Raw genomic sequence first — 72,089 nt, forward strand, 5'->3', positions numbered from 1 at the left:
AGAGGAGGACTGCAGCTCATCGCTCTCAACCTGCAGCTCACCATCACCCTCGGCCGGACTACAATTACCACTTTTGGTTGGACTGCAGCAGCTCTCCCACCAGCAGGTTTTTCCCCTCTCCCTTTGCTTTGGACTCAAGGGGGGGCCCAGGTAGCACCACTTTGTTTGTGCCCCGGGGTGCTGGGTTGTACATTTGGGCTTTGTGGGTTAGTGCCTGTTGCTTGTCTGTGTGGTCGTACTTATTGTATTATTTTATTAAATTGTTATTCTGACTTGTAATCTCTCTTTGAGTTGGCTTGGTTTCCTCTACTGGTTAACTTTTAAACCAACACATGTGCCAACCCAGACAGAACTCCCCAACTCCCCAAGAACCATGCAACTGTCCAGGTCAATGGCTGCAGGGAGTGTCTGAGTCTGGTGTTAGTACTGGAGGACAGTACAAAAGACACGTGCGTGCAGTGTGAACAGGTGAATGATCTGCTCTGTCTAATGGCAGAGCTTAAGAAAGAATTGTAAAGGCTAAGGAGTATCAGGGAGAGTGAAAAAGAAATAGGTTGGTGGAGTTACACTCTTCCAACCTGCTGAGAAGTTCAGCAGGAGTCAGAGAAGCCCCGCCACTCTTGCCATCAGGCAGAAGGAGACCTAGTAGATGCGGGGGAATGGAAATGGGTCCCTGTTTGGGGAGGTAAAAGAATCCCCTCCTGACCCCCATTGCCATCCCAGGTGACCTTACAGAATAGCTATGGGGTCCTGGATCTAGAGGGTCAGGCAGATGACACTCAAGAAAAAAATCTGTCTGGAGGGTCTCCCAGTTGCACTCTGTCAATCAGACGGATCACAAACTCAGCTATTAAGAAGAAGAGTAGTTGTAGTGGGTAACTTCCTTTTGACAGGAACTGAGGGCCCTGTATGCCAACCAGACCCATCCAACAGGGAAGTCTGCTGCCTCCCTTGGGCCCAGGTGTCTTGGTTTATAGACAATGTGTGCCAGGAGGCAGGACCTCCGATGGAATAAAAAACCCTCCCTCCAAATTATGAAAATTTGAAATTATGAGGCATTTGAGTAAACTGTAGAAACTGATGCCTTAAGGTCCATCTGTTTTTTGATTTTCCTAATTTTTATAAACTTTATAAGTAGTTATATTGTAGAAGTAGATTTAGAAGCAACAGTCCTTATTCCTTTACCCTTAGCATAGTAACTACACACATTCCCCAACCCTATCACCCCATTCCATGCTCCCAGTATCAATTCTACCCCTGAATTCCATTAGAAAATGTTTAGTCTCTTGTCAAAGTAAACCTATTTTGTTTAGAGAACACTTGTACCTTGGCCTAAACCGCAAAAGTACAGTCAAGAACTGGGTGAATATATGCCCCTTGTACTCTGAAGAAGATGATCATTGATGAAAAGAGGGTCTCGAAAAGCCCCTAGCCCCAATTCCCCAGGGGTGGACCGAGGGTGGATCAGGGTAAAAACCACAGGGTGGAAACATCTGGGATTGGACAGACAATATTATAAATTGTAACATCTGAACAGAGGGACAGGTGCGCGTCATGGAATCTTTATGCCTAGGCACAAATTAAAATCCTTTCCTTATCTCACCTCCAAAACTAATTTACCTTGGAGTTTTTTTCTCCGTAAATTTTCTTTAGGCAACAAAATGAACAACTGTTTTACTAAAACAGAGAACAAAACAGAACAAAACAACAACCAAACAATAACAGGGAAAATGTCACCCAAAAATCACTCTTTCGCCCCGCGCCGCCAAAGTGACAACACAGTCTCAGTGAGGTCAGGTGATCACGATGTAGCCGGGGCAGAGTCACGGCTACACAAAAGACAAACAAAGGCCATGGGGAAGTGGTGGCTCCAGGCAGGGAGGTCGGCGGCAGCAACAGTGCCATGACTTCTGGGCAGAGCAGCGGCAGAAGCGGCAGGGAGCGGGGAGGAGTACTTGTATGCGGAGCAACGCCAGCACCAGGAGCGCGGGATGAGTGCCATGGCTTGAGAGGTCATCAGGGAAAACAAGTGGCAACTCCAGGAGCCACATCTCAGGCAACAGGCAGAAAAAGCGCAGGGTAGCAGCAGAAATGGCAGCGGCACCAGTGGTCGAGGACTTGCCAGGTTCCTTCCAGGAGTGAGAGAGAGCAAACTGGAACTGCTAGCCTCTTTTATTCCCCCCCCCCTTCCCCGCTGTGAGAAATAGAAATTTCCAATTAGAATTTATTATATAAATTTTTTGCTACCCATAGTTGCTGAGAACCCGTGTTGCAAGTGTTCAGTTGTCTAGAGTCATAGCAGACTTTGTTGACAAATGAGTGGTAACTTAAGCTTTGAATCATACAGCCTTTATATCGTGTAATTTGGTAGCATTTCGTACATTCGTCAGACAGGACGTGAACCCAAAAGCAGCAGAGTATCCAAAAGGGTCCAACATAACTTAAATCTCCACAACCCATGCCCGAACAGGGTTGCAGCCCGTGGCTGGTTGTCAGTGGCAGGCTCAGAGGTTAACTTGGTCTTGCCCCTTTTTGATCTTCTAATTTAATTAAGGCCCGGTTTTTCCGTTTCCAGGTAAAGGTTCACTTTATCTCGCAACAACGTGTTCTGTCAGCAAAATTATTATTCCCACTAATTAATCAATATATAAATTGTTAGCCATTTTGACATTCTTTATATGGGGTCTATAAAGTCATCTAGTGGGCAGTCAATTTGGGCTGTTTCTCCAGTAAATTTCTTTGCACTGTATCTCAATGTTGCATACCAGTCAGTTTCAAATATTTCCCAGTTTACTGGTAATAACAATTCCCACCCACAGAACAGCTTATTTATCTCTACTGACTCCAATTGGGGTTGATCTCCTTGCATGTCACGACACTTAGGGCAATGTATATGTCAGTTAAAGGCCACACAGGACCATTTGCGGTGACAGTGCTTACACTGACACTCTACCCAACCATCGTGTTGAGCCCACGGATGTTTTATACAGCGTATGCGATCTGGTGGTGGTGGTCCAGGAATTAGGGGATCTTCTTTCTCAAGGTCACAAGCTAACACAAGGATTGGGTTAATTAGACGATTAGTAAAATATGCACCTACCCCTCCACTTTGCCACGGGATGGCTCCCTCTTTCCAAGAAACAAACCGCTGTCTCTTAAGAATTTGTCCTGGGGCCAATTGAAACCAGGATCTCAGGTTAGGTTTTACGCAGAAACTTTCAGGAAATACCTGTTGGACCCTTAAGTCTCTTTGCTCTGGGGATAACTCATTCCAGCCTTCGATATGTTTTCTCCATTCAGGTGATGAATTCATAAAGGTCTTTTCTGGAGTTTAAGTCATAGGTCGCCAGGCGTCGATGACACAGTCCACTCTTTCAGGGGTGGTGGAGCAACAGGTCCTTTCACTCTGGTCGCATGTGTCCACCCTCGTTCTGCTGTATGCATTGCGGTCTCTGTCGTGAGTAGTACCTGGAAGGGACCTTCCCAAAACGAGGTTAAAGAAGTTTCTTTCCATCTCTTTATTAGGACCCAGTCCCCAGGGTTTATTTTATGTATCTTGAAATCTAATGGTGCTGTTTGGGCTAAGGTTCCTAGTTCTCTTATTTCTGTCAACCTTTTTGCAAGTGTTTGTATGTATGGTCTTAATTTGGTGTCAGTATCGTTATAGTCACCTACTGCATCTTTTAACCAGATATAAGGCATTCCATAAAGCATTTCATATGGTGATAGACCGAGGTCTGCCCTGGATTGGGTTTGAATACGCGGTAAGACCAGGGGTAAACATTTAACCCATGACATCTGGGTTTCAATCATCAATTTAGTTAGGGTTTGCTTCAGAGTCTGGTTCATTCACTTAACCCTCCCTGAACTTTGGGGGTGCCAGGGAGTATGGTGTTTCCACATGATTCCTAACGTAATTGTTATTTCTTTAAGTATTTTTGAGGTGAAATGAGTTCCTCTGTCTGAATCTATACTATATACCATTCTGTATCTAGGAATTATATTTTCAAGTAGTACTTTGATTACAAAATTTGTTGTAGCCCTTCCAGTAGGTATTGTTTCTACCCAGTGGGTGAGATGGTTGGTTATTACTAGTAGATATTTCCATCTATTCACAGGTGGGAGTTCTGTGAAATCCACCTGTATTTACTCAAAGGGTCGGTATGCAATATCCCTTCCCCCTACAGGAGTAATTCTCATAACCTTTTTATTTACTTTTTGACATGTCAAGCAGTGACTGGTAACTTGCTTAGCGATTTCGAAAATTCCTATACACCCATAACATTGTAAAAACTGATCACATAGAGCGCGTGTTCCCCAGTGAGTAGTTTGATGTAATTTCATTAATATTGCTGGTGCTATTGGTTTAGAAACCATTTTTCTCCCATCTGCTAAGATCCATGCCCCCCCTTCTTGCTTCTTTGCACCTATTCGTGTTAGTTCTTTCTCTTCCCTCTCTGAAAATACTGGTATTTCTAAGTTTTCAGGCTGTTGTGAGTTTAATACATGTAACTTAGTTATTTCCCCTTTTTCAGCTGCGTCTTTGGCCACTTCATCTGCTAAGTTATTTCCTCGGATTATGAATGATATTCCCTTTTGCTGTCATTTTACATAGACTACTGCTATCTCTAGGGGTTTTCTTAAAGCTTCTAATACTTCATTTATCAACTCTTCGTGTATTAGTGATTTACCTCTCGTACTTATTAACCCTCTCTCTTTCCAAATTTTCCCAAATGTGTGCACGACTCCATAACAATATTTCGAATCTGTAAAAATTGTTCCTTTTTTTCCTGTTAATAATTCAAGAGCCCGGTAGAGAGCATACAACTCACACGCTTGTGTTGACCAGGCTGAACTAAGTTTTCCTGATTCTGCAATTGTCATATTATTCCCATTGATGACTGCATATCCAGAAATTCTCTTCCCATCTTTGTATCGGGAGGAGTCATCAACGAAATATTTTTCTCCGTTTTCTAACTCCACCTCTTCTAAATCTTCTCTGACTTTGGTTTGTAATTGTATTAGTTCTGAACAGTCATGCTCTAGTATTTGAGTCATTTCACTTGGTTCCCCATATAAAAATTGTACCAGATTTTGATTGTTAGTTACTAGGAGTTCTAAGTCTGGACTATGGATTAATATAACTTCATATTTTAAAATGCGGGCATCTGATAACCATTTTTCCACTTTTTGATTCAGTAGTGCTCGTACAGGGTGGGGGGTGTAAACTGTAATTTTTCCTCCAAAGGTGATTTTACGGCTTTCTTCCACTAATATAGCAGTGGTTGCGACAGCTTGCAAGCACACGGGCCAACTTCTGCTGACTGGGTCTAGTAATTTTGACAGATACACTACTGGCTTTTGATGTCCTCCTTTTTCCTGGGTTAATATTCCATAAGCAATTCCTTGTTCTACATTTACAAACAACTGAAAGGGTTACTTCAGTTCAGGGAGTGTTAGAACTGGAGCTCTGGTTAGAGTTCTTTTAACTTCTTCTAGTTTTTCACTATCTTTGTCATTCCACTTCACTACTTCTTGGGTAAGTTTTTCATATAGAAACTTTACTAATCCACTATAACCCTCAATCCATAACCTGCAGTATCCTAATAATCCCAGTAACCTTATTATATCCCTTTTAGTTTTTGGGGGAGCTAGGGCCAATATTCCTCTCACTCTTTCAGCATCTAGTCTTTTAGTTCCCTTATCTAACCAGTGACCTAAATATTTTACCTTTTGTTCTACAAATTGTAACTTCTTCTTGGAAACTTTTAATCCTTTTTCCCCCAGGAAGTTTAAGAGTTTTATTGTGATTTCTCTGACTCCCTCCTCACTTTCCCCAGCAATTAATAAATCATCTACATATTGTAAAACCTCTATTCCCGGAGGTTTAGGGAATTCTAATAGTATCTTTTCTAAGGCCTGTCCAAACAGGTTTGGAGATTCTGTGAACCCCTGAGGAAGAACTGTCCATCTTAATTGTTGTTTCCTCCGTGTTTGCGGATCTTCCCATTCAAAGGCGAAGATATTTCTGCTTTCTTCATCTAGTGGGCAGGCCCAGAAAGCATCTTTTAAATCGACCACACTATACCATATGTAATTAGGAGAAATATGACCCAAAAGGGTGTATGGGTTTGGAACTACAGGGAATCGGGCAATTGTTCTTTTATTTACTTCCCTTAAGTCTTGGACTAGCCTAAAGGTACCATCCCCTTCTTTTACTGGAAGTATAGGGGTGTTATGAGGGGACATACAGACTTCTAAAGTTCCATTTGTCAGTAATTTGTCTATAATGGGTTTAAGTTTTGCTCTTCCTTCTTGAGAAATAGGATATTGTTTTATTCGTATTGGATGGTTGGAATCAATGATTTCTATTTTTATGGGGTCTATCTTTAATTTTCCCACTTGGTCTTCTGAGGCCCACACACTGGGGTTAATCTTTTCCTCATCTTCCTCTTTTAGAGTCATTATTTTAACTCTCATTTCTCCTTCTTCTGGCACAACTCCTATTCCCAGGGAAACCTCTAGGTCTCTCCCTAAAAGATTACAACCTGTTTCAGGTACTAAAAGTAAATCTCCCACTGTAATTTTGGTTTCTCCCTCAATTTGAACTTGTTTTATTATAGGCACTGGGAATCCTTCTCCTTTTGCTCCAATTACTCTAATTGTGTCTTTACTAGCCCTACAACCCTGAGGAATTTTGATAATACATGATTTATCTGCACCGGTATCTACAAGAAATTCATATTCTTCGTCCTGGGGGCCTAATCTCAATTTTATCAAGGGCTTTTTATGATGTTTTTCTCCCAGGAAATAAAGCCCCTGACTTCCCTAATCTCTTTCAGCCTCCTCAAACAGTTTTGCATCCTTTTGTCTCTTGGGGCAGTTTCTCTTCAGATGACCTTTTTCTCCACAATAATAACATGTTAACTCCTGACCCCTTGGCACAGTTCGTTGGGGTTTATTCAGACCCCCCATTTTCTTTTCACCCTTAAAACTCTTCCTCTCATCTGACTTTATACCTTTATGTGATTCTCGGATGGCAGCTACTAATACTTTTGCCTTTGTTTTTGCTTTCTCATCATCTCTTCCCACATAAACTTTTTGTGCTTCTCTCAGTAAATCTTCAAACCCCTGGTGCTACCAATCGTCTAATTTTTCTAATTTTTCTCGGATATCATTCCAGGAATTAGTTACAAAGTGGACCTTTAGTACCACTTGTCCAGTTGTAGTTTCTGGGTCAATTCCTGAGTATTGCTGTAAATCTCTTCTTAATCTCTCTAACCATGCACTCGGGGTTTCATCTTTTTCTTGCTGGCTTTTAAATGCCTTTGTGACATTCTGCCCACGAGGTACAGCTTCTTTAATTCCTCTTATGATTAAGGTGCGATAATCTGCCATGTGTTGTCGGTCTGCGGCAGAATTAGAGTCCCAATTGGGAGGATTAATGGACATTTTATTGTCCCCGGGAGGACCCGTTTGATTCTCCCTATCCCATATCCTTATCCCTGCTGTCCGTATCATCTGTGTCTCTTCTGGGTTGAATAGTATTCCCAGAATGGATTGCATTTCTCCCCAGGTAAATGTATTTGGTCCCAAGAATTGATCTAGTTGTTCAGTTACTCCTAAGGGGTCCTCTAATAACCTCCCCATCTCCTTCTTAAATGCCCGAACTTCGCTTGAACTTAGGGGAGCATTTACAAACCCAATTCCCCCTTGCGCTCCCCCTAAAGGCACTTCCCTAAGTGGGTATAATTCTTGTGTTGAGTACACCCCTTCGTTTTCCTCAATAGAGCTGTCCTGTTCTACCGAAAGGGTTCTAACTTCCCTTGGGGTGGTTCATCTCTTCTTCCGAGTCTTATGTTTTTCAGGATTTTCACTCTTATGATTTTGCAGGGTAGTGGAGTCTGCAGTTAAAGGAGTTTGTACAGGTGGAGAATAACTCACAGGCACTGTGGGAACAGCAGCCGAGGGGGGCTGTAAAGAGGGTGATGAAAGGGTCTGTGGACGGGGTTGTAAAAGGGGTTGGGAAGAAAGGGTCTGTGGAGGGGGTTGTAAAAGGGGTTGCTGAGGGGGTGGATTATAGGGCGGAGGTAAATTGTCTAATGGGTCCCATTTGGTTTCTGTTACTTTCTTTTCGACCTGCTTTTCTTTCATCAGCTTATAAACTTTAGTAGGTTCTGGCCAAACTTCTTTCCAGCAAGCAGCATATTCACTCTCTTCAGAGTTTATCGGCTCCTTGCCGTTTACATAACTGTTGAGGGTTTGGCAGATCCAACCCTCAAATGATCCATACACAGGCCAAGAGATACCATCACTCCTTATTTTTTCTTTAGTCCACTCAATCATGCAGTACTGAATCATTTTTGATTTTTCTTTATTTTTAGTACTCTCTCTCTTTTCCCAGTTTAAGATCATTACCCCTAGAGGACTGTCTAAGGGTATATCCGGCAATGCCTGCTTGCTCCTTTCCTTCCTGGGGCAACTTAATTTACTAATTCCCTGTCCCATATTCCTGAGGTCCCTTCTAAAGTTTTCCTACCTTCCCACCGATCCTCTGGGATCCCTTCTAGGATTTTTCACTGACTCAGTGGTCCTTCCTGAAAAACTCCCACCGACCCCAGAGGTCCACTCATCAATTCAACCGCTTCATCCCTTCACCTGCTGCACCCCTCACAGGGAGACAGAAACGAGGTTAGAAGGACTCCGCTCTCGGTTCGCAGCTACGCTGCGTCTCATTCACTCATTCACTCTGACCTCTTTATCCGCCCCCCCGAAGTGATACAGTCCGTTGTTCTCACTCGGGTCTTTGTGCTTTTTGCTGCAGCACTCCAGGAACTCTTTAATTCCTTGCTTTTATCATATGCATGCGTTACCCTTGGTCCTTGTTGAAATATTAGGCCTGTGAATAGGTCGCTGAAAAACAGCGGGCACGTTCTTATCCCAGGCGCTAAATATCTCCCAGAACACAAAGGGTATCACGTCGGGCGAAGTCACCAAGTTTGTGAGAAATAGAAACCCAGTTGGGTGATTTCCAATTAGAATTTATTATATGATAAAAGCAAATTCAGCGCTGGGTGATCAGGGAAGGGGTTCAACAACTCCCAACGCCTTTCACACCCAAAAAAGACAGTTGTTCTACATTTATTTCCAGCTACTTCATGAATATTCATTATACGTAAGCATAAACATTACACATTGTTAAGTCAGACATTCAACAGATGTTTTTCTTAACAAGAATGTTATCTATAAGCATCAATAATATATTGTCAGGTCAGACATTCAACAGATGTTTGCTTGTTATCTATACAAAGTTATAAATTTTAAAGAAAGGTGCTATTATCTAGCTAACTAAACAAAATTCCTTCACTATAAATCTTACACAAGGTAAAAGGGAGGTAACTTGTTTTATCTCTTTATAGGGGCCCAATTAAGTTTTATGATTTGTTTTTCTTTTCTCTCTCCAGGTCATATTGACCTTACACTGTTTTCTCTTAATTAACCCGAATCATTTTCTCAGTTTATCACACCCGTCATCCCTTCATGAGGGGAAAAGATGGGAAGTGTCTCCCATGATCTCCAGACACACATGATGACATGGAAAAAAACAAAAAGAAAATCTAAACCTCAACACTGGGTAAGAGATATTACCAGGAGACTCCTTGAACTAATTTAGCCCTCTGATTATTACCCACTGCTGGTTGGCCAGGTTGGCAGTGATGAGACTGATAAGAGGGGTACCGGGGTAATCAAAAAGGACTTCAAGGTTCTGAGTCGATTGGTTGATGGGACAGGAGTACAGGTGGTGTTCTGTTCAATTTATGAGAAATAAAAATATGGTTTTATTACAAACAAATTTTAGAAAACTTATAGGCGTATCATGAAGTTGTAAGGTACCCAGTCCTGCTTGGGCCTGGTGCCAGGGCTCCTTGTGGCCGGGATAGGGAATTTTAGGCAAATATAAAGCTCCTAAAAATGAAAACCTTTTTGGCCATTTGGTCATTTTTGAGCACAGAGGTCTCTCCCCATGGGCTGAGAACAAAGGAGTATCCATCATTGTAACAGGAGATGCCTTGCAGCCAATCAGGAGGAGGGGAATGCCCCCCCTTTCAGAGAAACAACCTTTTTAGGCAAAAATGAATATATTAAACTGACCTGAAAGGGTGGGATTTTGTAAAACTATAAAATGCGCAAAATTTAAACACAAAGGGTCTTTCCTCCCTGGGAGACTGGTGGAGGTGGACCCAGCGAGCACTGCAAATAAAACTTTCCTTGTCGTTACAGTTCCCTTGTTTCATAGGTAATTGAGTCTTTCTAAATTAAATAACGAGACATTTCTCACAATTCTGGTGGCCCGTATGGGGAACCAGCGCCTGTCACTCCGGCAGGGGGCCCCTGCCCCTGGGAGGTGCGCTCTGCTGATTTCAGCAGTCCAGGGACTCCGACTCCCCCTGAACATCCGTAGCAAGAGACCCTGGAACAGAAGACTGTGAAACATCGGAAAGCAGAAGGAAAACTGGCCAGAATTGATGGAAAACCGTTAAACTTTGTGCACAGAACCCAGTAAGGAACAGAAGGACTTATTTTAAAGATTTTGCCGGGTGGTTGGGGAAAGGAGTGTGCGTGTGTGTTTGAGAAGTACCTGGAGTATGGAGTTCTGAAATACCACGTTTCCATTCTCCTGGGAGGGAACTGACCGGAGAAAGAATGAAGCGATTGTTGTGTTGTTTGAATGAGATGTTCCTTGGGGTAAAGAAGTGGGCTGAAGTAAAAGAGTTCTCCATGCATCTTGGCAGTGGGAGAAGGGTTGTGGGCAACCCCAACTGAATAGGGGAACCCCCGCGCCATTCCTTGGCCAAAGGGGGGGTTAGTTAGAGGTTTCCTGGGGAAAACAAAGGCGAAGGTCATGTGGCCCCATCTGGGGAAGCTGCTGCACCACTCTGCTGTTGAGTGGGGGGGTGGCCAAGGGCCCCCCTCAGGAGAACATAGACAGCGCCCTGTGTGGCCCCCACCACGCCGTTAGCCAGAGCCCCTGGCAGGACAAAGATAGGGGAAGACACATGACCCATATGGGAAGCTGTTGCACTGCTCCACTGCCGAGCAAAAGTAGGGGTGCTTAGGGACTCAGCAGTGCAGCAAGCGGAGCACCAAAATCTCCCGGAGCAGTTAATTAGGGGTGAGATAAGGAAAGGATTTATTATGCCAAGGCAAAAGATATTACACGACATGCGCACCCCTGTGCCCCAGATGTTACATTTTATAATACCATCCATCCAATCCCAAATGTGTCCACCCTGTGGCCTTTACTCTGGACTGCCCCGGGTCCACCCCCTGAAAATGGGTCTGGGGTGTATTTTGGGACCCTCTGTTCATCCATCTTCATCTTCTTCAGAGCACAAAGGGTACATGTGTGGGGTGAAGTAACAGCCCCACAACTGAAGTTTGAGGGATTTGGAGTGTTGCAGAGTGTTGGGCCATTTCCCATGAGAGCAGTGAAGCTAACTAGATAGTTCCCATGGACACAGTCTTGAGCTGTGTGGCTGAAGTGCAGGTGCGCATTCCTCAGTATTTTTGTAGAAATATGTTTGTGTTATGTGTGTGAGAAAGTAGAAGTAGGAGAACCTAATAAAAGGTTGCCTGCTGCTCTGAGCAGGCAGACATCTCTTTGTCTCACCATCCTCGTGTGTGTCGTCTGTCCTTCTTCCCCCCTTTCAAGCCGAGACCTTTCGACGGATACCCAGCGACAATGGTGCCCCAGTGGACCAGACGAAGAGAAAAAAAAAGACTGTCGAGTATTGCCTGGGTCGTAGGGGTATCACGACCGGAGACAGGTGAGCTGCGGGGAGTGGCGCAGCGGGGTCTCGGTGCTCAGGAACTGTATAGCAGCGGGGTGCGCTGCAGGACCCGGGTCCGATTTTCTCTACACCTGCACACGAGTGTTTCTGCCGCACTTGGAAGGCACGAGTTGCCTGGGAAGCCTGGGTGCATTTGGCACTTGGTCAGGCGCAGGTGGGCTCCTGAGAATTCTAAGTCACCATGGGGCAGACCATGTGTGCAAACGACAGGCGTGTGTTTATCGCTTGGAAAGCTTTGTTACGGCGTTTTGGTGTTAGACCGACGAAACTAAGTTATGTCGCTTGTTACTTTTGTGTCTTCGGACTGAGAGGGAGGTTGCTTTGCCTGGGAGGACATTAGAGTGCTAAAGAAAAGGGGCCGGGCGGAGCCGAAGGGAGCCGGAGCGGGATCGGAGGTTGCGGAGCGGGGCCGGGACCAGCCGAGCGGCCCCGCCGAAATGGACGCACTGCTAGCGACTCGGCAGTACTTGTCCAAGATAACCAAGGACAGTTACGGCATGAATGTGCTGCTGATGGCCCGGGAGACGATCTTGTGACCATAGTGGCTGAATTCCACCTTAAGGAGTTTTCTACGTCTCCTCCGGACGGTACCGCGCCTGTGTACCCGGCGCCGGGTGCCTGCGCAGCCGTGTCTGGTCCGCCCGCTGTGGGTGCCTGCGGAGCGGCGCCGGGTCCGGCTTCGGCGCCGCCGAGTCCATCTATGCCCGCGCGGGCAGCGGCAGTCGTACTGCGGCCCCAGCGGCCGCGGCCCTGGGTGCCAGCAGACTGGTAGCAGCTGCGGTTCCAGGCGCCGGCTCTGGCCAGAGCGGCCCCGGCCCCAACCCCGACCCCGGCCCCGGCTCGGAGCGGTACACCCACACATGCGCCGGCGGCGACCGTTCGGCCGCGGGCCGCGGCGCGGCGGACGGCGGGGGGGTCTGTTTTCCCCCGCGCTGCCGACAGCCATGGTCCCGAGCGGTGTTGCGGGGGGGTAGCGGGCTGGTAGTGGCGGCCGCGGTGTCAGGCGGTGCAGTGGGGGGGCTGTCTGTGTTCTCCCCTGTTTTACACACCCCCCCCCCCCCCCGAGCTCCCCCCCCCCTTCCTCCTCCCCGGAACGTGTCCATCTGCAGCTGTTCCTTCCCTCCTGTGTATCGTTCTTTCTCAGCAGACCATGCGGATAACTTGCGACATAAGGAGAGCAAAGGCAATTTGACTTCTCTTCCTGATTTTTCTCCGAAAGAACCCAACATCTATTCCCCCTCCTCCCCCTCCCTCCCTCCCTCCCTCCCTCTCCCCCGTCCTCCGAAAAGTGCTAGTGAAAGCTCCCTTAACGAAGCAATACTTGCTTCCAGGGGGGCCGAGTGCTCAAGAGAAACAGGAGACGCAGGGGGGGCAGGGGGCGGAAGAGGTGAAGAAGGAAGGACAAAATGCAGCAGTGGTTCTGTTGCCATTATGATAAATAGAGTGTCCTTGCTCTATGAAAAAGGTTGAAAATTTTCAAGGTAACATCCTGTCTGTTCCCGTCGTATTTGTCTTTTGCATGGGGAGCTGTATAAGATTTACAAGTTAATATTAGCAAATATGCCTTAAATTCCCTTTAAGTTACGAGACTGATGAGAACTACACAGCCAATAACTGCTTGAAATCTGTGTGTGACTGAGGAGAGTGTTTGAGGTGGCCACCTGAATGCATGAGTGGAAAAAGATTGTGTGAAAGAGAAAAGCTACATGAATGTGTAACTGTGTAAACTTACAAATACTTTCTGCCGGTGTCAAGATTTTAGAGATGTGTAACATGATTCTGTTGAACCATAGTGACTCCTTATTCTGAATGGTATATGAATTCTTCAAATTCCCACCATGAGTAATTCCACTCTTATGAAAACTGGTGAGGTTTTAGTTATTTCAAGACTAACCCTGTCTGGCTAGCCATATGATTAGGACTGAAGTTAAATAAGAGATTCTTACACAAATTTGGTGTTCTATTTCAGCCTTGTTTCAGAGGCTTATAGAGGTTAAATCTCAGGTGGAACCTTTCCCCCGGTGCTGTTCCTTTTTCATGTGTCATGCTGCCCATGGGCTGTAGCTGTGTGGGCTGTGCAGGAGGCAGGGTCGTTTGAACTTTTCTGTGTTTTCCAGGGTTTAAATCAAGGGTTATCGATGTTGCTGCTCTGCTTGATCAGCTTGTTGCGGGGGGCCCCTGCAGACTGTCAGGGCCGTCCTGCATCCTTTCTCAGAATCATCAACAGTGCTACAGATAGTGTGTCTCTAGGCCTCCTGATTGGAGACCAGAGTACACCAGTTATGTTGATCAGTGTGGCCAGGGCTGCGATGTCGTTTCAGGGAGTCCTTGTGTCTTCTTTTCGGGGCTTCTTTCATGCGTCAACTGGTGGCAATATTCATTGTGGAACAGCTAGTCCTTCATCCTTGGGATGTGCCCTGCCTGTGGCAACTGTGTTTTCAGAAAAATGTCCTCAATGCTTGTGACTACTGCTTGTTCTATACCAGACGTATTGATCACATAATCTGACTGGTGGATGTTTAACATTGTACAAAGGCAGCATGGGTTAAGTGCCTTGTTAATCAGCCATTCTAGTAGCACAATTGTGAGATTTTGGGATTTTTTGTTCATGTTGCAGTCATTGATGCTAACTGTATGAGGCAGATTTGTGCTATGGTCTCCACACCTTATCCTCCAGTGACAATTCCTAAAGGGACACGAATAGCTCAATTTGTATCTTTTCTGAGTTATGTTCCCCAAGCAGAGTTATGTTCCCCAAGCAGAGCCTCGTGAGCGTTGGGATGGAAGATTTGATTCTACTGATGCACCACAAGTCTTTTGGTCAGTGCCAATCTCTGCACAACATCCACAGCTGACCTGCACTCTCTATGATACTTGAAGCTTGCTGTCAGTTATCCAAGCGGACGAACTTCTGCATTCGGGACCTGACGTAGCTATCATTGCACGGACATCCTGACCGACCTCCTGGCCTGTTGTCATGCCGGGGGTTTGGGTTGTGAGACTGGGAGGTACTGCTTAGAATTTTCTTTTAGAACATACAAATCCTGTGTGATTTCAGCAGTGGCTCAATACCTACAGAACAACTGTTGGCTCTGCAACAGCTTGTTAAAGAGCAGCTTGATGCTGATCACATTGAACCATCTCAGAATCCTTTAATCACCCCTGTCTTTGTGATAAAGAAAAAATCTGTGAAATGAAGACTGTTGTATGATCTCAGACGGGTGGGGCGGTCATGGTTACCATGTCAGCATTGGTTTATTGACCCCTTCTATGCTTCCTGCTGAATAACCCATTGTTATTATTAATTTGACAGGTTGTTTTTTCACAATCCAGTTAGACCCCAGTTATAGAGAAGAAAAAAATCACATTTTCAGTTCCATCTATTGATCGTGCAGAACCTTACAAGTGTTATACATAGAAAACCCTCTCCCAGGAAATGAAAATGTTCCTATAATTTGTCGGTGGTTTATGATTCCAACATTGTCTCCTGTAATTTTCTGACTGTCTTTTGTTGTCATTATATAGGTAATATTTCTGCTGGCTGTGACCACTGAGGATCAGTTGGGTGTGTTGAAAGCTGAAACCAGAAAGAGTCTACAATCCTTTGACCTAGTAGTTGCTCCTGAGAAGGTGCAGCGAGAGGAACCCTGGAAGTATTTAGGGTTCAAAAATTACACGGAAAGCAGTTATTCCTCAGCCAGTTCAATTGGATATTGATGTCAAGAATTCTTACTGACATACAAAAGCTATGAGGGTCTTTCAATTGGATTAGGTCCTATTTGGAATTGGCAAACACCCAGCTGGCACCTCTATTTGACCTACTCAAACATTCTGACAATCCTCGGAAACCAAGGGAACTGACTAAAAGAGCAGTTCAAACCATCCAGCAAGTAGAGCAGGTTTTATATTCTAAATTTGTTTCACGAATTGATCATTGCTAAATTGTCTAATTTTTTATTTTTACAGAGCACAGTGTTCCTTTTGGGGCATTGGTACAGTGGTTTGACCATTGGTCTGATCTACTGCACATCATAGAGTGGCTATTTTTTGCCTTATCGGGCTCAAAAAACTGCTCCTGGATTGTTGGAGCTCATAACTCAAATCATCATTGAGGTTGGAAAAAGGTGTGTAGAGGGTTCTGGCAGAAATCCGGCATGCATTGTTGTACCTGTACAATCTCGTTACTTTGAGTGGTGCCTTGAAAACAAATGTGAATTGCAAGCTGCTTTAGCTGGGTTCCACAGCCAAATTTCTTATCATTTACCTTCACATTCCCTTCTTAAGATTTTTTTTAGGGAAATTCCAATTGGACAAAAACACTATGCAGCGCAGAGCCCCTCGATGACCTTACAGTCTTTGCAGACAGCTCGAGGAAGACAAGTGAAACTGCGGTAGCGTGGGAAGTAGAATGTGGATGATGACATCAAATTGTTCGTCAAGAGGGTTCTCCTCAAATTATGGGATGTCGAGCTGTAACTCTTGCTTTTCAGTTATTTCCTATTCGGTCTTTAAATGTTATTACTGATTCTGCATATGTTGTTGATTTATTACAGCAACTCTATCAGGTGGTGTTGCGTTGTCCATCTCCAGGTCTTATTTTTCAAGTTTTGTTCGAGCTCTAGAGAACTCTTTTGCAGAGACCTGTTCCTTATTTTGTGCTACATGTTGTAGTCATACCTCTTTCCGAGGTTTCTTCACAGAGGGTAATGCCCGGGCAGATGCTTTTGTTTTTGCTGTTGCTTTGAGACTTTTTCCTAACATTCACCAGCAAACTGTCTTGTCTCATTAGTTTTTTTTATTATCAAGGTGCAGAAGCTTTCAGATGTTGATTTGGTTTGACTCATTCTATTGCTCGCTTAATTGTTGCCCTGAAGCACTTGCTTCAAAAACAGAAAGGGGGAATGAGGGGATAACCCCCTCAGTCTCTAGACTGGACAAAACTCTATATGTCTCAAACCTTTTGACCTTCTCTGGCGATTGTCTTTATTTACCTTCTTTTAGAGTTTCAGGAAAAATATGCTGTGCTTGGCAAAAAACCTCCTCCAAACTGATAATCTTGTGATCCCTGTGAGAGCTGAGGACAGAACTCAGCATGCAGATGCAGAACTTGTCTCTGATCAATGGTCTGATCCACATGACTTGATAACTTGGGGAAAGGGATATGTTTGTCTCTACAGATAATAGTCCTCACTGAATACCTGTGCGGTATGTACGTCCTGCTGTTGGTCCTGGAAGTCGTCAGTGCAGTTCCTGACCTGTCAAAGTTCACTCCATGGCATAGTCGAAACATCTGGGTGATGCTAATGAAGGGACTGAACCACACAACCTTTTGTGCATCACTAGCGTATCCAGAGCAGCCATTTCACACCTGTCTTGGTGTTCTTCTGAGTGACATGGAAGCATCTCTCCTGGTGCAGGATGTCATCCGACGGCGTGACTTATTGAAACGGGACTGTCATACTGTGCGCGGGTGTCGTTATCGTGTTGATAACTGGGATGATGTATTGTCTGTTAACACTCCACTTTAAAATTTAGGTATTTGAGTCACTGTTTGTAAGAGACTGTGTGTATTTTAATCATCGTGTAGGTTATGACATAGAACGAGCACGTGGTGAGTCTATGGTACGGGATGTGTTCCCTGAACTGTCTTTCTATAGAAATAGTTCCTTCTGGTGTCGGTGGGAATCCGACTTGGAGTACTCCAGCAGTGAGTGCACCTTGTCGACTCCCTACGGGAGTGTTTCTTCTGTGTAAAGATAGAATCTAACCAGGAATCCCTGCACAGCCAATAGGGGGACCTTGTACATTTGGAAGGTTGGGGTTGTTGACACCCGCTCACGGACTACTACTTAATCACTTGTTGCTCCATCAACGAAGCTGCCGGGCAGTACACCTTAATGTACAGTGTAATGATAACATACTACTCTGGAATTATGGACAGAGAGTGACTGCTTCCGTAGTTCTCCCTTGGGCAGCTGCAGCTAAGGCCTTTAGCACTTTAAATCATATGGCTTGCTGGGTAGCGAAGCAAGTCAATAAAACTTCACAAGTATTGTACCAACTGGCCACTGACGTGAATTCTGTCCGACATGCAACATTACAAAATAGAGCAACCGTGGATTTCTTACTTCTAGTCCACGGATACGGGTGTCAAGACTTTAATGGGAGGTGTTGTATGAATCTGTCAGATCATTCTAAGTCTATTTATAGAAGCATTGCTGAGTTGCAGGCGGCAACTCAGAAGGTCAAAGAAAGCACTGGTTTTTTTGGCTTGGAGAACTGGTTTGGCAGATGAAGAATACCTAGCTGGTTAGCTTCACTTTTCAAAACGGGTTGCTTGGTACTGTTGATGGTTGTAGTTGTGTTGCTGATGCTACCTTGTTTAGTATCGCTCCTGCAAAGGGCCCTGCAGGATGCGATGCAAACGGTCTTTGTGGCACAATTACAGACAGGGGGAATTGTGGGGTGAAGTAACAGCCCCACAACTGAAGTTTGAGGGATTTGGAGTGTTGCAGAGTGTTGGACCATTTCCCGTGAGAGCAGTGAAGCTAAGTAGATAGTTCCCATGGAAACAGTCTTGAGCTGTGTGGCTGAAGTGCAGGTGCGCATTCCTCAGTATTTTTGTAGAAATATGTTTGTGTTATGTGTGTGAAAAAGTAGGAGAACCTAATAAAAGGCTACCTACTGCTCTGAGCAGGCAGACATCTCTTTGTCTCACCATCCTCGTGTGTGTCGTCTGTCCTTCTTCCCCCCTTTCAAGCCGAGACCTTTTGATGGATACCCAGCGACATACATGGTTACCTAATTCTTGACTCCATTTTGTTGTTCAGGCCCTGATATGCTGTTCTCCAAACAATCTAGGCCTTGCCTTGACAAAAGACTAAACATTTCTACTGGATTCGGGGGTAGGAGTGATATAGGGAGCATAGAATGGGGTAAGAGGGTTAAGGAATGTGTAAACAAGGGTGCTACAGGGAAAGGGATACTGCTTTTAGAGTCTACTTCCACTTCTTATAAAACTTACAAGGCTTACAAGTATTAGAAAAATAAAAAACCCTTACAGGCTTAAGGCATCAGTGCTCTGTGTGAAGGTCCCCCCCCATGAGATTGGCAGCGGCAGAACCCGGGGTTTGGAGGGTCCCAGTGTGAGGTGAATTCAAAAGAAAAAAAAAAAGAGGGACGTACCATCATGTTTGTGTGAGGGTAGAGTAGTCAAACATTCTTGTGATGGGGGGTAAAGCAAGCAAAGAGGCTATGGGAAAGAAAGGAGAGAAGACATCAGGAAAGACCCCCAATATTCTGCATGATAGTCCCTTGGGGAAGATGTTAGATTCCTGGGGAGAGACGAGGCAGACGCAGGGAAAGGATAAGGCCACCATGATCCAGTATTGCATGTACGAATGGACGAAAGGGCCAATAAGGCAAGACTATCTCTATTGGCCCCAATTTGACTCATTCGAGGGTTGGATTTGTCGAGCATTGAATCTCTATGTAAATGGGAAAGAGCTGTTTAATCCAAAAGAAAGTGAATATGCTGCATGCTGGATGGGGTCTATAGGACTATTCCCAGTCTCTATAACAAGTGAAGTCAATAAAAACCAGAAGAAAAAGAAGGACCCAAAATGGGACCCCTTAGAGAATCTCTCATAAAATCTTCCTCCCTATAATCCTCAGGAGAATGAAGGCAATGGGGCACGAAACCCAGACACAATACCTCCTCCAAGCCCTCCCCGGACACAGGAGAGAACAGGAGTTCATCATGGTGATGCTTTAAGCCCCTAATGGTTTTTTTATTTTTCTAATATTGGTAAGACTCATAAGTTTTAAAAGCAGCAACCTCCCTCCTTTGTCCCTTGTCCCTTATCCTTTTCCCTCTAGCACCCTTGTTTATACATTCCTTAACCCTCTTACCCCATTCTATCCTCCCTATATCACTCATAGCCCCAAATCTAATAGAAATGTTTAGTCTTTTGTCAAGGCAAGGCCTAGACAGTTGACAGAACAGCATATCTGGGCCTAAACCACAGAATGAAGTCAAGAATTAGGTAACTATGTACCCTTTGTGCTCTGATGATGGTGAAGGTGATGAAGTAGGTGGTCCCAAAATGCACCCCAGACCCATTTTCAGGAGGTGGACCCTGGGGCGGTCCAGAGTAAAGGCCACAGGGTGGACACATCTGGGATTGGATTGATGGTATTATAAAATGTAACCTCTCGGGCACAGGGGTGCGCGTCTTGTAACATCTTAGCCTTGGCAAATAAACCCTTTCTTATCTCACCCCTAATTAACTGCTCCGGGAGATTTTTTCAGCACCTAAATCCCACGGCAACAATGGTTAGGCTCTGCGAACGAAGATTTAGGAAAGGCTCTATCCACGTTTGTTACAAGCACGCTGGTGGCTTATGAGGCCAATATGAGATAGACATATCCGATTGCAAAAGGCACAGCAGAAAGACTCCTTAGGTGATATATTCAGCAAGACATGATTCTTTCTGTGTTGTCTTTTCTCCTCGAGAGTGATCCTGCGTGCGTTCTCAGAGGAAACAGCAGCGTTATAGATGGTGTGTCTCCAGGCCTCCTGATTTGAGACCAGAGTAAACCAGTTATGATGATCAATATGGCCAAGGCTAAGATGTTGTTTCAGGGAGTCCTTGTATCTTTTCTTCGGGGCTCCTCTCTTGCGGCAGCCGGTGGCAAGTTCACCATAGAGCAAGATCTTAGAGAATTCTTTCTGCAATGACGGGTATTAGTCTGTTCAAGAGTATTCTTGCCAGGATTTTGCCAGCAATGGAGAGCAGAGTAATACCACGGTAATTGGAGCAATCAGATTTAATTCCTTTCTTCTTATGTAAAGTGATAATGACTGCATCACGAAGGTCTGATGGGAGTTCGCCCTGAAAAGCTCTATCCCCTTAGAGAGGTTCCAATGCAGGGAATACAAGGGGGTGTGGAATATGTAAATGCTCCACTAACCAGCTCTGAAGTACGAGAATTTCGAAAAAAAATGAAAAAATTGTTAGAGGACTGTGGTGGGGAAAAAAGTGTTTTTCCCCCCTGGAGTTAAAAAAAATAGTAACCCCCGAGGGGGTGATGTCTCTTGCTGTTGACCCAATCAATGCCCCTGCATAATTTAAACATATCACACCAGACCGGAAAAGAAGGGGGTGATGATGTAGTTAGAGAAAAGTAACCATGTTCTGAGACCACAAGGAGAGAGAGGAGCCAGGAGCCCCGCTGGGGGCCCAGGCCCCGACTGGGGTTGCAGAAACTCGGAAACAGTGTTAAACTGGACCGAGTTCTGTGGCTAGAAAGCTGGGGAAATTTCTCCACTGTGAGTGGGCAGCAGAAGACAGAAAAGCGGCTGCAGAGGCAGTGCTGAGTGGAAAGCTATGGCTGAAAACCAAGAAAATAGCTGACAACTAGCAACATGGCACATAGCCAGGCTGAGGAATGCAGAGAGATGTCCTGCAAGGAGAGAGAGCCGGCAACAGAGCATAGAAAGCTCAACAGAGATGGTTTTGGGGTAAGACTGAATTAAATGTCCCCAAAACCCCTTTAAGACCCCTCCTAGGAGGAGGGGGTGGACTTCTACTTGATGGAAGTCCTAAAATGCAGCATGCAGCAGAGAGAGAGGAACTGAGAAGCTCAGAGACGTCCTGGAAGTTGTACTGTGACGGCCGGACGGAATGCGGAGGAGATGACCTTGCCCCCTCCCCCCCCACTGCTGCCACACTGGCAGTTTTTTCAGACAGAGCAAAGGAACTCTGATAGGACGCTTAGGGCAAAGACTGAACTGAAAGCTGCCCTAAATGTTCTGACTCAGGAGGAACTTGAATCTCCTGAAGAAGGGACTTTCATGAAGATGCCCCTGCACTTGGTGATATGACTGTGGTGAAGTTTCTCCCTGCTTTGCAGCCCACGGGAGAGACACCTTCGATTGGAGCCAAAGAGCCAAGAGGGGTGAGAGGAGTCCGTCTTTTGTGTAATGGAGAGAGATCCAGTTACAACAACTCCAGCTATGACTACTGCATTGAAGAGAGACACTGCTGCCCTGAAAGTGGAAAGGATATTTCCTTCTTCCCTTCCGGACTTTTATTGGAGGTAGAGGAGATTTGATCCAATGTAAAAATTGCTTTATAATTTGTGTAATAATTGTAATATAATTCCCTTTTCCCCATACTGAGTCTTGTGTTGTGTCTGGAAAACCCCTCTCACACTGGGGTGAGTTGTGGGAGGGGGCCTTGGACTTGGAAATTGGATTTTTGGGGGTCTCAAACCACGACAAGGACCTATTGGGTTTATTTGAACAATTTGATCAATTTTTAGGCCCAAATATGTACATATGGGATTAGATGCAATCTATAATGGGGACGCTGTTTTCAGGAGAGGAAAGGTACATGATTAGAACTGCGAGAATCCATATTTGGGACCGGAAGCACCCTCGGGGGATAAATGGACAGGAAGGAGAACAAAAAATGCCAGTAGCACGCCCAGATTGGAACTAGAATTCTGACAGAAGACAGAATATGATTGATTATCATAATTGCATTATTAAAGGAATTAAGGAGAAGACCGTGTGAGAAATAGAAACCCAATCGGGCAATTTCCAATCAGAATTTATTATATGATAAAAGCAAATTCAGCGCTGGGTGATCAGGGAAGGGGTTCAACAACTCCCAACGCCTGTCACACCCAAAGAAGACAGTTGTTCTACATTTATTTCCAGCTACTACATGAATATTCATTATACATAAGTATAAACATTACACATTGTTAGGTACATGAGTATAAACATTATTTCTTAACAAGAATGTTATCTATAAGCATAATATATTGTTAAATCAGACATTCAGCAGATGTTTGCTTGTTATCTATAAATTTTAAGAAAGGTGCTATTATCTAGCTAACTAAACAAAATTCTCTCACTATAAATCCTACACAAGGTAAAAGGGAGGTAACTTGTTTTATCTCTTTATAGGGGCCCAATTAAGTTTTACGATTTGTTTTTCTTTTCTCTCTCCAGGTCATATTGACCTTACACTGTTTTCTCTTAATTAGCCCGAATCATTTTCTCAGTTTATCACAATCCCTCCTCTCTTTCTATAAAATTATTGATTTGAGTTTTTTGCTCTAATCTGGACAATATTAATTTGACATTTTCTTCATCTCGGGAAGGTGGAGTTCTGGTGACTAACAGTACTTTGGCACTTTGAGCCGTCTTTGGATCTGTCGGCATTGTTGATATTTGCATTCCTTGTACTACAGAAACTATCAATCTAATGAAACAAGGGATTAAACATGGTAAAAATATTATACTGGCCAACGCGCATAATAAAAAGAATCCTACTTTCTTCCACCAAGCTGTTCCTAACAAGTTATCCCACCACTGGCTGTCGAGCATGGAGTTCCATTTTTGTACAGGTACATGAGTCAGTTTTCTGATATCCTTTGCAATATCCATAACTGCCTGTCTATTATCATCAATTTGTAAACAACAATCTGAAATGTTGAATTTACCACACACACCCCCTTCCTCAGCTAACAGATAATCTAAGGCAAGCCTATTCTGATACACAGCTGCTCAAGTTTTTGATTGCTGACTTGTGATTAGATCCAGAGTTTGAATTGTCTTATTGGCTACTATTTCCATGACTGCTTGAAGGTGGATAAATCTATTTAGCATGTATATGGGGGTTCGATAACCCCAGGTCCCATCTTGGGCCCAAGTAGCTGGTCCGTAAGTAGCAATGATTCGTTCAGGAGGCTATTCATCATCATACCACTTTTGAGTTCCTCCAATGTCATCCCTTTTTTCTCGGCGTATGGTTCCATAATCATCATACAAAGGTACACCTAAACTCATACCTTTTTCGGGGGGGCAGTAAGAAGAACCCTGGTTGGATTATACCTAGTGTACAGACTCTTCTCCAGTCTTTAGGGAACTGTGTATATGCTCGCTTTCCACATATCCAAAATAATCCTTCCAGAGCTACCCATTCTAAATCGGTACTACCTGCTTGGTCCCAATATGTTTTTAATTCTCTCATGCTCTCAAAAGGGTTTTTTTAATTTGTTTCATTACACCACCAGCTTTGAGCTTCATCATGCCAGGTACAGTCTGCAGTCATATTGTTAGTCCAATACCCTAATGGTTCTTTTGGCCACCAGTATTCTCCTGTGGTATTGATTATTTTCACTGATAGGCATGGGGACTCTCCTACTTTGGTTTTATATATTTCCCTACCTCTTCGTTCAATGCATTCTTGCCCAACCACATCAGAAATTAAAATCCAACCTTGGGGTCTAGATTCTGATGCTTTCTGGGAGTGATTCCATTTTAAAATTTCCCATGGGGTGAGACCAGTACCTTTCCAGGGCCACTCTTCTGTCATCAAAGGTCCACTACAAATCCAGCACTTGGATAAATTTAAGGTTTGAATAATATGTTCCATTAGATCAATATATAGGTTAGTTCCATAACCCGGGAGTTGCCAATCTTCTCCTAGTTTGTCTTTCAATTTCTGGTATAAGTCACCTGTGTTGGAAGGCTTTCCTTGTGTTCTTTCTTTTAATGTAGTTTGCACCCTCTGTTTTATTATTTCCTCCCTTTTCAAGTCCTGCATTCCACCACCATCAGAAATGTCCCAATGGCCTTCTTGAGTGAAACAAATCCATTCCTCTCCCTTAGGACAACTAAGTCCCAGCCTGGTTCCCCCTTTTCCTAAATTTTTGCTACCCATAGTTGCTGAGAACCCGTGTTCCAAGTGTTCAGTTGTCTAGAGTCATAGTAGACTTTGTTGACAAATGAGTGATAGCTTAAGCTTTGAATCATACGGCCTTTATATCGTGTAGTTTGGTAGCATTTTGTACACTCGTCAGACAGGACGTGAGCCCAAAAGCAGCAGAGTATCCAAAAGGGTCCAGCATAACTTAAGCCTCCACGGTCCATGCCCGAACGGGGTTGCATCCCGTGGCTGGCTGTCAGTGGCAGGTTCAGAGGTTAACCTGGTCTTGCCCCTTTTAGATTTTCTAATTTAATCAAGGCCCAGTTTTTCGTTTCCAGGTGAAGGTTCACTTTATCTCACAACAACAGATTCTGTCAACAGAATTATTATTCCCACTAATTAATCAATATATAAATTGTTAGCCATTGTGACATTCTTTACATGGGGTCTATAAAGTCATCCAGTGGGCAGTCAATTTGGGCTGTTTCTCCAGAAAATTTCATCATACTGTACCTTAATGCTGCATACCAGTCAGTTTCAAATATTTCCCAATTTACTGGTAATAACAATTCCCACCCACAAAACAGCTTATTTATCTGTACTGACTCTAATTGGGGTTGATCTCCCTGCGTGTCACGACACTCAGGGCAATGTATATGTCGGTTAAAGGCCACACAGGACCATTTACGGTGACAGTGCCTACACTGACACTCTACCCAACCATCATGCTGAGCCCACGGATGTTTTATACAGCATATGCGATCTGGTGGTGGCGGTCCGGGAGTTCGGAGATCTTCTTTTTCAAGGTCACAAGCTAACACAAATATTGGGTTAACTAAGCGATTAGTAAAATATGCACCTGCCCCTCCACTCTGCCAGGGGATGGCTCCTTCTTTCCAGGAAACAAACCACTGTCTCCTAAGAATTTGTCCTGGGACTAATTGAAACCAAGATCTTAGGCTAGGTTTTATACAGAAACTTTCAGGAAATACCTCTCGGGCCTTTAAGTCTCTTTGTTCTGGGGATAACTCATTCCAGCCTTCGATATGTCTTCTCCATTCAGGTGATGAACTCATAAAGGTCTTTTTTTGGAGTTTAAGTCGTAGGTCCCCAGGCGTTGATGACACAGTCCACTCTTTCAGGGGTGGTGAAGCAACAGGTCCTTTCACTCTGGTCGCGTGTGCCCACCCTCGTTCTGCTGTATGCACTGCGGTCTCTGTCGTGAGCAGTACCTGGAAGGGATCTTCCCAAAATGGGGTTAAAGAAGTTTCTTTCCATCTCTTTATTAGGACCCAATCCCCAGGGTTTATTTTATGTATCTTGAAATCTAATGGTGCTGTTTTTCATTTGCAGTTGAGACATTTGTCTACTTCTGCATAAAAGTTGTTCACATGGCTTCTCAGCTTGAATTTTAGTGGTACAGCTTCAGGTCTGGTTGTTGGAACAAACTGTCTATGAACAGTTAACCTCTGACACATTGTTAGTCTATATTTAAGACAAATCAGTATTCCCCCCTTACTGAGTTAGGGTAGGAATGTTCTTTCACAGGTTATGAGCCTGTGGCAGTTTTAAAAGACAGAGGATGCAAGGGTTAGTAGGTAGTTTCTTTTCCCTTAGACTTAGCTCCCACAGTTTTCAAAGCATCACCTTATCATCTTATGGCATATATTGCACCGGTGGGTTTTAGTTTTTGTGTTCGCCGGGAATTTACACTGATTTTGTTTTCCCCTCCCCCCTTTCGGTCTGATGGGAGGGCACGGATTATGCAGGTTTGGGAGGGCTGGAGTGGAAGCAACAGCTCCGTCTTCGCCCCCAATGGCGCAGTCAGAGTGTTAGGTTGGGCTGGGACTCCAGCCACAGACACCATTCTAGGTTCTCTTGCAGCCTCTGCACCCCAGCCGATCTCTTGCTCGCAGCCGCTAAGGTGTTATGAGTTGCTCCGCTCGTGCTGGCCACAGCCAGGAAATAATTTACCTTTGCCCCCGCTGCGGCCCCCTCTCTGTCTGCAAAGGCGGCAGCAGCTCCTGTAACAAACCCAGATTTTGCCTGTCCCGCAGTTGGACCCATTCTTTCTGTGCGCGTGGTTAACACTGCCCCAGCACTCGCATCTGCCGTCTCTGCCTGGACCACACTAGCAGGAACTAAAACTTCTTCACTAGTCAGAGCAACAACTAGGACTAGCTTTTCCTGTCTCCGCTTTATTGTGCTCGCCACAGTTTTAAACTTCGGGATCGCTCTCTGCTCTAATTTCGCTTTCTGTGTCCCCGGATCTTTTCCTGTCACACGCATTCTCACTGTATCACACACAGGTAACACTTTTTCTTCAGGGCGCCAGCCAGTTCCATCGCCGTGGTAACGGCCATTCCAGAAGCCTCCCCTGCTCTCTGAGCCGGGAGTTCCGTTGCCGCGGCAATGGCTGTTCTTATAAGCGCCTCTCCGCCCACCGTACTAGCTTTCTGCTTTTCTGTTCTGATATACTGCCCAAGTTATCCCTAATAATTTCCTCTTTATATCGTTTGTGGGCTGTCCCACAACCAGGTATACCAGGTGTCTCTTTCCCAAGTCTGATTCTAAATCAATATCAATATATTTTCAAACAACATCTTTCAATCTGTTCAAAAACTCTGTCGGCGACTCATTTGCTTTTTGCCTGGTTTCACACATTTTGACCCAACTCATTTCTCTTGTCTTTGTTTCTACAACAGCACAGTCCGCCGTAAACTTTAGGGTCTCTCTTGCACTCGGGGCATGCAGCTCCGTTCTTACAGCTCTCGTATTGCTATCGCCACCGATTAAATCAACTGCCTGAGCACCCATCTGTGGTGCTGGGCTACTCGCTCTCACAAACACCTCTACATTTGGGGCCGTCACCCCCCCTGGGGCCGACGCCTTCGCTTCACTGTCACTGTCTAGATCAGCGACTCCTACGCCTGCTGCGTTTGCACTGGCCAATTCCGGCGGCGCTTTCGCTGTGACTTCTAAAATTTTTCTTGTTTCTACAACAGACGCCGCATCTATAATAACTTTCTCTGATGTTACTACACCAAAAGCAATCTTACTAAAAGCTGACTTTTCAGCCTTCACTACTCCATTACCGATACAACTATCAACTTCAGCTGTTACTTGTTCCTCTACTCCCGAGCGCACTTCTGCTGTTGCTATGACAACTTTATCTGCCCCGGCAAAGCTACTAGCTGCTGCAGAGCTACAGACTGCTTCTCCGTTCACTGGAACAGGCAGGGCAGCTTCCGCAACTATTGCCCCTGTGGGGCCAGGAGTTTCTCCTGCTATTACCCCTGTTGCAACTAAACTAGATGTTATCTCTGGGCTATCAAGCTCCGCAGCATCTGCATAACTCTCGCTCTGCTCTGCCCCGCTGCAAGCAGCTTCAACAAAAGCTGATTTCACCTGCACCTCTGTGCGTACTCCAGCCAAAACGACAGGACTTGCTCCCGCTGGGCCCGAGCTAACTTCTCCAGAGGTCTTAATTTGCCTAATCCCTCCCGGTGCAGCCATATCCACACCAGGGGGTCCGCCAATGGCTCCTGCCTGCTCAGCAGGAGCCGGTCCCGGGGCCGCTCCTCCTGCAGCTCCCGGGCTATTTTCTCTCCCATCCGGTGATATTAACACATTTAAATCACCATTCTCCATGATTTTAAAGAAAACTCGTGAGACGGGGGTAGTTTTAACTCGATCTTTTCCCTCTTTTTCTAATTCTACTTCTGATCTTTCTGCCCTTTCTGAGCTTTCGTTTCTCTTATCTTCCACCCCCAATCCAGGGCGTGTTAATAGGAACAAAAACAACTCTGCGTATCAAATTTCCCGCCACCTCTGTTCTACATGTAAAAGCGAGATTAATTGAAACACTGTTCAGTTCAAACGGACCAAATTCCAGCCATGCTACTCCTCTCATTTGTCCAAACAACGGCCAGGTATTTACAGACAGCCTACACAGTTCTTCCTTCTTTAAAGTTGTTTTAGAACCAGTTAAAGTCTTCCAATGTTTTAAAACCAGACTTAGGGGGGATTCTTCAGGGATCTTAAATTTTGAATCCACACAACCCATGCTTGCAAAACAAAAACAAACCACTGTCACACAATGAGATTCGAATTTGTTACCTTGGGGTTACGACGCTGTTAACGTAACCTCTCAGCTATTTACCGAGTCACACTGACTCCAGAGCCCCACCGGCTCTTCCACAGTGTCAGAGCACCGGAGGGCGTCCCCTCCAAACCAAACAGCCCTAGGCTGACTGGTTCTGACCTGGGATGGCGAACTACCTGTTCGCCTCCTGAAAAGTGACTTTCCGACTATTCCGAGGGCCCAAGTCTTTTAAGCAAACTTTTCGGGAACCCGTGTTCCCTATCTCCCGGAACACAAAACACAAAACTTTCCCGCAGCTCCTAACTAACCCAATAGGTACCCCTAGAGGACTGTCTAAGGGTATATCCGGCAATGCCTGCTTGCTCCTTTCCTTCCTGGGGCAACTGAATTTACTAATTCCCTGCCCCATATTCCTGAGGTCCCTTCTACAGTTTCCCACCTTCCCACCGATCCTCTGGGATCCCTTTTTAGGATTTTTCACTGACTCAGTGGTCCTTCCTGAAAAACTCCCACTGACCCCAGAGGTCCACTCATCAATTCTCCCGCTTCGTCCCTTCACCTGCTGCGCCCCTCGCGGGGATACAGAAACGAGGTTAGAAGGACTCCACAATCGATTCACAACTACGCTGTGTCTCATTCACTCATTCACTCCGACCTCTTTATCCGCCCCCCAAAGTGATACTCACAGTCCGCTGTTCTCACTCGGGTCTTCGTGCACAAGAATTATGGGCTTTTTGCTGCAGCACTCCAGGAGCTTTTTAATTCCTTGCTTTTATCATATGCATGCGTTACCCTTGGCCCTTGTTGAAATATTAGGCCTGTGAATAGGCCGCTGAAAAACAGCGGGCGCGCTCCTATCTCAGGCGCTAAATATCTCCCAGAACACAAAGGGTATCACGTCGGGCGAAGTCACCAAGTTTTGTGAGAAATAGAAACCCAATCGGGCAATTTCCAATCAGAATTTATTATATGATAAAAGCAAATTCAGCGCTGGGTGATCAGGGAAGGGGTTCAACAACTCCCAACGCCTGTCACACCCAAAGAAGACAGTTGTTCTACATTTATTTCCAGCTACTACATGAATATTCATTATACATAAGTATAAACATTACACATTGTTAGGTACATGAGTATAAACATTATTTCTTAACAAGAATGTTATCTATAAGCATAATATATTGTTAAATCAGACATTCGGCAGATGTTTCCTTGTTATCTATAAATTTTAAGAAAGGTGCTATTATCTAGCTAACTAAACAAAATTCTCTCACTATAAATCCTACACAAGGTAAAAGGGAGGTAACTTGTTTTATCTCTTTATAGGGACCCAATTAAGTTTCACGATTTGTTTTTCTTTTCTCTCTCCAGGTCATATTGACCTTACACTGTTTTCTCTTAATTAGCCCGAATCATTTTCTCAGTTTATCACAACCGCATAGGAACAACAGGTGCTTTAGAGCCGCCATCGCAGCAGAAGCTGATGCCTTGTGTGCAGCCGCAACCCCCTGCCCCGCCGCTGCCGCCTTCTCCCGTGTCGCCGCCGCCGCCGCCTTCCGTGCCACCACTGCCGCGTCACTGCTGCAACGCGACCAATCCCACCGCCCCGTCCCTGCAAACTTTGCTTACACAGTGTCGCCGCCGCAGCATCTCCGTCGGAGGACTCCGAGGAGGACCCAGAATTTACAGATAAGGGAAAGGATTTAAACTTATGCTGTCCTAACTTGCAGAACGCGTGGGTGCGAGTACGGGAGGGGCAGGGCACGCAAGGAACGCAGCAGCTTTAAAAGTTTTTCCGGGTCTGTTTTCGCCTGACGGGGATCTGCGCGGGGAGGGGACACGGCCGTCGCCAGAGTCGGGACCACTCCTGCACCCGGAGACGACCTGGTGGCAGAGGAGGAAGAGAAGGACACAGCTCCCCAGGAGCCCCAGTCGAGCTGCGGCAGCTCCGGAGTGGCGGGACGGGACAGCTGACAGAGGGACGGGCGGTTGTAGATTCTGCTGCAGGGGGGGTGTGGCTGGCACAGCTACTGCTGCTGCTCCGTCCCGAGGAGGAGAGGACGGTCCGAGAGAGGGCCGGGGACACGCACCTGCCTGGGCCGGGGCTGCTGGCGGGGTCAGGACTGCCGATGCGTTCCGGTGATTCAAAGAAATCCTTAAAAAATATGTAAAGCACACTTTTATTACAACCGGGGAGATGCAGGGGGTTTTACCCCCCCCGTGCATTCCACCGAGAAAAGAAACACAACAGCTTTTTATACATTTGGAAGAAGTGAGCTTCAAAATTATCTATCATAAACACTCTTTACGAAGTCTGCCTTATCTAAATAGACATTTGGTTGCCTAACTCCTATTCTTACTATTATAGAGTAGTTACATAAAGTTTTATCATTTCAAACAACTTAGGTTCCCCCCACCCCTTCCTTCTGTCTCCCTTGCAATGCTACATGCTAAAAGTCTTTCCCGCTTTCCTGACAGTCCTTTTGTTTACGTAAACTAGCTTTATCTTAATTATCCACAATTTGGGCAGCAACCTTCTTTCAAGCAGCTACGATTTTGCAAAGTCACACTATCATAGCTAAATTTATTAACATAGTTAAATTTCTATTTTATTTTGTCTTGTCTTTATTTCAATGCCCCCCTTTTCTTCTAACTAATGCAAATTCTTTTGCATCACCCTTTGTACAGTCCAGAGCATATGTACTTGTGCTATAGTCTTAATTCTCCACCACATCCATAGATCGATGATTGTAAGGAGGAAAGCTGCCAGCAACAAAACCAAGATCGGGTGAACCAGGAAATTAAACAGCTGGGCTGCAGTGGGTGATTGTATATTGGTTGTTCCCAGAAATATGTTCCACCAATGATGTTCTCCAATCTTTGTCCCTGTCATAGCTTGCCCAGACATTATGTCCCATAGTTCTAATTACTATGTCCCTGTGTATTGTTCCTAATGCTAAGACAGGAAATATGGTCCGTTCTTTTGCCTCACGGATGGTAAGAACATATGCCTCTATCTGTTCCTGCTTTGAGTTATATGTGAAGTTTACTAATTGCCACCGTGCCTGATGTTCTTTCTCAAATTTGGTTGTGGTGTCCTTTCTGGATATGATCTCTCTTATTTCTTGAGGTAAAATTCCTGATGTTCCTTCTCTTATAACTCCTGCAGCTATGGATTGTATCCATTGTTGGGTTTGAATGCACTGTATTGCTATTGAGACATTTTTTTGTAAACTCCCAAAAACATTAGTCACAACCTGAAAATCTTCAGATGTGTGTTCAGTTAACAAGATCATCAAGTCTGTAGTAAGAGATTGTGTTTCAGCTATAGTCATTAATGATGATCTTAGTGGTACCTCCAATTTTCCCAAATCAGAGGTTACAGTGCTGAGTTTATTAATTAATATTTCCTGATCTTTGGAATTTAATACACCTAGTCCTGATCCAAACCATCCTGTTAGATCTTTTCGTGTTCTTTCATGGTGGGATCTAGTTCTTAACCAAGCACTCCATCCTTTAAGAATTTGGAGAATGAAGGGCTGACAATCCCCTTTTATAGAGGATATGTTTGTTTGGATTTTTACCTAGACCTTTTTTACTGAATAAGTAGGGTCCAGGAGTAACTTCTGCTCATTAGATTGTCTAATTACATAAGGTCCTACAAGGGAAAGATTGTGACTTTTTTCTGTACATTCTGAGGGTGTATATGAGGAAGGAGTCAGTTTAGCAGAAGTCCATGTTGTTGAAGTAAATGCTGTTGTGGTGTCTATTATAAATCTCTTTGATAGTGCTTTGTCTCCTTTCAAAGTAGCCCAAAGACATGCAACAGAAACTGGTTTGTCTAAAGTTGTGCCAGCATTGATCAGATGCACAGATGGACTTACCAATCAGTTTTCCCTTATTATATTCTATGGGTTCTTTTACAGTGAATTGGTTCTGGGACATTTGTTTCTCATGGTCGGGTATATTAATTCCTCTACATCCCATCTGTGTTTCCCCAATTATTCCAGTTAAGATACTAAACCCATTTCTTTTCTCCAAATCGTGTTCTAAATATGGTTCATTTTTGTGTATGACCACAGTGACCAGGTTTAAATTAGAAATGTCTCTTCCAGACATACCATAATATCTGATATAAACCTGAGACCATGGCCAGTCTAAGGTAATGACTTGAACCAGAGTTATTATACTTCTCAGAGTTCCAATGATTAGTGTCGAGTAAACTTGAGGGTTGTTGGTCCTACAGGTTCTGATGTCCATGTTTCTTTAGGTGACTTCTTCACTCGTGAATAATGAATCCAGGTGGGCTGTTCTTTGATTTTAATTGCTGTGAAGGTCATCAGAAGCACTTGGTATGGTCCTTTCCACTTCTCATCTAGTGATTGGTCTGAAAAAGTTTTAACATACACCCACTCTCCAGGGGAAATGTTATGTAAGGGCTGGTCTATTCCCCTTGAGCGAGTACTCATTACTTGTTTATTAATTTCTGACAATTGTTTACTCAATGAGATCAGATATTCCTGTATATATCCTTCCCCAACTTGTATGAGGTCTTCTCCTTGATAATAATTCCCACAGGGTCTTCCGTGTAACATCTTGTCATGGTTTGAGATAGCCCAAATTCCAATTCCCTAGCTCCATCCCCCCTCCCACATCTCAACCCAATGTGAGATGGGTTTTTTCCAGACAAAACACAACCAGACTCAAAGTGGGGAAAAGGGAATATATTACAATGACTATACAAATAAATACTACAATACATTATACACACGACTACAACTATCTCTACCATGACATAAGTATTTACAATGGATCAGATCTCTTCTCCCCTCCAAATAAAAGTCCAGGAGGGAAAGAAGGACAGATCCCTTCCAGTCTCTCAGGGCAGCAGCTTCTTCAGAGTAGCAGTCACTAAGCAGCAGCATCTTCTAAGGCAGCAGGTTCTCTCTCTCTCTTCTGTTTCTTGTAGCAGCTGATAGCTGGATCTCTGCCAGCACACACGAGGGGGGTATCCCCCTCGGCCACTCGTCTCTCCAAACGAGTGGTCTTCCGTGGGCTTCGTCACCCCAGACAAAGGTCGTATCACCACGTCATATCACGAAGCACAGGGGGGTCTTCGTGATGGTCTGGTATCTTCAGGAGATTCAAGCTCCTTGCAGGGCCTCTGTGCCCTGTCTCAGGCTGCGAACTTCTTTGTAACTTGCAGCAAGGGAGGGCCTCAAGGCCAACCTCCCACACCGTCCTGGCTGAGCTCTCAGGACGTCCGAGCTTCTCAGCTCCTCTCTGCAGTGCATGTTGCACTTCAAGGCTCTTTCAAGTAAGAGTCTATCAACTTCCTCCTTCCAGGAGGTCTCAAAGGAGTTTTGGGGGGTCTGGTATCAGTTCTTACCCCCAAGAACTCTGTAGAACTCAGCTGCTGACTCTCTTTCCCTCAGGTCTCCTTCCAGGAGTCCCTTCTCTGGTGCTGCATGTCTTTGTTGCTTCTTCGGTTCAGTTCTTATCTGTCTTGGCTCTCTGCCACCGTTTCTCCGGTCAGTGCCGGCTGCTGCTCTGCGCCCATAGAGAAAAACATCTCCCGGCATAACTACAAGCACCTAGCCCAGCATTATGCTGTTCCAGGTCCCCACAGGCCCCAGCTGGGGCTGGGGGCCAAAGCCCCCCTGTGGGGCTCTGAGCCCCTTCCTCGTGGCTCACAACATGGCCACCTTCTTCTCCCCAAAACTACAACTCTTCTCTTCCGTTTGGTTGTGGTATGTTTACATTTTTGCAGGAGCGCTCATTGGACAGAATTTCAAAACTTCCAGGGGTTTCCACCCCTTGGGGTCTACCACTTTTCTTATCCTCTGGGGGAAAACAAAGGTCCAAACCACTACACATCTCAAAAGGGCTTAGCCTTTCTTTAGTCTTAGGTTTGACCCTTATTTACAATAAGGCTAGAAGTAAGGCTTGGTACCAAAGCAGATTTACTTCTTGACAGATTTTTGCCAATTGTTGTTTTATCAAATGATTCATTTTCTCCACCTGACCACTTGCCTATGGTCGACATGGAGTGTGTAACTGCCAATCAATTTGCAGAATGTTACTAATCTTTTGTATACTAGCTACAAAATGCGGTCCTCGGAGATGATGTCAGGCACTCCGATTCTGGGGATAATTTCATTAAGTAGTACCTTGACAACTTCTTGAGCCTTATTGCTTCAGGTCGGGAAAGCCTCTGACCAATTTGAGAAAGTATATGTTAAAACCAATAGGTATCTGTAACCCCCTTTCCTAGGCAGTTCTGGGAAATCTATCTGCCAGTGTTGTCCTGGGAGGTTACCTTTGCCAATTGTCCCTATCTCGATTTTATTGGTTGTGTGAGGATTATTTTGAAGGCAAGTCTTGCATTGTTTAGTGATCTGGATTATTGTAGTGTATAAATTTCGTCCTATAATTTGTTTCCTTAGGTATTTATGCAACACATCTGCCCCCCAATGAGTTTTGTCATGTTCTGCCTGTACAACTTTCCATAGTACCCTTTCAGGTACTACTACTTGTCCTGTTTTTAAGTGGTACATGTTACCTTTGAGTTGAGCTTGCTGATATTTTATTAATTTTAAGTCTTCCTTTGAATATAACACATTAGAGCTTACCTCTATGATTTTACCATCAGGGACTAGGGAGGCAAGTCCTACCTGGTCATTTTCTGCTACCTTTTTCGCCTCTTGATCTGGCAATCGGTTGCCTTTTTCCTGGTCTGTATTACCTTTTTGATGTCCTCTGCAATGCATAATGGCAAGCTTTCTTGGTAATTGGACAACTTTGAGTAACTTTAGGATTTCTTCAGTGTGCTTTATCTGTTTTCCTTGTGATGTGAGCAGCCCTCTTTCTTTCCACACTGCTCCATGAGCATGAACTACCCTGAAGGCATACTTCAAGTCTGCCCAAATATTAATGTCTTCTCCTAATTGCAATGCTCTGATGAGTGCAATTATCTCTGCCTTTTGTGCAGAGGTGCCGGCAGAGAGCACCTGCGCTGTTTCCGTCAGTAAACCACATTTCTACCTCAGGCAGTGGTGTATCTTTCAAGTCTGGTCGACTGGAATATGTTGCTTCAATTGTTTCAATGCAACTATAATACACCAGTTCCCCCGTGGTCGTTGAACTTGATAAAAATGTTACTGGATTCATGATGGTGGTGGTGATGATTTCGACATCATCTTGTTCTACTAGGATGGCTTGGTATTTGAGAAACCTGGAGGGTGGGAGTCAGTGACTCCCTTTCTGTTCTAGCACTGTTGAAATCACATATGATGCTAGAATAGTCATTTTCTGTCTCATTGTGAACTTTCGGGCTTCTTGTACATTCAGCACTACTGCGGCTACAGCCCTCAAGCATCCTGGCCATCCTTTGCTTACTTCATCTAATTGTTTAGAGAAGTATGCCACTGCTCGTCAATATGGTCCGACCTGTTGGGCTAGAACTCCCAATGCAATCCCTTGCCTTTTGTGTGAGAAAAGCAAAAGGTTTAGTCACATTTGGAAGACCTAGTGCAGGTGCTTGTATCAGTTCCTTCTTAAATTGATGGAAAACTTGCCTAGCTTCTCCAGTCCACACTAATTGTTTAATCCCATCTTGTGGAATCTGGTATAGGGGTTTGACTATCAGTCCATATTTGTAGATCCAAAGCCTACACCAGCCAGCCATTCCTAAAAATGTGCAAAGTTCTTTTGGAGTCTGGGGCAAAGGTATTTTGCAGATGGCTTCTTTCCTCTCTGGTCCCAAATGACGTTGTCCTCCTAAGATTTCATATCCTAGATAAATAACTTCTCTCTTGACAATCTGTGCTTTGTTTTTGGATACCTTGTACCCTTTCAGTCCCAGAAAGTTTAATAAACTTACAGTCCAGCTTTCACATTTGTCTTGGGTCCTGGTTGCAATTAACAAATCATCCACATACTGCAAGAGGACTCCGCTGTCTGATGGTGCAGTCCATTCTTTAAGATCTTTTGCAAGCTGGTTTCTGAATATCATAGCACTATTTCTAAATCCTTGAGGTAATACAGTCCAGATTAGTTGGGATCGGTGACCGGTGTCTGGATTTTCCCACTCAAAGACGAACAAATTTTTACTTTTAGAGTCCAAAGTCAGGCAGAAAAAGGCATCTTTTAAGTCTAGGACAGAAAACCCGATATATTCATTTTTTTAACTTGGTTAAAAGTGTATATGGGTTAGTTACCACTGGGTGGAGCTCTTCAACAATTTTATTAATAGCCCTCAGATCTTGAACTAGTCTAAAACTTTTGCCATCCAGTTTTCGAATTGGCAAAATAGGTATGTTAAATTCTGATTCACATTCAATTAACAACCCAAATTTGATAAAATTGTCAATTATCTCTTTAATCCCTTTTCTATCTTCTAGTTTGAGAGGATACTGTTTCATTCTTACCGACTGTGTTCTGGATTTTAGTCTTACTTCTATAGGTTGAGCGTTTTTAGCCCTTCCTGGGGTCTCGTCGACCCACACCCCAGGGAAGACTTGATCAAGGATTGCTGATGGCACTTCTCCTGTTATCTGTGGCTGAATTAAAGCAAGACTTCAGACTTCGATTAGTTCATTTTCTCTTACTTTAATTTGCATATCCCCATCTTTAAACTCAATTTCTGCATTCAAGTTTTCTAGTAAATCCCATCCCAAAAGTGATTTAGGTGCATGAGGCATATAAAGGAACTTTACCGAAAGTCTTACCTAATTTAAAACTTAAAAATTTCTTAAAAAATACCTTCTCAATTTGACCAGTGGCCCCGACCACATTCAAAGATACATTATCTATAACACTTAGTTCCTGATTTAGCATAGAGAATGTTGCTCCAGTATCTACCAAAAACTCTATTTTATGTTTGTCTTTCCGCAGTTCCATTATAACCAGCGGGTCTCTGGAGTGCAAACCCCCCCGTCCACACTAGTCCTGGTCTAATTCTGCCACCAAAGTAGGTTTTCGTTTATTTTGGGGGCATTCTCTTTTCCAGTGTCCACTTTGTTTACAAATTGCATGTTGGTTTGGTCTCAATTTTCCATAGTCACTGTTTCCAGGGTGTCATCCAGGTCTTCTGGAGCAAGGGTCTCCTCTATCCAGGGCAACGATAGTTGCCTTTGTGATAGTTTTACCTAATTTCTGTCTTTCTACCCCTTCCCTGTTCCTGTATACCTGCCACGCCTCCTCAATTAATTTTTCAATATTTCTTTGATCTTCAACCTTTAACTTTTGTGTCTTGAGTCAGATGTCATCTGAGGATTGACCCAGAAACAGTGAGATTAACTGCTGTTTGCCCTGATCCCCTGACGGGTCCAAGGTGGTGTAAGTTCCCATTGCTTCCCTTAATCGATCTAGAAGTTCAGTGGGGGTTTCTCCAATGTTTTGTTTTACTGCATGAAGAGAACCCCAATTTACAGCTTTGGGAACTGCATTTTCCATTCCATGAGCCACCCACCCCTGGTATCTCTGGAGAAGTTGATAATGGTCAGGATTATTATAGTCACAATGTGGTTTGTCTCGTGGAAAGAAAATATTTAAATCATCATCAGCCCTTAACATAGTTTGTGTGTGTGTCCTTGCTGCTTTTAATACCAACTCCTTTTCAGTTTCTGTCAAAGCATCTAGCATCAAGTCCATATCTTCCCAGTCTGGGTCCAAAGCCTTAATATATGCTTTAAATTTCTTTGCTACCCCAAAGGGGTCATCTCTATATTTACCAGCAATATTCTTCCAATTCTCTAGATCTCCCATAGAGAAATTAAGCTTTATAGGCCCTTGTGGTCCTGCAGCTTCTCTTAAAGGGGCTTGTATAGTCCATCTGGCCCCTGCGTGTGGTGAAACAGATTTTGCCCTCATTTTACTATGTGTTCGCCTGCTCAGGGGAGATAAGGACAGGGAAAGAGAAGTTTCCTTTTTTTCCTCTTTCTCTGTCCCTCTCTTGCTGTCCTGAGGATGAGGGCAATTCAGTGTCCTCATCTTTTACCAGCCCTGAGGGGGGAATGGAACCCCCCTCTTCTGCTATTTCATTTGCCCTTTCTCCAAAGGGGCTTACATAATCATCAATTCCACTTTCTAGTTCACTGTTCTTATATTTCAAACACCTCTGCCCTATAGAACATGCTGAACAACATTGTTTAAGCTTCCCTATTCCTTGTTTTAGATTCTCTCATTCTAAAGTTAGAACAAACGGATCTTGTGGGGCCAAATTAATGTCACACTCCCTCTGCCATTCCGGGTGTTCCCTCAAAGAAAAGAACATATCAGCATAAATCACCCCATTTTCCTTCCCTTCCTTTCCTTTGCAAAACCAACATTAACTGTATTAAGATATGATAGTCCATGCTTTGACCACTTTGCTCCTTCCCCTAGTTTATAGAGGGACCACCATTCTGAACAATATTTGGTTAGAGTTTTCTTGTTAGTGTTCCCACCCTGGGGTCCCCCTATTTCTTTCCAGTGTGTTAAAATACACCCTAAAGGGTTTTTATCAACCTCTTGTTTTCCCTGCTGGTTTCCCATTCCTAGCTTTTGCTTTGCCTATGTCTGGTCATGCCCTTTGCAAGATAAGAGACGCAAATTCAAGCTCCCACTTGCTTTGTGGTTATCTGTATGTTTCAGTCACACACCTTCAGCACACACCACACACACCACACAGCCCCAAAGCAGGAAGGCTCTGAACCAGCCCTGTCAGCCGTTCCAGCACCTCCTGTTCTGCTGTCCCGCAGCAATCCTCAGCCTGACATTAGGAAAAAATACGAGGTGAACAATTCTTACAAATTGAGCAGAGATAAGGGTTAGCACTTTCGTTTGCTGTTAGCAGAGAGGCTGTCAGCCCTGGAGTTTGTGGCATTTACAAGCGACCAGCAAACTTCTGGCTCTAATTCCTGCAAACAATAAGTGTTAGAGTCAGCCTCCTGCCCAATTAGTTCTGTAAACCATGAAACCACTATCTCCCATAAACATATGAAGGTAGTCCTTTCGCCATGGCTGGGAGTAAAACAGTAACAAACACAAAACAAATATAATTCCCAATATTTGCTTACTTAACACACAACAGTAATTTTATGACATAAAAGGCAATACTCACAAACAAAAGCAAACAATACAATCAGCACACACAAGGGATCCCAACAGACGGTTTAAAACAAACCCACAGACTTATAATGATCGCAATTCCGAGTCCAAGTCCAAAATCCAACCACAAAGGTAAACTCAAAAACATCTGTCCCTTTCTTCCAAATCCTCTTAGCCTGAGGAATTTGGTATAGCTTTGGTGAGACTCTAACTCACAATCAAAACCTATGCAACCTTCTAGAGGGACTCTAACCCACAATTAGAAGGATGCAACCCTTGTCCAAATCCTCTTGGTCTGAGGAATTTGGTATAGCTTTGGTGAGGCTCCCCAGGCTCCACTGGATCATCACGGGAGTGGACGAAGATCCTGTACAAAGGTATACAAATTCTAAAGCACTCTTTTATTTTTCCCTAGGGTTTTGGGAAGGAAACCATAAGTCATATGCTGGATTTCTAGGGCTCTGGCTTGCTAGCAGCTAACAAGAGCAACATCCTTTTGTACTGGTACGTGAGTCAGTTTTCTAATATCTTTTGCAATGTCCATAACTGCTTGTGTATTATCATCAATTTGTAAGCAACAATCTGAGGTATTAAATTTTCCACACACCCCTTCTTCTTCGGTTAACAGATAATCTAAGGCAAGTCGATTCTGGTACATGGCTGCTCGGGTTTTCAATTATTGGCTTGTAATTAGGTCTAGAGTCTGAATTGTTTTATTGGCTACTATTTCCATGACTACCTGAAGGCAGATAATTCTATTTAGCATGTATATGGGGGTTCTATAACCCCAGGTCCCATCTCGTGCCCAAGTAGCTGGTCCGTAAGTAGCAATGATCTGCTCAGGAGGCCGTTCATCATCGTACCACTTTTGGGTTCCTCCAATTTCATCTCTCTTTTTCCGGTGTATGGTCCCATAATCATCATACAAGGGTACACCTAGATTTGTACCCTTTTTGAGGGGCAGTAAGAAAAACCCCAGTTGGATTATACCCAGTGTACAGACTCCTCTCCAGTCTTTAGGGAGCTGTGTATATGCTCACTTTCCACATATCCAAAATAGTTCCTCTGAGGCTACCCAGTTCAAACTGGTGCTATTCACTTGGTCCCAATATATTTTCAATTCCTCTATACCTTCAAAAGGATTTTTCGAATTTGTTTTATCACACCATCAGCTTTGGGTATCATTGTGCCACATACAACCTGCAGTCACATTGTTAGTCCAATATCCTAATGGTTCTTTTGACTGCCAGAATTCTCCTGTGGTATTTATAATTTTTACTGATAGGCATGGGGACTCTCCTACTTTAGTCCTATATGTTTCCCTACCTCTTCTTTCAATGCATTCTTGTCCGACTATGTCAGAAGTTAATATCCAGCCTTGGGGCCTAGATTCTGACGCCTTCTGGGAGTGATTCCATTTTAAAATTTCCCATGGAGTGAGACCAGTCCCTTTCCAGGGCCACTCTTCTGTCATTAAGAGACCACTACAAATCCAGCACTTAGATAAATCTAATGTTTGAATAATATGTTCCATTAGATCAATGTATAGGTTAGTCCCATAACCTGGGAGTTGCCAATCTTCTCCTAGTTTGTCTTTTAATTTTTGGTATAAGTCACCCGTGTTGGAAGATTTTTCTTGCATGGTTCCCTTTAACGTAGTTTGCACTTTTTGTTTTACTATTTCTTCCCTTTTTAAGTCCTGTATTCCACCCAGATCAGGAATGTCCCAATGGCCTTCTTGAGTGAAACAAATCCATTCTTCTCCCTTAGGACAACTAAGTCCCAACCTCGTTCCCCCTTTTCCTAAATTTTTAGTTACTCAGAGTTACCGAGAACCCATGTTGCAAGTGTTCAGCTGTTCAGAGTTATAGCAGACTTTGTTGACGAATGAATGGTAGCTTAAGCTTTGAATCATACGACCTTTATACCGTGCAATTTGGTAGCATTTGGCACATTCGTTGGAAAGGGTTTGAGCCCAAAAGCAGCAAAGTACCCAAAAGGGTCCAGTATAACTTAAACCTCCACGGCCCATGCTCAAACGGGGTTGCAGCCCGTGGTTGGCTGTCAGTGGCAGGCTCAGAGGTTAACCTGGTCTTGCCCCTTTTAGGTTTTTAGATTTGATTAAGACTTTATCTTGCAAACGCCATGTTCTCTCAGTAATTTCCTTATTCCCACTAATTGATCAGTATATAGAGGTTTATGGTCATTGCAACATTCCTTACCTTGGGTTTATTTTAAAATATAAAGTCAAAGTCACTTGGTTGATAATTTCCCCCGGCCTTTTCCCTAGCAACCCTTACTATACAGTATCCCAATGCTGTATACCAGTCTGTCTCAAATATTTCTAATTTACTGGTAAGAATAATTCCCACCCACAGAACAATTTCTTTATTTGTGCTGATAAAAAGATGTGTCAATCCTCGTGTCCGTTACGGCACTTAGGCCAATATAGGTATCATCTATATGACACACAGGACCAGATACAGTGGCAATTCATATACTGACACTCTACCCAACAAGTAGGTTTTGCCTTTGGGTGTTTTATACAATGTATTGACCCTGGTGGTGACAGTTCGGGGATTTGAGAACCCACCTTCTCAATATCACAAGTGTAGTGGTTTGGATTTTGTTTTCCCCCAGAGGCTAAGAAAGTGGTAGCCCCCAAGGGGTGGAAACCCCTGGAAGTTTTGAAATTCTGCCCAATAGGCGCTCCTGCAAAAATGTAAACATATCACAACCAGACCGGAAGAGTTGTAGTTTTTGGTGAGAAGAAGTAGCCATGTTGTAGGAACCACGAGGAGAAACTGCGTCAGCCCACTGGGGGCTGGGCCCCCCAGTCCCCAGTGGGGGGCTACAGAGACTTGGAACAGTGTTAAGCTGGACTATGTGTCTGTAGCTATAAGCTAGGAGATCCTTCCCCACTCTGAGCCGCAGAAGAGATACTGAAAGCAGTGGCAGACCAGCACTGACTGGAGAAAAAGCGGCGGCACGGAGCCAAAAGATAAGAGAGCAGCAAAACAACCATGCAGCAAAGCAGGCAGAACTTCTGCAAACCTGAGAGAGAAAGAACGGCAGCAGAGAACAGAACTAAGTTTCTACAGAGAGAAAACTTGGGGGTAAGAACTGCAAAACTCCCCTAAACTTCCTTGGAGATCCCTCCAAAAATGGAGGGGGTGGACTCTTACTGATTAGAAGTCCTAGATGGAGTAAAGGAACTAAGAAGCTCAGTCGTCCTGAGAGCTCAGCCAGGACAGTGTGTGGAGGTTGACCTTGAGGCCCTCCCTTGCTCCAAGCTACAAAGAAGTTCGCGACCTGAGACAGGGCACAGAGGCCCTGCAAGGAGCTTGAATCTCCTGGAGATACCAGACCGTCACAAAGACCCCCTGCGTCTTCGTGATATGACGTGGTGAAACGGCCTTGTCTGGGGTGAACGAAGTCCACGGAAGACCCCTCGGTTGGTTGGCGACGGGGCCGAGGGAGCTTGGATACCTCCCTTGTGAGTGCTGGCAGTGATCCAGCTATCAGCTGCATGCATGAGATGAGGAGAACCTGCTCCCTTAGAAGAAGCTACTGCCCTGAGAGACTGGAAGGGATCTGTCCTTCTTTCCCTCCTGGACTTTTATTTGGAGGGGAGAAGAGATCTGATCCATTGTAAATACTATATGTCATGGCAGAGATAGTTGTGATCGTGTGTATAATGTGTTATAGTATTTATTTGTACAGTCATTGTAATATATTCCCTTTCCCCCATTCTGAGTCTGGTTGTGTTTTGTCTGGAAAAACCCATCTCACATTGGGTTGAGATGTGGGAGGGGGAATGGAGCTAGGGAATTAGGATTTTGGGGCTATCTCAAACGATGACAACAAGCTAACGCAAAAATTGGGTGGAATTGATGCTCGAATTTATATAATCCTGCTCCTCCGCTTTGCCAAGGGAGGTCTTCTCCGTCTCACGGAAAAAACTACAGTCTCTTAAGAGTCTGATTTTGGGACAATTGAAATCAGGATTTCAGACTAGACCTCACACCTCTACTTTCAGGAAATACCTGCCAGGCTCTTAAGTTTCTCTGCTCCAGAGTTAATTCATTCCAGTCCTCAACATGTCTCCTCCATTCAGGGGATGGATTCATAGAGGTCGTTTATGGAGTTTAAGTCGTACGTCTCCAGGTGTCGATGATACAGTCCACTCTTTCAACTGCAGTGGGTCCACTGGTCCTTTGATCCTGGTAGCGTGGGACCAACCTCATTCTGCCATATGGATTGCGGTTTCTGTCGTGAGCAGTACCTGAAAAGGACCTTCCCAATAAGGGGTTGTCTCAGTCTGAGGAGACTGGAATGTTTGCTAAAGAGGGTGAATTGTAAGACAGACCAAACTCCTCTCTCTCAGCAATTGTAAATTCAAAATTAAGGGGGCTTTAATCAAGGAAGTGTGGAAAAAAACCCAGAAGAAATAACAACCCTTTATTAAAAGATGTATGTATGTTGGTAAAAACAGTAACAGAACACAAAAAAACTAGACGGTAATCCTAGAAAAAAAAAAGAGTCTGAATGAATACTTCTCTGTCCTTTAGCGCAGTCCTAATCATGGCCCGCAGGGGGCACTGTTGGGTCACTGAAGGTGCAGGGCCTGCAGTACCCTGTTGTGGCCGGCAGGGGGCACTGTTGGGCTCTGGTGATCACCACACAGGGAGAGGGGTCCGGAGGGAGCGGTCCCAGACTGCGGGAGAAACCAAGAAGGAAATGAGGGGTCCTTCCCTCAGTGGGAGGAAAAAGGGAAGGGAAGCAGTCCACTCCCACGGGACTCACCGCTGTCCCAGGTGACGGCGTCTCAAAACTCCTCCCTTCTCTCTCCCGGGCACACAAACTCTCCGATGAAACACAGCAGATCCGGGGAGCGGGACAGCCAGGCAAGTTGAAGCCAGCAGTCCGAGTTGACCCGGAATACCATTCTGGGCCTTGAAAAGCAAGTCCTGTGGTGACACGGGACCCCAGAATGCATTGAGTTGGACAACGGGACTCATTTTAAAAATGACTTCGTCACCACATGGGTGAGGGAACATGGTATCAAATGGGTATACTACATTCTATATCATGCACCAGCTACTGGGAAGGTTGAGAGATGTAATGGACTATTGAAGACAACTCTAAAGGCACTAGGTGAGGGAACTTACAAAAATTGGGATAAGAACTTAGCCAAGGCCACCTGGCTAGTTAACACCAGGGGTTCTGTTAATCGAGCTGGCCTTGCACAAGCAGAATCCCTCCACATAGTTGATGGAGATAAAGTTCCAGCAATCCACTTGAGGGGAATGCTAGGGAAAGCTGTTTGGGTTACCCCTGCCTCAGACCAAGACAAACCCATTCGTGGGATTGTCTTTGCTCAAGGACCAGGACATACGTGGTGGGTAATGAGGAAGGACGGAGTGATCCAGTGTGTGCCTCAAGGAAATTTAGCCTTGGGGAAAAACTAATTGTATGTCCTGAGTTGTGTTTTACGGGAAACCAGTCACCAGATGAGAGAGACCTGAACTAAACTGATGCCAGTATCCAATGATGAGACAGACCAGAATGATGAAACAACCCTAAAATCAGAACTGTAATTGTGACTGAGGAGACCAAAGATCTGGATTGAACTGAACTGATGTCAGTATTGATTTCCAACAACGAGACAACTGCACTGAAAGACCAACAAGGACTATATGTCATCATCATCATGGCTGGGCTTCGCGAACGAAGATTTGGGAAGGTTTTATCCACATTTGTTACAGGCACGTTGGTGACTTATGAGGCCAATACGTGACAGACATATCCGGTTGCAAAAGGCACAACAGAAAGACTCCTTAGATGAAGTATTCAGCAAGACACGGTTCTTCCTGCGTTGCCTTTTCTCCTCGAGAGAGATCCTGCGTGTGTTCTCAAAGGCTTCTGCTGCGTTATAGATGCTGTGTCTCCAAGCCTCCCGATTTGAGGCCAGAGTAGACCAATTATGGTGATCAATATGGCCAAGGCTGAGATGTTGTTTCAGGGAGTCCTTGTATCTTTTCTTCGGGGCTCCTCTCTTGCGGCAGCCAGTGGCAAGTTCACCATAGAGCAAGATCTTAGGGAGGCGGTGGTCCTTCATCCTGGAGACGTGCCCTGCCCATCGCAGCTGTGTTCTCATCAGCATGGCCTCTACACTTGTGACTGCTGCTTGCTCAAGAACAGATGTATTGGTCACATAATCTGACCAGTGGATGTTTAAGATTGTACGGAGGCAGCGTTGATGGAAGCGTTCTAGGAGACGCAGGTGGTGGCGGTAGATGACCCATGATTCGGAACCATACAAGAGAGTAGACAACACTATGGTTTTGTAAACACTGATTTTGGTGCTTTTCTTCAAGTGTTTATTACGCCATACTCTTTTGTGGAGTTTTCCGAAAGCACTGTATGCCTTTGCCAACCTGTTGTCTATCTCCCCGTCAATCTTACCATCCGAGGAGATGAGGCTACCTAGGTAATTAAACTGCTGGACTGATTTGAGCTCTGATTCGCCAATGGTGATATGGGGATGACGGAAGACTTCCTGAGGAGCAGGTTGATGGAGAACTTCTGTCTTCTTTAGGCTGACTTCCAGCCCAAAGAGCTCAGCAGCATCTGCAAAGCAGGATGTTAAACGCTGCAGAACTGCTTCTGTGTGGGCAACAAGGGCGGTGTCATCAGCATATAGCAGCTCCCGGACAAGATGGTTTAGGGTCTTGGCGTGGGCCTTCAGATGCCTTAGATTGAACAGGTTTCCATCAGTATGATATCGAATGTAGATACCGTCCTGATCATCGAGGTCTGCTGTGGCCCTTTGGAGCATCATGCTAAAAAAGATTGTGAATAAGGTAGGAGCGAGAACGCAGCCTTGTTTCACACCATTCTTAATTAAAAAGGGCTCAGAAAGTGTGTTGCCATACCTGACTTGGCCGTGCTGATCCTCATGAAGTGAGATGATCATTTTAAGGAACTTGGGGGGACAACCTAAACGTTCCAAAATCTGCCACAGACCTTTTCTGCTCACAGTATCAAAAGCCTTGGTGAGGTTGACAAAGGTTACATAAAGACCTTTGTTCTGTTCCCTACATTTCTCTTGCAGTTGTCTGAGAACAAATACCATGTCTGTGGTGCTTCTGTTGGCTCTGAAACCACACTGACTTTCAGGTAGGATCCCTTCTGCTATAGTGGGTATTAGTCTGTTCAAGAGTATTCTTGCCAGGATTTTGCCAGCAATGGAGAGCAGAGTAATACCACGGTAGTTTGAGCAGTCAGATTTAATACCTTTCTTCTTATACAAAGTGATGATGACAGCATCACGAAGGTCTGATGGTAGTTCACCGAGCTTCCAGCAGCGCACCACAAACTCGTGAAATTTGGTGTGGAGGGCAAGGCCCCCATGTTTCCAGACTTCAGGTGGAATTCCATCAACCCCAGCTGCCTTGCCGATTTTTACCTGCTGTATGGCCTTGAGGGTTTCTCCTAAAGTGGGGGCAGTATCCAATTCATACTTTACTGGTTGTTTTGTGATGGACTGAATTGCTGAGTCTTGGACCACACGGTTGGTACTGAAAAGAGTTTGAAAGTGTTCAGACCATCGATTCAGAATGGAGGTTTTATCTGTTAGAAGCGTTTGGCCATCAGCACTGAGTAGAGGGCTTTGTACCTGGTATGTAGGCCCGTATGCTGTCTTCAAGGCTTCATAGAAACCTTTGTGATCACCCATATCTGCGCATAATTGAGTTTTTACAGCTAGATCGATCCACCACTTGTTCTGGATGTCACGGAGTTTCTGTTGGAGCCTGCTGCATGCGAGACGGAAGGCTGTTTTTCTTGCATGACAAGATGGTAGTGCAAGGTGTGCTTGGTGGGCGGTTCTCTTCTTCCTCAACAGGTCCTGGATTTCTTGATTGTTTTCGTCAAACCAGTCCTTGTTCTTCTTGAGGGAGAACCCTAAGGATTCTTCGGAGGATTGCAGAATGCTGTTTTTAATATGCTGCCAGGTAGTTTCAGGAGACGAATCTGCAGAAACTGTGGAACAGTTTTCAAGCCTAGTTTGAAGGTTTGCCTGGAATCTCTCTCTTACTGTGGCTGATTGGAGATTGTTAACTTGGAGTTTTCTCCTTGTGGTGTTGCCCATTTTGGGTTTGAATTTAAGATTGAAGCTGAGTTTGCAGCGCACAAGCCGATGGTCTGTCTGGCATTCTGCACTGGGCATCACGCGGGTATGGAGGACATCGTGAACATCTCTCCGTCGCACCAGGACATAATCGATGAGATGCCAATGCTTAGATCTGGGGTGCATCCAGGTTGTCTTCAGACTATCTTTCTGCTGAAAGATAGTATTAGTGATGGTGAACTGTTGCTCTGCACAGAATTCTAGCAGGAGTCGACCATTATCGTTGCAGTTACCAACATCATGTTTGCCTAATATTCCTTTCCAGGCATCAAAATTCTTACCTGCGCCACCTTACCCAAAAAGTGCCAGCAGATGATAAGATCATTATCCTTGGTGATTTCAACGCCAGAGTAGGTAAGGACTTAGTAAGGAATAAGGGGTGGAGAATGTGGTAGTTTGGTCTAGGCCTTCCTTGGTGACCAGTTTGTAACCAAGGAAGGGCCCAGATTTACCCAATATTCCCTATGATTTTTACGTAAACCAGCATATAAGAAGAAAGGAGGAAAGACCTTCGCTCTCTTTCCTTCTGGCGGCTTGGAGGTGCAGGTTCCCTGCTGTTTAGTCTGTCGTGTTGGGGAGTAAGGCCCGGTAAGGCCTTACCGACCTTGGGAGATGGAGGTTGCCGGTGATCGTTCCAGCGTGACTTTCTGTTGTCCCAAGGAGAGTAGTAAGATAGTCTTTTGCTTTTAGTTGCTAAATCTTGGGCTACCGATCGGGATATATATATATATTTTATTTTGGTTTTCTTCCCAATTTTAGTTTTATCAAGGGCTTCTTATGTTGTTTTTCTCCCAGGAAATAAAGTCCCTGACTTCCCTAATCCCTTTCGGCTTCTTCAAACAGTTTCAAGTCCTTCTGTCTCTTTGGACAGTTTCTCTTCAGATGACCTTTTTCCCCGCAGTAGTAGCATTCAAACTCCTGAGTCCTTGAGACAATTCGCTGGGGTTTGTTGTCTGCATTAAGACCCCCCTTTTTCCGTTCTCCTTTAAAGCTCCTCTTTGGGCCTGCCCAAATGTCACATGGAAGAAAACATCCTAGAGATAATTCATTGTGTCTACTAACTCTTACTAACTGGTATAATAACTCAGTCATGGTGTATATCTGTCACTCATATGCCTTCGTGGCTGCACCTGATGTTGTGATTAGTGTGGCTAACGATGCCTTTAATATCACTTCAGGTGATCCTTATTTGTTTGGTTGTATCACAAATCAAAATGTATCCATTCTTAATCTGTCATTGGTGGTTCTCATGAGCAGAGGAACCAAATTGTGACTCCCAGTGGGCCTTGCTGATGTCAATTTTATGCCCAAAAGGCACATGGAGAAACTGCTCAGAGACAGAGTTTTTAGTCTATGAGCTTGGTACCATTGTAAATTAGTTTCTTGGCATATTTTAGCAATTTGCTGTTTGATAAGGTGGTTCATTTTTCTACTTGCCCACTGGCCTGTGGTAGGTAGGGTGTATGTAATTGCCATTTGATTTGCAATGCTTTACTTATTGCTCTCACAACTTTTGCACAAAAACGTGAACCTCTGTGTGAAGAGATGCTCTTTGGTACTCCAAACCGCGGTATAATTTCATTCAATAAAACTTTGGTCACTTCTTTTTCTTTGTTTGTTCTGCATGGAAATGTTTCAGACCACCCGGAAAATGTGTCAGTCAACACTGAAAGATATTTATACCCCCCCCCTTTTCTTGGGAGCTTAGAGAAATCAATTTGCCATACTTCACCTGGGAATTTCTCTCTGTTTATTGCCCCTTGCTGTATTTTAGTTTTTGTATTAGGATTGTTTTTCAGGCATCGTTCACATTGGGACATGATCTGTTATATTGTGGTGAACAGTTCTGGCCCTGCTATTCTAGCTTGTAAATACTGGTAAAGTGGATTTAAACTTCAGTGGGCCTTTTCATGTTCTGTTTTTACAAATTGCCACATCAATTTCCCTGGTATTATTAGCTGTCCTGTTTCTAACTGACCCCATCCATTGTCTAGTAATTTGCCTTTATTTCTTTGAATCCACTTATGATCTGATTCCTGATAATCTGGTTGGAAGTTGGTATCTAGCTCACCTGGTACTAGAACTGTTATGATCAATTCCTCGGTTCTTGCAGAAGCTAATTTAGCTTCTGCATCAGCTTTTCTATTACCTATTTCTGGAACGGTGTTACCTTTCAGGTGTCTCTTGCAATGCATTATGGCCACTTGTGCTGGGAGTTGGACTGCTTCTAGCAATTGTAGAATTTCCTCTGCATGTTTTACTGCTTTTCCTTGGGTAGTTAGCAGTCCTCTTTCCTTCCAAATTGCTCCATGGGCACGTACAACAGAGAAGGCATACTTAGAGTCTGTCCAAATGTTAATTCGTATACTTTCTGCCAATTCCAGAGCTCAGGTAAGAGCTATTAATTCTACTTTCTGTGTTGAAGTCCCTGCAGGTAAAGGGTTTGAGTCAATTACCTCTTCCATTGTGGTTACTGCATAGCCTGCCATCCTTACTCCTTGTTTCACGAAACTACTGCTGTCAGAGAACCAGTTGTCCGCATCTTCGAGTGGTTCTTCTTTGAGGTCTGGGTGGCTGGAGTAGACTGCTTCAATGGTCTCCAGGCAGTCATGCTCGATTGGTTCTGCTGGCATTCTTCCTTCTAGGAATGAGGCTGGATTCACAATGTTAGTTATTTAAATGGTTATATCATCTGATTCGGCTAGGATTGCCTGGTACTTCAGGAACCGAGAAGGTGACAACTAATGGCCACCTTTCTGTTCAAGCACTGCAGATACAGTGTGGGACACTATCACATTCATTTTCTGGCCCAACATGAGTTTTCTGGCTTCTTCTATATTTATGATTATTGTAGCCACTGCTTTCAGACAACTGGACCATCCCTTACTCACTTCATCCAACTGTTTGGAGAAATACGCTACGGCTCTTTTGTATGGTCCCAACTGTTGTGCTAAGACTCCTAAAGCCGTTCCTTGCTGTTCATGAGAGAGCAGCCAAAATGGTTTCGTTACATCAGGCAGGCCCAATGCTGTGGCTTTCATGAGTTCTTGTTTTAGCCTTTTAAAGGCTATTTCTGCCTCAGGAGTCCAAACCAAGATGCTCTTAGTCTCTTTCAGCAAGTCATACAGGGGCTTGGCAAGTATCCCGTATTGATATATCCATAAGCAGCACCAACCTGTCATTCCTAGGAAGGTTCGTAGATCTCTCACTGTTTCTGGTCTGGGCATCTGGCAGATGGTTTCTTTTCTTGTTGTTCTTAGGGATAGTTGCCCTCTGGAAATTTTGTATCCCAGGTACTCTACTTTTTCTTGCACCAACTGCGCTTTCTGTTGAGAGACTCAATATCCGTTTAGACTCAAAAAGTTTAATAGAGAGATCGTCCATTTTACACACACTTCTTTTGTTTTGGTTGCTATTAACAGATCATCTACATATTGCAGAAGAGTGTCATCTCCCTGTGGTCTTTCCCATATCTTAATTCTTTGGCTAATTGGTTCCCGAACAATGTGGGACCATTCTCATAACCTTGAGGTAAAACCGTTCAGGTTAATCGAGTCTTTCTTCCTTTGCTAACAGATTCCTATTCAAAGGCAAAGATCTTTTGACTTTCTGGGGCTAAGGTAAGGCAGAAGAATGCATCTTTCAAATCTAACACTGTAAACCAGATGAAACTGTCTTTTAATTTAGTCAAAAGTGTGTAAGGGTTAGCTACTACTGGGTGTAGGGTTTTTGTTATTTCATTTATGGTCCTTAAATCTTGGACTAACCTGTAAGTTCTATTCGGTTTCTTAACTGGTAAGATTGGTGTGTTGTAATTTGATTTGTATTCTACTAGCAACCCTAATCAAGATTTCTATCTTCTAGTCTCAGTGGATACTGTTTTCTGATTACTGGTTTTGTTCCTGGTATTAATTCAATAATGATAGGGACTGCCTGTTTTGATTTCTCAGGCATGTCTGTGGCCCATACCAAGGGGTATGCTTCTGTGGCAGTTTGAACCACATTAGAAATCTAAAATCCAATTTCCAGGCCTCCCCCCACCCCTTCCCACAATTTATTCTAACACTGGAGAGAAACTTTCAGGCCAGAGGCTTCTATAGGGGAAGGGGAAGTATATACATTTATTTACATAAATAAATATACTGTACAAGCTAAAAGCAACTATATATATATATTTACATTTCTGTCAGTCCTTTTAAGTCCCTCCCTTTAACTTCAGTCCAGGAAGAAGCCTTTCAAGGCTGATATGTAATGCAGTCTCTGTCTCATAGGAGTGTTCTGGGCCCCTGAAACACTCCCTAACCAACCTTCAGCTGTTTACTGCAGTTTCTCCTCCTCACGAGGAGGAGTTATTTCGGTCTGTGTTATTTCTGCTGTGTGATCTCTCTCTCAGTCTCATACCTTGGTTTGTAGGTTGCTGCAGTGTAGCTTAGCTTATCAAGCGTCTGCATCCTGGAATGTTGATTCCTCCTTGGGTTTTTGGCTGTCCTCTGTTTAGATCATGGCAGAGACATCCTCCGGGCCTTTCTCTTCGGTCCGTCTCTAATTTCGCCTGGGATCCCTTTCCCGATCACCGAGCTGATTTGTTATCAACCCGTCCACTTGGCTCCGCTTAAATGTTGGACTTTAAAATCCACCCCCCCTCACCAGCCTAAATGCAGTGGGGGGGAAAAAGCCCCCTAGCCTTGGCCACAGGCAACTCGGTTCAGTTATGCACTGTCCCAAGCGTCCCGCAGCTGCAGGGGGGGGAGAAGATGGCCTAGCCTCCTCCCTCTTACCTCTCAGGTGCTGTGAATTCTCTTCTTTCACAACACACACTCCAAATGCTGCTTCCAACTCCGACCCAGGCAGAGATGGGGGGGCTGCAGGGCTCCCCTCTTCCCCCCCAGGGGAAAAAGAGGGAGCCCAGACACCCCCTGGCCTCCTACACCTACACGCAGCAGACACCAACAGCACAACACTACCAGCAGCTTCCAGTGGTTGCGTATATATGATTTTGAGCAGAAGCGAACAACATGGACGGTGATTGGCTCTCCAGGGAACACTGCCCTGGCACCCAATCACCTCTGAGCCCCCAAACTCTCAAAGGGGGGACCAATTTCAAACCATGACAGCTTCACTTATGATTTGTTCAATATTGTGATCACCAGGTTCTGGCTTTACGCAACTGATCATCAGGTTCAGGGCCATTATTAATTGCTCCTCATTTATTTGGAATTCAAGTTTGTCTTTGTCGAACCTTATTACAGCTCTCAAATTTTCTAATAAATCTCTACCTACTAGAGGCCTTGGAGAATTGGGTAGATAAAAATTGATGATTTTCTATTTGTTTCTCAATTTTATACTTAAGAGGTTTTAGAAAATAGACTTTTTCTGGTTGGTCTGTCACTCCCACGACTTGTACAAATTCGTCACTTTTGGCATTAGTTCCTGATTCAAAACCGAAAATATTAACTCCTGTGTCAATTAAAAACTCTAATTCTTTTTCACCCTCCCCTAACTCCATTTTAACTAGTGGGTCTGCTAGGGAATGACTCACCGGTCCTCCTCCGTCACTGCTCTGATGGGGGATAGCAGCACTCTCAGACTTCCCATTTATTTTAGGGCGGTCTCATTTCCAGTGATCTATTTGCAAGCAATAGAAACACCAGTTTGATCTTATTCTGGTTTCTTGGGAGAGGAAACTTCCTCTTCCCCTTGCAGGGTAACCACGACCTCTGCCTCTAGTATTTATCTCCAGGAACTTTGAGTTTTGGGCTGTCACTGTTACCACTATAACTTTAGCGAGTTTCTTATCCTCTTTCTTTTTCTCTTCTCTCTCCCTATTGTTGTATACCTTCCAAGCTTCATTCATTAATGTCTCTAAATCTTTGTCTTCAGGATCCTCGAGTTTTTGCAGCTTCTTTCTAATATCTGGGTTACTCTGTCCCATCAATAATGCTAGTAATTGTTGTTTGCCTGCTTTTGATGCAGAATCTAAGGGTGTATATTGTCTCATAGCAACTCTAAGTCTGTCTAAGAATTCTGGAGGTGTCTCATCTCGTCCTTGTCTAACATTATAGAGAGCTGCCCAGTTAATTACTTTAGGTATTGCATTCCGTAAACCCAGTGTGATTAATTTCCTGTATTGTGTTAACAATTCATACTGGATTGGGTTGTTCGGATCCCAATCTGGATTATTTGCTGGGAATATATCCCCTGCATTTTCTGGTAACAGACCAGCATGTGCTCTCCCCAGATTGTCTTCTAAGCTTTCAGTATCTATTTCATCTTTATGCTTTTCATCCTTTTTTCTTTCGTCTCTTCCTGGTTTCTGACGGTTACTTTTTTCCCTATATCTTTCTGACTTTTGCAGGCTACTTTTTATTCTATTCCTTTCTGATGCTAGTTACTGCTGACAAATATTAATCTTTCAAGGAAAGATTCTCCCCGGATCTTCCAACTATCTGAGTGTCAGTGGCTTATATACTCTACATCCAATTCGGGTTTGTTCTCCAATTTTTCCTATTAAAACATTAACATTGTATCCATCACCAGGATACTTCCAATTATCTAGTACTCTCGCTCCCTGGAGGACTATGACAGATGGATTGTATTCGTTCAGTTTGCTTGGGTGAACTGGAAGTTCTGGGTCTATATAATATTGTAGACCAGAACTCCTGTTGTAGGCTTGAGACCATAATGATTCTTGGGCAAGAATTTGATCAAACACCAATGTACTTATCAGTCCAAAGATCAGCATTGAGGAGGCTTGATAGTAGATGATTCTTCTCCCGAGGTCCATGCTTCCTCTGGAACCCTCTTGACTTGAGAGTAGTGGATCCACGTGGGTTTCTTTTCACCCAGATCGCTGTGAAGGTGGTCATCAACACCTGGAAGGGTCCATCCCACTTCTCCCGTAGTGGATCTCCTGAAAGATTCTTAACATATACCCGATCACCAGGGTTGAATGGATGTAACTTACAATCAGGCTGCTTGGGTTGGTGTTCTAACACCACTGTAGCATTTTTCTGCAATTGTTTTCCTACAACCATAGCATAATCATACACATACTGATTACTGATTTGATCCAGAGCTTCACTATTCACAGTTTGCATCATGTAGGGTCTGCCGAATAGAATCTCAAATGGGCTCAATTTCTCTTTTGACCTCAGCTTGACCCTTAGTCTGATTAAAGCAATAGGTAAAGCTTGATACCAATGAAAATTTGTCTCTTGACTTATTTTAGCAATTTGTTGCTTAATGAGATGATTCATTTTTTCTACTTGCCCACTTGCTTGGGGTCTGTAGGGTGTATGCAATTGCCAATCAATTTTCAAAGCTTTACTTATTGCTTGTACCACTTCTGCACAAAAGTGCGAGCCCCTATCTGAAGAGATACTCTTAGGTACTCCAAATCTTGGTATAATCTCATTTAACAGGACTTTAACTACTTCTCTTGACTTATTTGTTCTACATGGGAAGGCCTGTGGCCAACCAGAAAATGTATCAGTCAAAACTAATAAATAACGGTACCCCCCTTTTCTTGGAAGTTCAGAAAAGTCAATTTGCCAAATCTCACCTGGAAAGCATCCTCTTTTTATTGCTCCTAGATTAATTTTAAGTTTGGTGTTTGGATTGTTTTTCAGACAAAGTTCACATTGGGATGTGACTCACTTTATTGTGGTAAACAAATTTGGTCCTGCTACTCTAGTTTTTAAGTGTTGATAGAGTGGATCCACACCCCAGTGAGTTTTATCATGTTCTGTTTTCACAAATTGCCATATTAATTTTTCTGGTAATACTAATTGGCCTGTCTTCAATTGACCCCATCCATTGTGTAGCAGTTTACCTCCATTTTTGTGTATCCACTGATAATCTGTTTCCTGATACTCTACCTGTTGATCTGTGTCTAATCCTTCTGGCACTAGAGCTGCTATCGGTTGTTCAGTACCACTTGCAGCTGCTAGCTTGGCTTCTGCATCAGTTCTGCTTTCTGAGCTGAAGTTCCTGCAGGTAAGAGGTTGGATTCGATTACCTGTTCTGTTGTAGTTACTGCATAACCAGTCATCCTTGTGCCCTGTTTCACGAAACTGCTACCATCCGAGAACCAGTTGTCTTCATTCTGGAGTGGTTCTTCTTTGAGGTCTGGACGACTGGAGTATACTGCTTCAATGGTCTCCAAGCAGTCGTGTACAAAAGGTTCTGCTGAGGTTTTTCCTTCTAGGAATGAAGCTGGGTTGACAATGTTAGTCACCGGAATGGTCACATCATCTGATTCAGCTAGGATTGCCTGGTACTTCAGGAACCGAGAAGGTAACAGTCAATGGTCCCCTTTCTGTTCTAGCACTGCAGATACAGTATGGGATACTAACACAGTCATTTTCTGTCCCATAGTAAGCTTTCTGGCTTTTTCTATGTTTACAACCACTGCTGCAACTGCCCTTAGACAGGTAGGCCATCCTTTGCTTACCTCATCCAGTTGTTTGGAGAAGTAGGCCACTGCTCTTTTGTGTGGTCCCAGTTGTTGAGTCAAGACCCCTAAAGCCATTCCTTGATGCTCGTGTGATAACAACCAGAAGGGCTTCGTCACATCAGGTAAACCCAACGCCGGAGCCCTCATGAATTCTCGCTTCAGTCTTTTGAAGGCTTTGTCTGCTTTGGGGGTCGAGGTTATGTGATCCTTATTCACTTTCAGCAGATCAAACAAAGGTTTTGCAATTATCCCATACTGATATATCCACAAGCGACACCAACCTGTCATTCCTAGGAAGGCTTGGAGGCTCCTCACCGTTTCTGGTCTGGGTGTCTGGCAGATGGTTTCTTTCCTCGTCATCCCCATGGACCGCTGTCCTCCCGATACTTCATATCCCAGGTATACACGACTTTCTCCTGGACCAGTTGAGCTTTCTGTTGAGAGACTCGATAACCACTTAAACCCAAAAAGTTTAAGAGAGATATTGTCCACTGAATACAGTCCTCTTTTGTTTCTGTTGCTATTAGGAGATCATCTACATATTGCAGAAGAATACCATCTCCCCGTGGTTGTTACCATAGTTCTAGCTCTCTGGCTAACTCATTATCAAAAAGTGTGGGACTGTTCTTAAAACCTTGAGGCAAGACTGTCCATGTAATTTGCATTTTTCTCCCTTTGTTAACAGACTCCCATTCGAAGACAAAAATCTTTTGGCTTTCCTGTGCTAGGGGTAGACAGAAAAAGGCATCTTTTAAATCCAACGCTGTAAACAAAATCAAATTGTCCCTTAATTTAGTCAAAAGTGTATAAGGGTTTGCTACAACAGGATGTATAGTTTTGGTTATTTCATTTACTGCTCTTAAATCTTGTACTAACCTGTAGGTCCCATTCGGTTTCTTCACTGGAAGGATTGGAGTGTTAAAGTCTGATTCACACTCTATCAACAGCCCTAATTTCAAAAAGTTTTCAATTATTGGCTGTAGTGGTTTGGACTTCGTTTTCCCCCAGAGGATAAGAAAAGTGGTAGACCCCAAGGGGTGGAAACCCCTGGAAGTTTTGAATTTCTGTCCAATGAGCGCTCCTGCAAAAAATGTAAACATATCACAACCAGACCGGAAGAGAAGAGTTGTAGTTTGAGGTTAGAAGAAGGTGGCCATGTTGTGAGCCACGAGGAAGGGGCTCTGAGCCCCACAGGGGGGCTTTGGCCCCCCAGCCCCAGCTGGAGCCTGTGGGGACCTGGAACAGCATAATGCTGGGCTAGGTGCCTATAGTTATGCTGGGAGATGTTTTCTTCATCGTGGGCAGTGGCCGTGGCAGCGGCCGGAGAAAGCAGCAGCCAGAACTGAACCGAAGAAGCAACAAAGACATGCAGCACCAGAGAAGGGACTCCTGGAAGGAGACCTGAGGGAAGGAGAGTCAGCAGCTGAGTTCTACAGAGTTCTTGGGGGTAAGAACTGATACCAGACCCCCCAAAACTCCTTTGAGACCTCCTGGAAGGAGGAAGTTGATAGACTCTTACTTGAAAGAGCCTTGAAGTGCAACATGCACTGCAGAGAGGAGCTGAGAGGCTCGGACGTCCTGAGAGCTCAGCCAGGACGGTGTGGGAGGTTGGCCTTGAGGGCCCTCCCTTGCTGCAAGCTACAAAGAAGCTCGCAGCCTGAGACAGGGCACAGAGGCCCTGCAAGGAGCTTGAATCTCCTGAAGATACCAGACCGTCACGAAGACCCCCCTGTGCTTCGTGATATGACGTGGTGATACGACCTTGTCTGGGGTGACGAAGCCCACGGAAGACCACTCGTTTGGAGAGACGAGTGGCCGGGGGGGATACCCCCCCCCTCATGTGTGCTGGCAGAGATCCAGCTATCAGCTGCTACAAGAAACAGAAGAGACAGACAGAACCTGCTGCCTTAGAAGATGCTGCTGCTTAGTGACTGCTACTCTGAAGAAGCTGCTGCCCTGAGAGACTGGAAGGGATCTGTCCTTCTTTCCCTCCTGGACTTTTATTTGGAGGGGAGAAGAGATCTGATCCATTGTAAATACTTATGTCATGGTAGAGATAGTTGTAGTCGTGTGTATAATGTATTGTAGTATTTATTTGTATAGTCATTGTAATATATTCCCTTTCCCCATTCTGAGTCTGGTTGTGTTTTGTCTGGAAAAAAACCCATCTCACATTGGGTTGAGATGTGGGAGGGGGGATGGAGCTAGGGAATTGGAATTTGGGCTATCTCAAACCATGACATAAAATGGTAGCAGAGGATGGTTGCGAACCATCAAGATAATTGAGATAAGAGCCATGATGCTTGTGGCAACAGAGTTTTCCAGACAAAACACAGACTGTACCATTGTAGTGAGAGTAAGACTATAGTAGAGTTAAGTTTGTGATAATGCTTTAATGATGTTTAGTAGAGAGATTTTAGTTATATTTTAGTTTATTGAAGATTGAATATTGATTAGAGTTTTTTTTTCAGTTGTTGTGATATGTCGACATTTTCGCAGGAGCGAGGGGTGGAGTGTTGTAGTGGTTTGGACTTCGTTTTCCCCCAGAGGATAAGAAAAGTGGTAGACCCCAAGGGGTGGAAACCCCTGGAAGTTTTGAATTTCTGTCCAATGAGCGCTCCTGCAAAAAATGTAAACATATCACAACCAGACCGGAAGAGAAGAGTTGTAGTTTGAGGTTAGAAGAAGGTGGCCATGTTGTGAGCCACGAGGAAGGGGCTCTGAGCCCCACAGGGGGGCTTTGGCCCCCCAGCCCCAGCTGGAGCCTGTGGGGACCTGGAACAGCATAATGCTGGGCTAGGTGCCTATAGTTATGCTGGGAGATGTTTTCTTCATCGTGGGCAGTGGCCGTGGCAGCGGCCGGAGAAAGCAGCAGCCAGAACTGAACCGAAGAAGCAACAAAGACATGCAGCACCAGAGAAGGGACTCCTGGAAGGAGACCTGAGGGAAGGAGAGTCAGCAGCTGAGTTCTACAGAGTTCTTGGGGGTAAGAACTGATACCAGACCCCCCAAAACTCCTTTGAGACCTCCTGGAAGGAGGAAGTTGATAGACTCTTACTTGAAAGAGCCTTGAAGTGCAACATGCACTGCAGAGAGGAGCTGAGAGGCTCGGACGTCCTGAGAGCTCAGCCAGGACGGTGTGGGAGGTTGGCCTTGAGGGCCCTCCCTTGCTGCAAGCTACAAAGAAGCTCGCAGCCTGAGACAGGGCACAGAGGCCCTGCAAGGAGCTTGAATCTCCTGAAGATACCAGACCGTCACGAAGACCCCCCTGTGCTTCGTGATATGACGTGGTGATACGACCTTGTCTGGGGTGACGAAGCCCACGGAAGACCACTCGTTTGGAGAGACGAGTGGCCGGGGGGGATACCCCCCCTCATGTGTGCTGGCAGAGATCCAGCTATCAGCTGCTACAAGAAACAGAAGAGACAGAGAGAACCTGCTGCCTTAGAAGATGCTGCTGCTTAGTGACTGCTACTCTGAAGAAGCTGCTGCCCTGAGAGACTGGAAGGGATCTGTCCTTCTTTCCCTCCTGGACTTTTATTTGCAGGGGAGAAGAGATCTGATCCATTGTAAATACTTATGTCATGGTAGAGATAGTTGTAGTCGTGTTTATAATGTATTGTAGTATTTATTTGTATAGTCATTGTAATATATTCCCTTTCCCCATTCTGAGTCTGGTTGTGTTTTGTCTGGAAAAAAACCCATCTCACATTGGGTTGAGATGTGGGAGGGGGGATGGAGCTAGGGAATTGGAATTTGGGCTATCTCAAACCATGACATTGGCTCAATTCCCTTTCTATCTTCTAGCCTCAGTGGATATTGCTTCTTAGCTACTGGTTTAGCCCCTGGCTGTAGTTCTATCTGAATAGGAGTTGCCCATTTTGACTTACCCGGGGTGTCAGTGGTCCACACCAGGGGGTACACCTGATTTGTAATCTGATAAATATCTTGATTGTTTGATTTTGGTTCCATGCAGCTCATAGCTAAACTCAGAGCTGCCAACAATTGTTCTTCCTTTACTTTGAATTCAATTTGACCTTGTTTAAATTCTATTACAGTTTCCAGGTTTTCTATTAAATCTCTACCCAATAAAGGTTTGGGTGACCTTGGCAGGTACAAAAACTGTTTCCCGATTTTAAACTTTAGGGGGTTTAAAAAGAAAGCTTTTTCTGATTGGCCAGTGACACCAATAACCTGTACATAATTATCAGTTTTAGGTATCAATTCCTAATTTAAAACAGAAAATGTTGCCCCAGTGTCGATCAAAAAATCCAGTTTTTCTTCTTCTTCCCCTAGCCATTGTAACCAGTGGGTCTACCAGGGAAAAACCAGCCGGTCCCCATCAATCACTATCTCGGTGGGCTATGACAACCCCTCCTGAATTTCTATTTGCCTGAGTGGGACACTCTCTCTTCCAGTGTCCCTCCTGCTTACAACAAGCACATTGATTTTGACCTATCTCTGTTTGTTTGAAGGGTAAACCTCCCCTCCCCCGTGTTGCTTGTCCATGGCCACGACCCCTGTAATACCGTCCTGCTGTTACCGGGTTCTGTGTTAAAACTACAATCATTGCCCTTGTAAACCTTTTATCTTCCCTCTTTTCCCTGTTGTTATAAACTTTCCAGGTTTCATTCATCAATACCTCTAAGTCTTTATTGGCAGGGTGGTCTATTTTCTGCAATCTTTTTCTAATATCAGGATTGCATTGTCCCATCAATGACCTCACTAAATGTAGTTTACCTTCCTCTGATGATGGATCTAGGGTAGTGTATTTTCTCATGGCAGCCCTCAGTCTATCCAAAAACTCTGTGGGGGTTTCATTTCATCCCTGCCTTACGGCATACAAAGCTGCCCAGTTCACTGCTTTAGGGATAGCATTTTGTAATCCCACCTTAATCAGATCTCTATATTTTATCAGCATTCTATAATGTTCTGGGTTGTTCGGATCCCAATTAGGTTGTTGCAATGGAAAAATTTGATCTACATCCCTGCTAAAACTCCCGTGGCAATCTGGCTCATTACCTCTCATCTAACTGTTTTTATTACAAGTTCTTTTTCTGTTTCTGTCAATTCTGATAACATCAGATCAATATCAGTCCAATCTATTTCCTGATTTTTTGCAATTAATTCAAACCTCATTGCCACTTTCTCAGGATTTTCCCTAAAGCACTTAGCTTCCTGTCTCCAGCTGTTCAAATCACTAGCCGAAAAGGGTGCTTTCACTTTTACCTGCGTACCTGTAGGTGTTATTACCTGACACAGGGACACTAACATGTGACCAGTCCCTGCTGTTTGAGTTCTTGTCTGGACCCCGCTCCTCCTTCTACCACTCTGTGCTGAAGTCTGACCACTTTCTTGCTTACTGACTGCTTTCTTGGCTTACTATTTCACTGATCTCTTTCCAATGCCAGCAGAAGAGGGTCCTGGGGGGTTACATTAATTCCACAACTTTTCTGTCACTCTGGTTTGTTTCTTAAAGTGAAAAACATATCCGCATACATGACTTTGTCCCATTTCTGTTCTCTATGGAGGAATAACATAAGCTGTAAAATGGTATTGTAATTGATACTTCCCTGTGGAGGACATTATTCGCCATCATCTGAAGTATACAAAGGCCACCAATTCTGGCAATATTTTAAAAAGGTTTTTTACTCAGATTACCCCCAGGGGTTCCTCCCAGTTCCTTCCAATGGCTCAATATACATCCTAGGGGAGTCTTGGAATTTATTTCCTTACTTGCACTGATTCCTATTATGAAAATAGGGAATTAGATCTAAAATATACTAACAACCACAACTATTATATTCCAAACAATATTCAACCGCCAGACCCTAATATTGCTTTTCAACAAAGATTTCCTAAAATCACCAGCTTTATAACCAGTTTCTAAAAATCACTAGTTCTTGTAACCAACTTGCACTAATACAAAAATCCACAAGATGTCACCCTTAGACCACAAATGCACCTGGCTTCCATAATAAGCCTATATATCCACACAAATCCACAAAATACTGCTGTTAACCACCGAATGCACACTTTATAACAAATCTGTATACTTAAAACACAAAATTCAAACCAGATGTTAAGACCCTGATCGTATTGAAAGAAACACTGGCCTATGAATCCTACAACAATAATATCGGACGCACCTAGTTTCCTCTAGAGTTTGATTATTTCCACATCTAACACAATACAAATTTAAAGTCCAACCTAATCTTATTTTCTGGGAAGATCTGGGTCCTAAAATATACTTAAAACAGTTATTCCATAGAGCACACACATGCAATGAACAATTGCAAAATGGACAGATCTTAATTCTAGGTTTTAAGCTATGTGGTGTATTCACAGTCAATTTTTCAGACCCCCTCCCCATACAGATTTAACAAGATGTTTCTATGGTTGGTTTAGGGTGGACAGAGACTTCAGGAGTTCGAGATTGCCTCCAACACAAAGCAAGAAAACACAAAATTAGCAAAGTAATATAACACACACAAACTGCTATGACAATTGCTATTTTCCAAGAGTACATAATAGGTGACTTAAAACATAGACAAAAGAACAACCAAAGGAAACTTAGGTGCTTTGTTTTCCCCAATATAAACACTATTAGGCCAAATACAGACAAAACCAGAACATACCAGCCCAGAGGGGATATTCCCCAGGAAGAGTGTCCTCTCCCATGTCCCCCGCGAGAGACAACGTCCCGCCTTCGACTTACGGGTATCCAGAACCAGAATAACCAGAACCAGAATAAACAAAACCAGAAACCAGATATAAATACCTTTTATCAATAGGCAGTGTTCTTGTCCAGCCCCCGCAAGAGGCCACCGAAGGAGGGAGTCCCTTCAGGTAGAAAGACTTACCCAAGGGCGCCCAGGGGGTCCCGTCCTCCAAGGGTGTCCCCAGCCAGGTGGAAAAGGTGTGCTACCGCAGGTGGCCAAATGAATCCAAAAAATCGGGTATAATGAACTGCCCAGAGACTTTGATCTTTTGAGTAGCAAAGGTATTTATTAGCAGCGCTGGGAGTAAGCCAGCTATTGCTGGAAAAACTTGCTCGAAGGTTTCCCAGAGAATCAACACTTCTATACAATTTTCAGATGTGATTAAATGCATATTCAAGTGATTACAACATCTATCTATGCATATTAAAAATAGGTGGAGTATAGGTGGAACTCAGGCGGGGCTTGGGGTGATGTTTCTCTTGACCCTCAATCTTGGGGGTACTTCCGCCCTTCCTCCATGGGTCTGGGGGCTTCAACTCATCTTCCTCAACTTGACCTTTCTTCTCTTCCATTGTTCTTGACCCGCTCACTGAAGCTTGGAAAAAGCCCTGGCTCCCGGCCTATTTCTTCTATTCAAATGTCTACCTTATTCTACTGCATTTCTAATTTATTACCTCCAGACCTATTACATGTTCTTGTACTATTCTCTTAAGCTTTGATCCAGTAAGTAGAACAGAACGAGCACAGATCATTTTGGATGTTGGTAGCTTGTTAGCAGGCCCAAATTTCTTAGTTAACTCTTTTGGACCTAGCCTCCTGTTTCAGGGGTGAAATGGCAAGATGGACATCCCCAGATTCCAACAGAAGTCATCAACAAGATTGTAGCAATGGCTCCACCAACCAGCAAGAAAGAGACACAAGCTTTTCTGGGGGCCATAGGCTTTTGGAGAATACAGCCAAATTGTGAGCCCTCTTTACTTTGTGACCTGTAAAAAGAATAATTTTCAATGGGGTCCTGAACAGCAGCAAGCATTTAAGCAGATCGAGCAAGAGATTGCACATACCGTGGTTCTTGGGTCAGTCCAGACAGGACCAGACATGAAAAATGTACTCTATTCTGTGGCTGGAGATAAAGGTCCCTCTTGGAGCCTCTGGCAAAAGGTGCCTGGTGAGACCTGAGGCCAAACACTCGGTTTCTGGAGCTGAAGCTACAGAGGTTCTGAAGCCAACTACACCCCCATGGAGAAGGAAATCTTAGCAGCATATGAAGGCATACAAGCAACCTCAGAGGTGATTGGCACAGAAGCACAGCTCTTCCTGGCACCCCGACTGCCAGTGCTGAACTGGATGTTCAAGGGAAAGGTACCCTCTATGCATCATGCCACCAATGCTACATGGAGGAAGTGGATTGCTTTGATTACACATCGTGTCCGAATCAGAAACTCGAATTGCCCTGGAATTTTAGAGATTATAACAAATTGACCTGAAGGTGGAAACTTCAGTCTGGCAGATGAGGAGGAAGAAGAGCAAGTGAATCGAGCTGAAGAAGCTCTACCATATAATCAGCTTCCCGAGGAAGAAACGTGTTATGCCCTCTTCACTGATGGTTCTTGTTGTATTGTAGGGAAGAACCAGAAGTGGAAAGCAGATGTTTGGAGTCCCACTCGATGAGTGGCAGAAGCTACTAAAGGTAAAGGCAAATCGAGTCAGTTCGCAGAACTCAAAGTTGTCCAATTGGACCTGGACATTGCTGAACGAGAAGGATGGTCAAGGTTTTACCTTTATACCGATTCATGGATGATAGCCAATGCCCTATGGCGATGGCTGGACCGATGGAAGAAGATGAACTGGAAGCATAAAGGAAAACCCTTTTGGGCTACTGAGTTGTAGCAAGATATTGCTGCTAGAGTTAAGAAGCTGAATGTGAGAGTCCGCCATGTAGATGCCCATGTGCCCAAGGGTCGAGTTAATGAGGAACACCATAACAACAGACAAGCAGACCGAGCTGCACACGTCGAGGTGTCACACGTGAAACAGGAACCAGGCCTAAAAGAGTTAACTGAGATATCTCGGCCTGCTAAGAAACCCCAATACCTGTTTTGCTAGAAGAACATTTTAGGAGCACTGGTTAATATCATGTTCTGTTCTGCTCACTGGTCCAAAGGGCTTATTATAGAAAGAATAGGAGTAGTACACACACAGTAATAAATTAAGTAAACTAGACATTTGAATAAGATATAGAAGACCCAGAGCCAGAATTTTGCAAGCTTGAAGAATTCAGGTCACCTAATTGAAGAGGTCAAATTGAGGAAGACGTCCATGGCGACCACCAGAGGGACGAAGGTTTGAGGAGAAGACCCCCACAGTAGAAGACGGTGCATGTCTGGAAAGACTTCGCACAGAGACTAGCCTACTTATTAATATGTATGTTAAATGATGTAACCATGTATCTAAAGTGTATAAAATGGCTTACTTTTGTACTTTCAAGTCAAGTAAGTTTGTCCAGTGCGAGCTGGCTTGCTCCCAACATTGAATAAACAAATACCTTGCTACTTAAAGATACAAAAGTCTCTGAGCAGTTCTTCATACTGAATTTTTCGGATTCACAAGTAGACCTAGACTGGCAGCATAAGGGAGAACTGTTCCTAGCTCGATGGGCCCATGATGCTTCAGGCCATCAGGGCTGAGCAGCCAGGTAGAAAGGGACCTGGGAGTTTGGATTGACAGGAAGCTGAACATGAGCCAGCAGTGCCCAGGTGGCCAAGAAGGCAAATGGCATCCTGGCCTGTATCAGGAACAGTGCAGCCAGCAGGACCAGGGAAGTGATTCTTCCCCTCTACTCAGTGCTGGTGAGGCCACATCTGGACTACTGTGTCCAGTTCTGGGCCCCTCAGCAGGTCCAGAGGAGAGCAACAAGGCTGGTGAAGGGACTCGAGCACAAGTCCTATGAGGAGAGGCTGAGGGAACTGGGGTTGTTGAGCCTGGAGAAGAGGAGGTTCAGGGGAGACCTCATCACTCTCTGCAACTACCTGAAAGGAGGTTGTAGCCAGGTGGGGATTGGTCTCTTCTCCCAGGCAACTATCAGTAAGACAAGAGGGCATGGTCTTAAGCTCTGCCAGGGGAGGTTTAGGTTAGATATTAGGAAGAAATTCTTTACAGAGAGGATAATCAGGCATTGGAATGGGCTGCCCAGGGAAGTGGTGGATTCTCCATTGAAACAGGAGGCCAGGTCCAAAAGAGTTAACTGAGAAATTTGGGCCTGCTAACAAGCTATGAACATCTAAATGATCTGTACTCATTCTGTCCTACCTACTGGACCAAAACTTAAAAGAATGGTAAAAGAAACATAGAATAGGTCTAGAGGTAATAAATTAAGATGCAGTAAGATAAAGTAGGCATTTAAATAGAAGAAATAGGCCTGGAGTCAAGACCTTCTCCAAGCTTCAGTGAGCGGGTAGAGAACAATAGAAGAGAAGGGAGGTCAAGCCGAGGAAGATGAGAATTAGCCCCCAGACCCATGGGAGGAATGACGGATGTAACACCAAAATTGAGGGCCAAGAGAAGCACCGCCCCAAGCCCCGCCTGAGCTCCACCTATGCTCCACCTGTTATTAATATGTATAGATAGATGTTGTAATCACATGAATATGCATTTAATCATATAGGACAATTGTATAAAAACTGATGATTTTGTGTGAAGCCTTCAAGCAAGTTTGTCCAGCAATAGCTGGCTTACTCCCAGCACTGTCAATAAATACCTTTGTTGCTCAAAGATCAAAAGACTCTGGGCAGTTCTTTATACCGGATTTTTCAGATTCACCATCCCTGGAGGTTTTTAAGATGAGACTGGATGTGGCACTTAGTGCCATGGTCTAGTAACCATGGTGGTAGTGGATCAAGGGTTGGACTTGATGATCTCAGAGGTCCTTTCCAACCTGGTTGATTCTATGATTCTATGATTCTAAGACAATCTACTAATATATTATGAATCAAAAGCAAGCTCTAGTCCTTAAAAGCAGTGATTAACGCTCATAGTTTACATTTCTCACTCAACACAGGCATCCCTGAGGGGGAGAGGAAGGCAGGTTCAACCCGTCAGTCAACTCTAGCAGTTTTGATGGAAATCTTCCTCCAATTTTCTCTCCATTTCCAACTTCCTTTTATACTATTTCTTTAGGTTTAGGTGGAGTTTGAGGAATTTTATTCATAAGTGTTAAATTTGGGCAGTGTTTCACGGCATCTATTTTTTCTTGATGAATAAATCAGCACAGGTCAAAGTGTTACTATGTTCCCTTCCTGCAGGATGTTTGCAAAGAGGGGCCGTGATGTCATCACATCACTCCATTCTTCGGTCTATCCAGGTGTTTATCAGTGTTTGGGGAACTTTATTCTATTTTAACTTTTAACCTTATCTATTACTCCACAATTCTATAAGGATTCAAATAAATCCAGATGAACTCCAGTGTACACAATCCATGTGGCAGAAGTTCCTACGGAGCGTGCCATTGTCGTATGCCAACTCATTGGCAGTGATGTCATGGAAAGGAGAACAAAGAGTGGATAATTTGGTTACCAAACTTTGGTTATATGAAGAAAGTATCTTTTACCCTCTATGGGCCTGTGTCTTCTCTGTGGAAAGACTGTCCAAGGACCTCCATCAATTTAAAGAGGACTATTAGCAATTTAAAGAAGAAATGTCCCATGCCCACCAGTATAGACCAGAATCTCTGCTATTGGGAGCAAGCGCCCCCTGCTTGAGAAAGAGGGTACACACCACGAGGTAACCTTTGGTTTTACCTGTCCGACAATGGAGAAGACATGAGGAAGTGGAATGGAAAACCCACCTCTGCCCTAGCAGCACAGGTATATGTTGAAAGGAAAAACAACCACTGCAGGAAATTCTTCAAGGTTAAATGCAGCTCCAGTTTCCAGTGAGCAAGTCCTCAGACAGAAGAACTGATGTTACTTCCAATCCTCTTGAAGGGACCTCCAGTTCATCATATTTAAAAGAAGCGAACAATGAGTACTATGACCAGAACTAGAGGGGTCCTGTCTCCAGTCAGGTAGAAGAAAGAGACAATTGGGTCCAATGGCCTGGCACATTAGACCCACAAGAATATAATGCTTTAGTTGATACTGGTGTACAATGTACCCTGATGCCATCAAGATATGTAGGGGTAGAATCCATCTCTATTTCTGGGGTGACAGGGGGATCCCAACAGCTGACTGTACTGGAAGCTGAAGTGAGCCTGACTGGGAATGAATGGCAAAAACACCCCCATTGTGACTGGCCCAGAGACCTCATGAATCCTTGACATAGATTACCTCAGGAGAGGGTATTTCAAGGGCCCAAAAGGGCATCATTGGGCTTTTGGAACAGCTGCTGTGGAGACAGAGGAAATTAGACAGCTGAATATCTTGCCTGGTCTCTCAGAGGACCCTTCTGCTCTGGGACTGCTGATGGTTGAGGAAAAACAGGTACCGATCACTACCACAACAGTGCAGTCAACAATACTGCACCAATCGTGACTCCGTAACCCCCATCCCTGAGATGATTTATGAACTGGAGAGCCAGGGGGTGGTCAGAAGGACTCTCCCACCCTTTCATAGTCCTATATGGCCAGTGCATAAGTCCAATGGAGAGTGGAGACTGACAGTAGACTATCGTGGCCTGAACAAAGTCACACCACCACTGAGTGCTGTTGTGCCAGACATGTTGGAACTTCAGTATGAACTGGAGTCCAAGACAGCAAAGTGGTGCCACCACTGCCATTGCTAATGCATTTTTCTCCATTCCTTTAGCAGCAGAGTGCAGGCCACAGTTTGTTTTCACCTGGAGGGACGTCCAGTACACCTGGAACCGATTGCCCCAGGGGTGGTAACAACAACTCCGCTATTTGCCATGGACTGATCCAGACTGCACAGCACATGGTTTTAGTGGGAGTACTAAATTGGAGAATATCATTCCTAAACCAAGATGCTAACCCAGGTCCCAGGGCAGCAGCAGACTTCCCTATGGGTTGTGTCCAGTCTGCATATCAGGCCCTCCATTTCCCTCAGAAGGGAGTAATCTATGACAACTACTCCTCTTTTTTTCTTAACAGAGGTGGTCGTGATGCGGAGTGTAGGTTGTCTTGCCCCAAGTGACCCCTCCATCCCAGAAGGACTTTCGTCCACCTTATCCATTGTCTGTCCTTCTAGGGTCTCTTACCTGTTGTAAAAGGTACCAGACCTATTTATCATCTTCAACTTTTCAGAAGGAGGAGCCTTCCTCCTAGTACAGGCAGTGACCAGTTTCCAACCTTCACATTCAACAGACCTTTGACTTACTGCTTGACATGGTTCCAAGTCCACCTGCATCTCCAATGGAGGTTTGAGACTCCTGAGACTGTCATGGCTGGGCTTCGCGAACGAAGATTTGGGAAGGCTTTATCCACATTTGTTACAGGCACGTTGGTGACTTATGAGGCCAATACGTGACAGACATATCCGGTTGCAAAAAGCACAACAGAAAGACTCCTTAGATGAAGTATTCAGCAAGACACGGTTCTTCCTGCGTTGCCTTTTCTCCTCGAGAGAGATCCTGCGTGTGTTCTCAAAGGCTTCCGCAGCGTTATAGATGCTGTGTCTCCAAGCCTCCCGATTTGAGGCCAGAGTGGACCAATTATGGTGATCAATATGGCCAAGGCTGAGATGTTGTTTCAGGGAGTCCTTGTATCTTTTCTTCGGGGCTCCTCTCTTGCGGCAGCCAGTGGCAAGTTCACCATAGAGCAAGATCTTAGGGAGGCGGTGGTCCTTCATCCTTGAGACGTGCCCTGCCCAACGCAGCTGGGTTCTCATCAGCATGGCCTCTACACTTGTGACTGCTGCTTGCTCAAGAACAGATGTATTGGTCACATAATCTGACCAGTGGATGTTTAAGATTGTACGGAGGCAGCGCTGATGGAAGCGTTCTAGGAGACGCAGGTGGTGGCGGTAGATGACCCATGATTCGGAACCATACAGAGAGTAGACAACACTATGGCTTTGTAAACACTGATCTTGGTGTTTTTCTTCAAGTGTTTATTGCGCCATACTCTTTTGTGGAGTTTTCCGAAAGCACTGTATGCCTTTGCCAACCTGTTGTCTATCTCCCTGTCAATCTTGCCATCCGAGGAGATGAGGCTACCTAGGTAATTAAACTGCTGGACTGATTTGAGCTCTGATTCGCCAATGGTGATATGGGGATGATGGAAGACTTCCTGAGGTGCAGGTTGATGGAGAACTTCTGTCTTCTTTAGGCTGACTTCCAGCCCAAAGAGCTCAGCAGCATCTGCAAAGCAGGATGTTAAACGTTGCAGAGCTGCTTCTGTGTGGGCAACAAGGGCGGCATCATCAGCATAAAGCAGCTCCCGGACAAGATGGTTTAGGGTCTTGGTGTGGGCCTTCAGACCCCTTAGATTGAACAGGCTTCCATCAGTACGATATCGAATGTAGATACCGTCCTGATCGTCGAGGTCTGCTGTGGCCCTTTGGAGCATCATGCTAAAAAAGATTGTGAATAAGGTAGGAGCGAGAACGCAGCCTTGTTTCACACCATTCTTAATTAAAAGGGCTCAGAAAGTGTGTTGCCATACCTGACTTGGCCGTGCTGATCCTCATGAAGTGAGATGATCATTTTAAGGAACTTGGGGGGACAACCTAAACGTTCCAAAATCTGCCATAGACCTTTTCTGCTCACAGTATCAAAAGCCTTGGTGAGGTCGACAAAGGTTACATAAAGACCTTTGTTCTGTTCCCTACATTTCTCTTGCAGTTGTCTGAGAACAAATACCATGTCTGTGGTGCTTCTGTTGGCTCTGAAACCACACTGACTTCAGGTAGGATCCCTTCAGCTATAGTGGGTATTAGTCTGTTCAAGAGTATTCTTGCCAGGATTTTGCCAGCAATGGAGAGCAGAGTAATACCACGGTAGTTTGAGCAGTCAGATTTAATACCTTTCTTCTTATACAAAGTGATGATGACAGCATCACGAAGGTCTGATGGTAGTTCACCGAGTTCCCAGCAGCGCACCACAAACTCGTGAAATTTGGTGTGGAGTGCAAGGCCCCCATGTTTCCAGACTTCAGGTGGAATTCCATCAACCCCAGCTGCCTTGCCGATTTTTACCTGCTGTATGGCCTTGAGGGTTTCTTCTAAAGTGGGGGCAGTATCCAATTCATACTTTACTGGTTGTTGTGTGATGGACTGAATTGCTGAGTCTTGGACCACACGGTTGGTACTGAAAAGAGTTTGAAAGTGTTCAGACCATCGACTCAGAATGGAGGTTTTATCTGTTAGAAGTGTTTGGCCATCAGCACTGAGTAGAGGGCTTTGTACCTGGTATGTAGGCCCGTATGCTGTCTTCAAGGCTTCATAGAAACCTTTGTGATCACCCATATCTGCGCATAATTGAGTTTTTACAGCTAGATCGATCCACCACTTGTTCTGGATGTCACGGAGTTCTGTTGGAGCTTGCTGCATGCGAGACGAAGGCTGTTTTTCTTGCGTGACAGGATGGCAGTGCAAGGTGTGCTTGGTGGGCGGTTCTCTTCTTCCTCAACAAGTCCTGGATTTCTTGATTGTTTTCGTCAAACCAGTCCTTGTTCTTCTGAGGGAGAACCCTAAGGATTCTTCGGAGGATTGCAGAATGCTGTTTTTAATATGCTGCCAGGTAGTTTCAGGAGAGGAATCTGCAGAAACTGTGGAACGGTCTTCAAGCCTAGTTGAAGGTTTGCCTGGAATCTCTCTCTTACTGTGGCTGATTGGAGATTGTTAACTTGGAGTTTTCTCCTTGTGATGTTGCCCATTTTGGGTTTGAATTTAAGATTGAAGCTGAGTTTGCAGCGCACAAGCCGATGGTCTGCCTGAGACTGTAGTAGTAGTAGTAGTAGTAGTTCCTGGCATGCTAACTAGTTACGCGACCCCCG

The sequence above is a fragment of the Chiroxiphia lanceolata genome, chromosome W (genome assembly GCF_009829145.1).
Source record: "Chiroxiphia lanceolata isolate bChiLan1 chromosome W, bChiLan1.pri, whole genome shotgun sequence".
Lineage (NCBI taxonomy): Eukaryota > Metazoa > Chordata > Aves > Passeriformes > Pipridae > Chiroxiphia > Chiroxiphia lanceolata.